The sequence below is a fragment of the Serinus canaria genome, chromosome 7 (genome assembly GCF_022539315.1).
Source record: "Serinus canaria isolate serCan28SL12 chromosome 7, serCan2020, whole genome shotgun sequence".
In the NCBI taxonomy this organism is placed as follows: Eukaryota; Metazoa; Chordata; class Aves; order Passeriformes; family Fringillidae; genus Serinus; species Serinus canaria.
Window position 1 is genome coordinate 24,206,792 of NC_066321.1, and position 72,089 is coordinate 24,278,880.

The 72,089-nt window shown below is 40.5% G+C and overlaps 2 protein-coding genes across 2 annotated transcripts; both read left to right on the forward strand.

Moving 5' to 3' along the window:
• The first annotated feature begins 219 nt into the window (after nucleotides 1-219).
• CTLA4 (cytotoxic T-lymphocyte associated protein 4) lies at nucleotides 220-4,394 on the forward strand. The gene is made up of 4 exons (XM_018911606.3): nucleotides 220-416; nucleotides 1,599-1,949; nucleotides 2,416-2,525; nucleotides 3,437-4,394. The coding sequence occupies exons 1-4, from the start codon at nucleotides 359-361 to the stop codon at nucleotides 3,605-3,607; spliced, it is 690 nt and encodes a 229-aa protein (XP_018767151.2). The 5' UTR covers nucleotides 220-358; the 3' UTR covers nucleotides 3,608-4,394.
• A 17,490-nt stretch (nucleotides 4,395-21,884) lies between these two features.
• On the forward strand, nucleotides 21,885-34,547 carry LOC103814481 (inducible T-cell costimulator-like). The gene is made up of 5 exons (XM_050977056.1): nucleotides 21,885-22,020; nucleotides 27,557-27,595; nucleotides 29,569-29,907; nucleotides 31,387-31,496; nucleotides 32,099-34,547. The coding sequence occupies exons 1-5, from the start codon at nucleotides 21,942-21,944 to the stop codon at nucleotides 32,186-32,188; spliced, it is 657 nt and encodes a 218-aa protein (XP_050833013.1). The 5' UTR covers nucleotides 21,885-21,941; the 3' UTR covers nucleotides 32,189-34,547.
• The last annotated feature ends 37,542 nt before the right edge of the window (nucleotides 34,548-72,089 follow it).

The window sequence follows — 72,089 nt, forward strand, 5'->3', positions numbered from 1 at the left end:
TCTAACGATGATTAGCTTTCCTCCCACAATTCTTAAAGCAGAATGGATGGCAGTTTCAGATTGAATATATATTTTCCATGTGCTGAATAGTTGTTTTTGTTCATGCTGTTTGAGGTTAACTGTGCACGTACTAATCAAACCCACTCCTTCCTTTCTCGTAAAACCAAAACAAAGCTTCATACTACTTTCAGGTACAGCATCTGGGATCAAAGCTATATATACACACTGGCTCTGCGTGGGTTCAAACATTTCGAAGATTCAGTATCCTGAAAGGTGTCACCTCTTTTCCAGTCCTGAGAGTTCCAATTTGTCTTAAAGTCTAAAGGCATCAGCACCTTCAGCCCGTCCCAGCACAGGAATGCTCTCAATATTGGTCACCGTGGGCTTTCTCTGCAGAGCCACTGCCATTGCTGAAGGTGGGTAGATGAAGGAAGCAAGGTATCTGGGGTTGTTGACTTGTTTTCAGTTTCATGTCCTTGCAGGAGACAGACTTGGTACAACAGGGTGACACAGGACTAATGGGAGCGAGGTCTTGGTGTATTGCAAGGTGTCTGGAAAACCAGACACAGACTTTATAGCAGTACTATCTGCAAGGACACTGGGCAACATTCAGAGTAGCTCAAGAAGGAAGAAAAGATCTTGAAAAACCAGACCCTGCAAGTGAAGTTGTGACAGCTGATAACATGGGTGTAGGAGTTTGAATGTATGGAGAAATTCTACTCTTCATCTGGAATTGTTGCATTGTAGAACTGAAAAGATAAACCCTGCCCTAAAATGGACTGATATAAAATGAGATTGAAAAAACAATGCTGAGTCTTCACAGCTTACTAAAGCAAAAGACAGTGCATCCCATCATCTGTCAAGACAGAATACAGAAGTTGCAAAAAGCTGTCAGTGAGGTTGTACATGGTACAGTAATTTCCCCTTAAGATGTTTTTTGCAGTCTGTTCATCAGGCTTTGTTATGTGTTTTATATTAGCTTGGGGTATATATTGTTGCTGTGTATACTGTGGCTTGGGAGTAGCTAGTTAAAAGTAAGGAGAAAAAAGATCAGAAACAAAAGTATGCAAACAGATTTTCTATTCAGTTTTACTGTTACCTAAATCATTCTGTTCCATGTTCCATACAGGATGTCAACTTTTTTGTTCCTAAATGTAAATATATTTCTACTAGGAAGAAATTGTGGTTTAAAAATCTGATTTTAAATTGAAAATTTCAACCTTATCATCAATAGCCTATTTTTTTTTTTTTAGTTTCCTATGTATACTAAGATATTGGTGTTGAGGAAAACTGAAGCATGCAGGCTATTCATTGCCTGACTAAGTAGGCCAAATAACCTGCTATTTAAGCAACAAGTAATTGCTGAGATTTATAATATAATTTTTAGTAATCAAAGCATTTCTTGAGCTTTTTAAAGAATGCACTGCTAATGTGAATTGTGGTCTTGGAGTCCCTTCTTTGAAAACAGCATTTCTAGGAATCGCCCATGGATAACAGGAGGTGGCAGAACTCCCTTCCTACTGTACAGGTTTGAAGTAAATGACTCCAGATCCTTTCTTGACTGTTCACTTACCATCACACTCTTTACTTCCTTACAGTAATGGAAGTGACTCAGCCAGCAATTGTGCTGGCCAACAGGCAAGGAGTTGCCAGCTTGGTGTGTAAATACAAGAACATCGGGAATGCAAAAGAAATTCGAGTGACTTTGCTTAAACAGACTGGTGACCAGACCATAGAAATCTGTGCTTCATCATACACCACGGAGTTTAAAACATTCTTTGTGGAAAAGGTCATTCAGTGCCATGTTACCCCTGGCCAAAACAATGTGACCCTCACGCTGGCTGGCCTGCAAGCAAATGACACCGGGCTTTACATTTGCAAGATGGAGCGGATGTACCCCCCACCCTATTTTATGAACAAGGGAAATGGCACACATCTCTATGTCATTGGTAAGGCAAGCAGGTTTACACTATTGTGATACTTCCAAGTTAAGGGAGCAGCTATTAAATCTCAAAAGTCTTCAGAGTTCTGTTTGTAAGAAGTCAGGGTGAATACTGGTTTCAGTGCTGAAAATCTTGATTAGCTCTTATTTCTTTCAGGTCTCCCTGCAGATGCCCAAAGCAAGCATAGTCATAGACACAGAATGATAGCATAATCAACACCATGCAGTGTACACCTGTGTCTAGGCAGTTAGATACAGAAGTGCAAAAGTAACACAGTAAGGTGTGAGCTCTTCTACAGATAAAAACTCTTTTCATTGGAGGTTGAGTAGGCAGCGACTCAGAGCTCAGTCCTGGTGGTCTCTTGGGATAGCACATGCTAGAGAAAAGCAGTGTAGAGTCTGACTCACTGACTCTAGGGCCTTCCTTATGAAGCTCATGTGTGACATGACATGTGTGATATCATATGTTTTAGATCCAGAACCTTGTCCAGACACTGCCATATATCTCTGGGTATTAGGAGCTACTGCCTCAGGATTTTTTCTTTACAGTATCATCATCTCAGCCATTCTTGTGGGCAAAGCGGTAAGTCCCATCAACTCAGCTCTCTTCTGCTAATAATATCCCTTTGTGTGATGAGGACAAGGACAACAGGGAAGAACACTGTGAACAAACCCAGTGGGATGCTCCACTTTGCAAGTGCAATGTTATTACAATAATGCAAAACAAGAGAACTTGCTGGACCTGCCACTTATATTTATTTATGGCTCATTTGTGTTACCAGCATACTAGGAAGCATCAGCTTCCCTCAGCTGGACTGAGCCTTGGCTTAGGGCTGGATGCTTAAAAATACCAGGCAAAGTCCTGGATGCTTCTGGGGTTAAAGGCAACAGTCTTCATGTGTATTCTCATTTCACAAATGATTCACACAAAATCCCAAAATTCAATTTTTTCCTTTTCTCATCATTCACCTCTGCAAAGCAAATTTAAACAACCTTCCCCTTGGATGGGGGAGGTGTAACTTAAAGCATTTTGAATTTCACAGCTAGAAATGTCTGCACAAAAATATGCAAAATATGAGCCTGGGTTGCCTTTTCCCACAGGGATCTGCAGCACTCATAGTCTGTTAGAAATGAACCTGAGCTTGAAACCAAATAATGATTTTTCAATCAGTCTTTGTCCCTAGAAGGTAAATGAAGCCATCAGGTGTGAACACTCCTAGCTTTGAACCAACACTGAACTCTGAAGCAGGAGCACCTTCAAAGAGCTAAGTGAATGGCAGGACTCCTATTTTTTTTCTTTGTATAAATAGCCCCTGCACATCCTGATCCTCCATCAAATGCTCTTAACAGATCTTCTATAAAGAGGCAGAGAAAGGTGTCTAGAATACATTTTACTCAGTAAAGGAAGAACATCCATTGGTTTCTCTAAAATGTGCTGGTAAATGATTATGCTATGATTGCCTGTTTATTTTACTTTCTTCCCATATGTTACAGATAAAGAGAAGACGATGTCTCACTACTGGAGTCTATGTGAAAATGCCTTCTGAAGAGCTAGACAAAAAAGTGATTCCATTCCACATCACTGTTAACTGTAACAAGGAAGGAGAGAAACCATTTCCTACCTGGGATGGAGTGTCTACTAGTTCATTTCAGTTAAAGAAATAAATTAATTGTCTTTTTACAAAAGGCATACAGGAAGGTGAGAGAATATTCTTTGTAGCTTCCATGGTATGGAGGAGAATAAATAGTATATGTATTCATATTTGAAGATTAACCCTATCACATAAAAATGGCTACATTAGGCCATTGACTTCTTTGAGATGTATTGTACCAATATGTAATATATATATATATATATATATAAGTGTGTAGCATTAAGAGCTATTGCTGTTGCACTTGAGAATCTTACTGTCAAATTTCATCATGCCTACTGATCAACTGAAATCCAAACACTATATGACAGACTTGTGTGGCATTGCAAGAGTAATCCACAAGTCTGGGGGGAGAGGTAGGAGAGCACACTAATGTACAAAGGAATGTTGACCTTTTTTCCCTGCATTGATATTTATTAGTTCCATTTCTGGCATTAGTGCTCTGCACTTCCACAGAGGCCTCCCCATAGGCTGGCACTGATGACACTGCTGCTCTAGAAGCCTGATCTTAACTCTGTTGAGTGGCATTGTGTGCCAAAGTGCTGTGATGGAGCTGACTGATGGTCTCTCAGCCAGTGCTGACAGTTTGTTTAGAGAAAAGGCACCAGCAGAATCCCTCTTAGGCTGTGTTGGGAGAATGCTCCAGCTCTGCTGGGGCCTTGTGTTTTACAAATGCTAAATTAGCATCTATCCAAAAGGCAGAAGTATGTTGCTGTGTTTAACGACGTCTATTTTCCATGAAAATACCAGCAGTGTATAATCTTGTTTATTAGTTTTGTACCATTCAATAAAAACCTTGAAGCTTTGCCCAAATTCGAGCTCATTTCTTGTTCACCATTCTCAGAATAGTGAGAAACAGGAAGTGGCTACATGTTAGAAAGCAGTGAAGACAACATGAACCTTTCCTCTCTGACCCTGTGTTTTGCCCTTCAGAGACAGCCTGTGTGCTCATGCCAACACTTCCGTTCTCAGCTCTCCTCCTCAGCCAGCCACCATTTCAGTCTGTCAGTTCTTCTGTTTGGCTAGTTACAGCTGCAGTGATGTGCTTCAGACACTCTACCAATCAAGTTTTCACTTCCATCAGTTACTCACCTGCAGAAGGTAGCTGTAATGCCTTTGACAGCACCTCCTGTACATATTTAAACAAAACACTTGTCCTAGTTTCCAATCCTGTTTTCTTTGCACCACTCTGACACTCTCACTCACTAAATGCCAGTCAACACACAAAGCTGCTGAAGCTTAAAACAATTTCAGAATTGTCAGCTACTATCTATTAGTTTGATTCTTTGCTATCAAAATTTCACCTTGCAACCCAAAACACTGGCATCATGTGCCTCTGTTTCACAGCTGTGAATCCATCTTCCTGGCTGCACAGCAGTGCAGCCAAACCCCAGAGCTCTTTATTCTAAGTTCTTGCACTTGAAGCAGCTCCCAGAACACCACATCTCACAGCTCTTTTAGCCTGCTTTCCCTCTCTTGCCCATTCATCTGGCACCACCTCCAACTGTGCAAAGACACATTCACATTCTCAATTTGCCAGTGTTTGCAGGTGCTAACTGCTCCCTCAGTGTTGATATACAAGTGCTGCTTCAAGTAAAAGTAGCATCTGATGACATACCTTTTTTTTGAAGGTATTTTAGTATTCTGACATTAGTCTGGTATTTTCCCCTAATTTTTCACAATCCAGTGTTTTGGGGATAAAAAATGGTAAAAGATCACATACCTACTGTCACTACAAAATGACTAAACTTCTGCCCTTTCAGTTGTAGCCTGATCAGGCAAGTGTATTCAATGACTCCATGATGAAAAATAGGCTTGACCCACACATCCACTTGTAGAAGCTGTAGAAAGGGTGAATAATTATCCAGGGCAAATTTTTCCACCATAGCAAGCAGTGAATCATGGGTCTGACCTCTAATCAGGAATCAACTGTTTCTTTTTTTTCCTTTCCTTGGCAATTCCTCAATACTTACTTTTCTTAAGCAATCTGAAAGCAGTTCAAGTACATTATTTTCCAAGCTTATCCCTACTGGGTGAAGAGATGCTTTGGATCTGTACCCACAGTCTCATGACATCTGGCCACAGCTGGCTGTGAATCTGTGTCACCACAGAACCTGTGAATATTCCAATTCTGACCATTCCATTTCTGACCACTAAGTTGACCATAACTAGGCCTTCTGCATCCACCTGGACAATTTTCTTTTGGTACACCCGTGTTTCCTTGAGACATTCTGTCTGTAACAACCAGGGAAGAATTCTGCCATAAGTAACTAACAGGTTACTAAAATAGCTGAATAGTGAAGGTTATGGAGGAGCAGAACAGAAACAACAGTCTCACATATGGTGGTAGAAACATTTTATGTTTGCCTCCTGCACTTAAATAATTATTGATGCTTATTAATTATCTTATTAATTTCTAAAATGATGGTGTTCATTAGTTATAAGAAATTACTTTGCCCAGATTCTCTGTTCTGATCTTCTCTTCATCCTTAGTCATTACTTTTTCCAACCTTCTCTTGTTTCTGCAGTGCTTAATTTTCTTTGGCTTTCCCTACCACTGAGCTGCATGTGATATAATGCTTTATCACTTTTTGTTCTAAGCCAGGTTCCCCTTTTGAATTTTCTGGCAGGGTAGTAGGTGCACTCAAACCAGCAGGTGTGGCAGTGAAGACCAAAGTGAGATTTCAGTTCAGATTTTATTGACAATGATATTCTCATCATTCATATCTGGCACTACAGAGATGAGTGGAGCCTAAGTACCTGCAGAGATGATATTTATACTTACCTTCCTATGGTTCATGTAGCAGGTAGCTCTGATGAGGGCAGAGCCCAGACCTCAGGGAATTTCCATTGTCCAGTGATGCCCCCCAGAGCCTTGAGGTCTGTGCTTTTCCATGATAGCAGGGAGAAGCATCTTTCATTATCAGCACTCCAAAAAATTTTATATATAAGAGTCAAATATAGTGTTCTGTGAGATCACAGCAGTACCAAAATGAAAGGTGAAAAAGCTAGATCAGTGTACATCCCAGAAAATGCAATACAGAGGAAACCATGCCTCTTTCTGGGAAGAATGTGCAAAGCAAAGATGAAAGGATTTGGTCTCAGAACTCCGCTCATTAGAATGGGGAGTTTTAAAACACAGCTGAGTATCTTACCTGGACAGCCAAATTATGACACCATACTGCTTGGTGAGGTTCAGGAAGAGCTTCTTTTGATGTGCTCTTCACTTCTTTAGGAGATCTGTCAGCCTGTTTGTGAAACAGAGAGTGTGAGTTTCTGGCTGGATGGGTGGGAATTCACAGGTATACAGGTCTGCATCAAAGACAATGGCATATGCATACACCACTCCCAGACCCCACTGAGATTTCTAAAGAGGATATGCCATTATTCTACTTTCATTTTCATCCACTTCTTTATTTGAACTATTTCTTTCCTTGTCATTTTCAATTGACAAGGAAAGAGTCCTATCTGATAGAGAAAAACCTATGACAAAGGTTTCCCACACAGCTACTCTGAGTAGACAATGAGTAGTCTATCATTTTAGGTTTAGAAATCCCCCAGTCTTTGAAGGAATATATGAAGCTGAACTCACTACTCTGTCAGACCTTGATGTCTGTAGGGAAAGTTCATTAATGCCATTTTCCACAGATACTTAATAAATTTTAAAAAAATCATCAAGGACTCCTAGGCTATGCAAGAGCAGACACTTTCACCTCTTGCTATCCTTCCTAATGTCCTGACTTTTGCTCAAGACTTCCCTGGGTCTAATTTCCTGCTTTCCAATAACCAGTGCTGGCATTGGCCTGGTAACTCCTAACAGATCAGATACAATTCCTGGCTTCAGTACTGACTTTGAGCTTTGCAGGTCCAAAGAGTTTGAGTATGTGTGTGAGGAGCTGAGGTGAGTTTTGGAGGCAAAGTACCTTGGAAGGTAAGATACAATAGGCTTTCCTTTCACTAGATAAAAGCTATTGCTGGGGAGTGAGTTCTGAAAAATCAACCAGAAAATACATGATTTTTCCTGTGACAGGAACAGTCTGAGCAAGAGCTCTACCTCTAGGAGAGACATAAACAGGAATCAGATGATGTATCCAAGAGCGGTAACATGAAATCCAAACCAAAGAAGGCTGGTGCATAGCAGATGGATTTATGCATTACTAAAACGAATTTATTGTTGACATTTGCAAACTGCATTCTTGCTTGAATATGTAAAAGTTATTTTGAGGTAGCTTCTATCACAGCTAAGCAGTAGGGCCCTTGCACATAACAGTTATTGATAAAAGATGTTAAAAATTGTGGGAAAGGTTATTTAAAAATTGTGCCTGAAGACAGATTAAAAATTTTTGTTGTTTACTAGAGGGATGAAGCAAGGAAGAGTTTAGATAAGGGACAAAACTTCACTGGGAATCATTAGTAATTGCAGCCGAGGTAACATGGCAGATGTTTCCATGAACTAAAAGATTGTTACCTACTCAAAATTTCACTATTCTTTCCTTTTTTGACTTTTCAAACATAATTCTATTTCTCTTTCTATTTTTATAGCAAGCTGCCCTAATCATAGTCATGTTTTTATATTTTACTGAACTTCTTTAGTGATTATGAAGTTTCAATTGAAGGAAAAGTTCTCAGTTTTTTCATTGATGGCTTTTCCTCTTCATTCTTTTCTGACTGCTGTTTTTAAAGAGTAGTATATAAAAATGTTCAGTTTGGTCTGCTTCATTCAGCAAAAAGCAAGACCTTGTTTTCAGAGAAAATGGAATTTCTCTCATGATTCCAATGGGCGGTACTTTTAGACCACATCCTCTAACAGCACAGGTGATACAACAGGGAAAACTTGAAGCTGGGTAACATGTGGTTGGACTATGCTGTGTTGTGGGAGGGATTTACTGACATTCATGCTCTAGCCTGCAATGCAGCAGCTTGGGTGGAGAGCTGGAACAAGCAGCAGAGTGCTTTATTCTTCCCAGAGAGATCAGTGCCTGGGATGTAGGTTTTCTATAGGAAATGAATATTAAAGTTTGGGCTAAGATTGCCACTGACATGAAAAATATAGGATTGCTGGTTTTATAGAAATAAAAAGATATACACTGAGCAAATACTCCTTGTATTTTTCAAACTAGAAATTCAGTAGCCAGAGCCCAAAGAATCATACAGTTCAGTATACACAGACAATAAATGAATCCTGCTCTATGTTAGATGGGTTATTGTTAACTTACTACACCTTAGTCTTGTTTGTAGAGTTTCTCCTTGGGAATTTGTAACTTCCTTGAGCTAGTGATGAAAGGTGCCAGCAGAAGTACTGCTTACTTTTGTGCAAACTAGAAAGTTTTCCCTCTGCCAACTGGAAAGCGTGAAGGGATTGGTACATACTAACTTCCACAGTACTTAGTGCTGGGCACTTGCAGCATCATCAGCTGTAAGAAATATTTCAATATCCTTCCTCCCTGTGAAAATTCACATTAAAAGTTGGGTCTCTGTTGGCCTTCAGCTGAACTCCAGATGCCTCTTTCCATGTGCTGTTGTGTGGGGAAAGCTGAGGTGTTGGAAGTTCCGTAGAAGCTTTGATAAGACTTCTTTTCATCTTGCATGCTTTCAGAGCTGGCCTTGGTACCTGCTAGACAGAGCTGCTAGTTCTTGCTGTTGTCATCTTTCTACTTTGTTTGAAGCCAAACAAATAGGTGATTAAAAATAGGCCTTCTCCTGTGCTACAAAGGGCCTTGGTGGTACTGTGGTCCAATTTATTTGCATCATACAGATAAAAAAATGTAGATGCAATGAGCTGAATAAAAATTGTAAAAATACTTGGTGGTGGGGAAACAAGTACCAAAAATAATCCACAATTGAAACTGGCACAAAACGTGGTATGTTAGCAGTACGTAATCAAGATCAGGAAGAAAAACAGTTCATTTCTCTGTAAGTTATCAAATCTTTCTGGTAAGTGACACTTCAGAAACATTCGACAGCTTCATAACTGGCTGACTTAATGTTTTACATGCAGGAAAGATGGCTAGAACAGCACTAATCAGCAGAATAAGTTGGTTTCATAGTTGAGCTTTGGTGAGGTGTTAGATTGTGTGGGTAGCATTTATAAAAGCTTTCTCACTTTTAATTCTGTAGCAAAGATGACTGTCTGCTTCACAAATTAATAATATTTTCCTTTCTCTCATAATGCCAAACTAATTAATTATATCATATTGTATTATATGACTATTTTTCTGGTCTTCTTTTTATAGTACTCTCTCACTAAGATAAAACCTCTCTTGAGCTCTTTTCCCTCTTCATCTCTCTGCAATAACATAGAATCATTATTATAATTTTACCAAAATGTTACAAACTCATGGTATTCCTCTTATGTAAGCCACAGGGACATATTTGCTGTAAAAAATTCCTCATGTTAATGTCATCATTTATACTGCAGTTTTCAGAAAAACATGTATTATATGTTTTTACTTCATATTTTATGACTAAAAAAGGCCAGGCTTCCACACACTTTCATTAAATACAGCAATTGCTTTACTGTCACTGGTCACAAGGAAGGTGTGGTTCTTTCATGGGAGTTGACAGAGAAGCTTCACTGGTGCTTCAGATGCCTCAGTCTACCTCCTATCAGACATCTTTCATGTAGCAGAAAATTATTTCTTCAACATCACTCTGAGAGGGACGAGCAGTTCGGGAAGAGCACCAGTAAATGATGGATTTATAAAACAATTGCATCCAAGAATACAAATAACACAGGGAAAAACTTGTATTCCCTCAAGTCCCACACTTAAGGATAATTTCTCTGCTTCCCTGCATGAGAGATTCAAGTCTCAGCACTTCCAGCCTTCCTGGAGATTCACACTCTGCAGAGATAAGGATTATAGGGATAATGGAGTCAAGGAGGAAAAGGAACAAATCCCATGAACACTGCTGGGAGAATTGGTTTTGTTTAAAGACTCCTTAGTTCCATAAAATACTGAGCATGTGCAAAATTTAGCATCAATATCAAACAGTGACAGTTGAAAAATATCTGTGAGAGCATCGAGTCCAACCTGGGACCCATCCCCAACTTGGCCCCATGTGCCACACCCAGGCCTTCCTTGGACACCTCCAGGGATGTGAGTGTTAAATCTGTAAAGAAAAAAGATATTGAAGCTTTAATATAAAAAAATCCAGATTAGTCCCAATGTAGCAAAACCTCTTGTGTTGCTCTTTCCACCTTACAATTAAACCAGAAATGTTTTGTGTTAGTTGTGATAACTGAGTGGCTAATGAAGGTCCAGTTACTTTTCAATAACTAGTCAGCCTTTTTTCCTCTGATTATGCTGTGGGCAACTACCATCATATGATTCCAAGTTCAAGTCATTGTTACAAAAAATAGAACTTTAGATGCTGCCAGTTAGACCTATCTGGGTCTTTCTAACTTCCTTTTACTTAATCCTTTATTTACTTTATTTCATTGCCATGGAAGCCAGTATATGGATTAAAAGCATTGGCATGTGCAGCCAACTATCAGAATTCACACTAAAAGCTTGTTCATGTGGCTTTAAACTCATGAATAAGTCACAAAATCTCACTTGTTATATAATAGTAACAATATGATAAAGTTTAATGAAATATTTAGGGGCAGCAGAAAGCTGTTCCTGCACCAGAACTGGAAGAACAAAAGCTGGAAATAGTTTGTTGCATGTGAAACAGGTAGTGTGGGAAAGTAGATTTAGGATTGAAATCTATTAAACATATACAATAAAATATGGTAATCTAAAAAATGCTTATGAAATATGCATAACTCCATAGTGAGTATGCCTGGAGGCTTCCTTTCCTACCTAGACCCACACTTTATTACAAAAAACTCTTGACAAAACCTGTCACTTATTCAGCAATACATTGTCTTGACACTATTCTGAAGTAAAACCTAAAAATTATCAGAAAATCAGTGTTGCCATTTTCTGTCTAGAAAATATTTCCACGTTTTGCTGAAGTGCTACTTTCAGCTTTTTCAGCATGAAACTGATGCACTGATGATATGTGATAGCTAGAGATCCCTTGGCCCTTTTGTAATAAAATGTTTAAAAAGAATACCCCAGCAAAATTTCAAATAAAGACATTTTACAAGCTTTGCGGAGCCCTCTTTAGTTCCTGGTCTGATTTCTTAGGAATGTATGAGTGCAAGGCTGACACTTTCCAGTGAGGGGTGAGCTGATGCAATTAGTCACCTTCACTTAACTAGAATTGTCCAGAAAGCTCATACAGAGAATGCTCACCTATTGAAAAATCTTCTGTGCATGTGTGAATGCAGCAATTAAACCATGCAGGCCAAAACCTTCCTTGGGTCAAAGTAACACCTTGTTTTCAGCACCAGAGACAGGAGAGAGAAGAGCCACTTGCCCAAGGGCTGTGGTACTGCTGGGAAGTTAGACACACACTTTGGTGTCTGATCTGACACCAAAGGCAGGAGCATACCTGGAGAACTGACTATTCTCACTCTCTGCCCTTTCAGTGGAAAACTTTGAAGGCTGGCAGACCTTCTTGATGTCTACTTATAATTAATGAAAGATGGCAATTTTGTACTGATACAGATTGGGAAATTCTTATCTTGAAAGTTTGCAAGTTTAATAGCAAATGCACTAATATTTTTGTTTGTTGCAATAAAGTCCATTGAGATTTCTACAGAGGATATGCCATTACCAACACTGTCCTGTTACAGCATGGATCAGCAGCAGACTTAGTAATGAGTACTGTGAATCTATCTTGCAACAAAACTAGGAATCACTGCCTTCAACAATTTTCAGACACTTAAACATCCTTTACCCAGCAGATTTTTATGACAGAAGGAACATGTAGTTTTAGGATCAAAACCAACAAGCACCATTCTTTCATATGCAAGAAAGATCTCTGATCTGAAAACCTTATCAATGATTTAGGTGCTGCCACCTACCAAGGATTAGTATTTTGAATGTGTTTCTGGCTGGAGTTTTATCTGTGGTGGTAATACTGTGTTTAGCTTTTCTTTCCCCTTCCCAAGTCACACACATACTGCAGTCATGCATCTTATTTGTACTTTTTGTAAGTAGTTAATCATGAAGTATCAGAGCTCATCTTTTTGAAACTGGCGAACTACACAGCAGCCTGTGCCCTTGTCTCCTAATCCTGCTGCAGTCACTGTTAACTCACTGGGAATACCAAAAGACTCTCAGTTCTACAGATGCCTAACAGAAGAGCACAGCAGCAGTAACTCTTTATTTCATATGTGGCAAGATTATTTGCAATAATCAGGAAGAGTACAATATAAAGGAATATGAATAAAACAGGATCTGTTCTACAGTGTCTGTCGGCATCATTCACAACCAGACAGAGCAGGCAGGAAAAAAAAGGTGGGAATGATGCTAAAAGTCACAGTAGCAGCTGTCCATTTCCCAGCAGTGCCCAAGAGTAGATGGCAGGGAAGAGTATACAATCAATGATAGCATGCCATGTAACCTTCCTAAATTACTCTTCCAGCCCTCCTTCACCTTCAGCTCAGGAACTTCAAAGGGTGGTGAATTTGTCCTCAACAGCCTCAAGGGATTTCTCTTCCTTGAATTTACTCTGTCACTTTTTGAAGCCCTATGGAATTTTGAGTTCACATTAACAAGGATGATCAGCTGTTCTGTATTACAGAAGAAATAGAAGAACTCAAAGCAACACAAACGGCCTTGAAAATCAGCGGGAAAACCTAGATAGACCAAAGGGGATCTCTAGGGTAGTTTTCAAAGTCTGGAAACAATGAAATGTTTCTTTACCTTGTGGAAAGCCAGTTATGTTTCCATATCAACTAGAACAATTTGTACCTGTCTGATACAAAGCTAATAATAAAATCACCACTTTCTTCTCTGTAACCACTAATCACCTACTTATGAAAACGTAACTAGAAGGAAAGATGCAAATGGCCAAATACATTTTTTCCCCTTCAACTATTTTTCTTCTTCAAGCAAAAGAAGTACCAAAACAGTCAGTTGTTCAATAACTACAGAGCCCTCACTGATGTCACTAGAAAACACAGTGTAACCACAGAACCACAGCAACCCAATGAGAAATAGAGTGGTGTGACTGGCTTACCTTTTTTTTTTTTTTTTTTTGGTTTTTTTTTTGGTTGGGTTTTTTTTGGTTACAGCTTTTTTTCTTACCTAGCAGGGAAGGGAATCACCAATGGCTTGTGGAAGTACATGCCTAAATCAATATAACATGAATCCATGGTCTTGTAACAACAGAATCCCATATTTGCTGACTGCATGTGCAGCAAGACACCCAGCATAAAAAAATAATACATTTGTTCCTTCACCATCACATTATGAACACCAACAAAACAGTGCTTACAGATTTCTGGGTCACAACGAGCTCCATTCCTGGCCTGGCAGCAAAGCAAGGCAGCTTCCAGCCAGAAGGTGATTCCTGAGGAATTCTGAAGTTAGGTTTGTGAACAGTACTACCATTAGCTCCAGATTCTAATGTAACAATAATGTTTAGCAGCAGTATCAACACAGTGAGAAGAGAGAATCCCCAACTTCCATATTTTCTGACAGTCATCTAAATTCATCCATGTAAAGGATAAATGTAAAGGCTGTACCAGTTAAAAATTACAAAAAAATCAGAGGTCAAGTATCTTATCTCAGATAAGTATCCAATCCTCACTACATTCCATAGTGAGGAACGTAACATGAGGAAAGACATATGGTAATGCTATCCTGAAAGACTCTCATAACCTACAAACATTTTCCGGTTGACCAATTGCCTGATTCTGACAAAGAGGCAGAGAATCCAGGATTCTATCATATCTATAGAAACAGTATGGGCAACTCTATTTCCCCAGCCTTGCTATGCTGCAGCAGGCTCCAGCAGGCTGCTTGACTTCTACCCTGGACAGGGGTGTGTTTTGCTTTGGTTCACTCAGGATCACATGGAGCTACAGCCCCAAATGAAGCATTACTGGGATGATGACAACGAAAGCCCCCTAAGCAAATATTCATTTTTAATGACCAGCAAACAAAGGGTGGAGATCAAAGAGACCTAGTGTGAAAAGTGTGTCCTTTTCAGTCAGCAGTGGGCAAGAAGGGAACTGCACATTCCTATACAATGTGTATACATCTGCCCAGACCAACTAAATAGTAGCTGGGAACAGCTTAGGCTGAGCAGAGCTTGCTGAGGTTTTATTCTGAGCACAAAGGTGTATTAGCTACTGGGGAGCTTGCCTGAGTGTAACTAGATACTTCCTGCATTCAGACTGATACTGTGATCCCGTTAAAGCTGGTTTGGATATTCCATCCTAAACTGTACTGAGAGTGCACTAGAGACACAGGGCACCTAATCAAGACATGAGCCAGGCAGCAGCAGAGCTCATTCTTTTTGCTCCAGTGCTGTGTCTCCCAGGAGCAGAGAGGTGCATGGCACCTGCAGTGAGGAAATCTGGAGTCTTCACATGACAAGGGTTAAATCACCAGAATATCTTATGGTGATCTGCAGCGTGATCACTGTGGTTTAAGTCATGTTTTACAGTAGTCATTTCAATCACATGTTTTCTAGAGAATATAGATATCTGATTTCTATTTTTTGCTCATTGTGACTCTAGTTATTACTGCAAATTCCTTTTTGTGTGGCGACAGCATCCAAGCTAGCTGAAAGAAGTGGGCCTAGACCCTACCTTACAGTGAGATCCTGAAGCCCACCAAAGGCTTTATTTAATGCTCTCCTTCACTGGGTTAAAAGCACTCTGGGACAAATAGAAAACATGTCAGAAGGGTTTATAGTAAACTCCCATCCTCTCTCTTGCAAAAGAGAATTTACTCCTGAGTTTAAAGTTGGTTATCTCAGTTACTCTGAGTGGCAGCAAACTCTGCTGAGTTCTGTAGGGCCTTGTGGGAGTTTCTCCTTCACTCCAGCACCTCTGAGACTGCATCTGCCACACTCTTGTAGTGATGACCTGAGAAGTGACTTCTATTCAAACTCCTCTTGGTCTTTCCTGGCCTGCTGGAAGGATTGTTTTTACAGCTTGCTCCTTCTCATCAAATTAGCAAGAACAGATGAAGTGTTCAAATACCTACAAAAAAGACCAAACCCCCTTCTGGGCTATGATGCTTTCAGAACCTCCTGAGCCCTGAGAAACCTGTTCTGTCCCTCCAAGTGCAGGCATTGCTGACCCTGACATTGCACTGCTCTCTGCTGTGAGGTTTCACAATTTTTTTCTGATTTAAAAAAACCCTGAACCCCTTTAAACATAAAGCCACCTGTACGTGCACGGGCTGGTGTGGGATTCTAGGAAACCACAGAGAGCAGTCGTACCTTCGTGAGGGCCGACGCGGGGCCGTGCAGGGTGACACCAAAGGGCCGCTCTGCAAGCCAGGAGTTCGGGTGTGCCGACACCGGGCTGAGGGCGAGCTCCCCGTGGGGCACAGGCTGCTCGGCACGGCCCCATCCTTACGGCCTGGCCCCATCCTTATGGCATGGCCCCATCCGCACGGCGGCGCCGCTCCGCTCTCCGCCTCAGCCGGCCGGCCCGCAGCGCCCCCGCGCGGCCGCAGAGCCGCAGAGCCCGGGGACACGGGCATGGCCGCGATCCGGCGGCCTCGCTGCAGGGCCGGGCTGGGCCGGGCTGGGCGGTCACCCGGGGCTACCGCGCTTTCGGCAGTGCTGCTTCCCCCATGTCACAGCGCCCAGGTGAGCTCGGCCTGAAAGGCAGCTCTTGGAAGCCTCTCCTGCGGAAGGGGATAAAAATCCTGCAGCGGCCCCATGCGGCAGGAGCCCGAGGCTGACACCGCAGGGTACCCGGCTTTGGTTGTCTTTGCTTTGGCGCCCATCAGAGGAGCGCGGCTGGACGGAGGGAGGGATCTCACCTTTGCAGGTGGGAGTACTGCCTCCTGTAGCCTTGGCCTGCATGTACAAAGAACTTTGTTCCGAAGGCTGTAACCTGTGCAATTCTCAATGACAGACACAAAAGAGAGGAGACTTAGTTACATATTTGTGATTTCATTTTTTGCTCCCCAAATCCATCAAGGCCTGAGCTAAGTCCAGCTCCAGTTAACCACTAACAACAATAGTGAAATCTGGCTTGGATACACTTGAGAGATAAGGTTTACAAAAGCTGTTTAAGTCAGGTGGGAAAAGCATGTTTGTGTCTCCAGCCACTTTAGTGTTTCTGGAAGTCCAAGACAGCATTGTGCTGCTTCACCTTTCCTTGCAATTTTCAGCATAACTTTTCATTTATCTGCTATCTGCAAAAAGGCATCACAACTTTGGTGACTGCTTCTGTTGCAAAAAGTTTCTCTTTGTTACACTCTCAAGGCACTGGTAGCAAGAGTTTACCTTTAAGAAGGAATCACAACAATGCTGAGATAAAAACCACACCACAAACCCCAAGCATCACCACAGAATGTGGTTCTTTCCATCCTAACTCCTTAAAGACAGCTGACCAGATAATCACAAAATAGGGGTGCCCACCCTACTGCAAGCTTTGAAAGACTTCGGGTGTGAAAATTTTACAAAATGTGTGTAATTTGTCACTATTACACCTAGAATAACTTCCATGGTCACCCAGCACATCCACATATGTCTGTCATGTACTGCTCCCCCTAGTGCCAGGCACTAACAGTCTTGGTCTTTGGGTTTGCACTTCACTTGGGTTTTACACATTTGCCACCTGTTCTGAAAGACCTCCCTTCCAAACCTAGATATAAGGGGCCCTGTAAAAAAGTCCCACTCAGCTGCATGTTTGCCATAGGGAACTGCAATGGCTTCAGAAGATTCACTCCAGAAGGATCTGGAACACTGCCTTTGAACATAGGCCATCTACAACCCTTGTATTTTCCTGAAGATCTCCTGCACACTCCGGCATATACCAGTGAAAAGAACCTGCTGCTCACAGTCCTCTTCCTAGTACACCTTGAAGGGCAGGAGCATGGTCATTGCCTTTGTTGTTGCTGAAGACAGTAAACCTTCCCCAGGTCTGTGGGTCTGCAGTCCACACCACCAGCACACCACCCAGCCTCACTGGGTCCTTTCTATATATACCCCACATCCTGAAGAAGTGTTCAGCATCTCTTTTAGGTAACTGTGTTGCCAGAGGGACAGGGATGGATACACAGAGCCATAGCAGTTCCTAAGATAAAATGGAGACATTCTTTTCCTAGGTGGCTCTCAGTTCTCTTGAGTCAACCAGTCCAAAATATTAGTCCCAGTATCTGAAGAGGCATTTAGAAACATAGAACAGTTTGGCTTGGAAGGGACCTTTAAACACCATCTAGTCCAGCAATAAGCAGTGACATCTTCAACTAGGTCAGGTTTTTTCCAGGGAGGGGGCATCTACTGCTTTTCTAGGCAACCTGTTTAGACTTGACTGAATTTGCCACTTAGCGCCTGTCTTCTGAATTTATAGGTCAATGCTCTTGCAAATCTCAGAGCTGGGCTAAACTCCTTAACATACTTTTGTTTCCCTTCTTTTAGAAAACTTGATGACAAATATTCTCAAGCATCATCTGAAAGAAAAAATAAACAAACCCCCAAAAGATGTGATGATTATTGGGGTAACTGAGCTTGTATCAAGAAGCAAAGACACACACAGTCTCACCCCAAAGGGGACTGTCTCATTAGATCTGTTCTGCAGGGAGGTGTTCGCATGGCTGTTAAGCTGGCTGAGCTGAGCCCCACTTGCCTCTACTGGCACCTTGATGGAGAAAATATTAGAGCATGCCCACAGGCCTGGGGGAGCGAGCAGACCAATATATCAGCAAAGGAGGCATCAGAACAAATGAGGGAGCACATGAGCTGCGTTTCAGCTGAAATCTCTACATCCTGAATGACTGCAGCTTGTTTACACACCTAATGGGGAGTGGTGCAGATGGGAAGCGGGATTTAAAGCCATCACAGTACTTTAAAAATAGCACAGTAAAAGTCATTGTTCCCCTTCTCAATTAGGAGGACAGGAAATGAAAAACCATGAGTGTAGAGGCTTTCTGCTCCAGCCCTGAGGGAATGACCCAGAGTCATGAGAATATAGGCCAGATATTGAAGCAAAGAATGAGAAGCAGCAGGAGACAACAGAATATAATTTGTGTGGATAGACTGTAGCAGTCTCTACAGAAAGAATTGCAAATCATTCTATGGAGAGAATATTGCTGTGGGCAACTGCTCATGCGTGAGCAGAAGTGGAAAACTGCTTATGAGATGGAATAAAATTCTTCACTGCACCTTGGTTTCACAGTGGACCATGCAGTATCATTTCACGAACATGGACATATGTTTTGAATGATAACAGTAATTATGTGATTAAACAGAGCAAAGACAAATATACATCATACATGCAGGGAAATTCTTTGCTGTGTCTTTGGGGAAACTGCAGAAGTGTTGTTTTCCAAGTTACTTGGAGTTAGAAGGGAGAAGCACTGAAGACTGTGTAGTAGAGAACACTGGTGTATAGACCAAGGGATGGGCAAGCCCATTTCTCTTTGGAACTCAGTGTATTGCTGAATGCATTTTTAAAGGCACAAAAATCACATAAGGGTTTTCCAGTTTTCAGACAGTCAGAAGCAAGATGATGGGAAGGAAAGGAGATTATCACTATAGGGTAGCATTAGGAGTAGGACGTAAAGAAAGAATAGGGCATGGGGTGAAGGAAAAGCTACATTCCAGACAGCACATGGTGAAGGGAAACTACTGCTTGAGGTACTCAGGGGCTGGGGGGAGAGTCATGTTGGAGGAGGAAAGAAGTCAGCTCTGAGAGGCATAGGTGGATGGGAGAGTGAAAATCAAGAAGAGAAATGAGTGAGGATGGAAAAAGGAAACACGTGTTTGTGAGCAAAAATAGTTACAGTTGTAGGAAGCCTGTGGAAACAGACTACTTGTTCCAGGTGTTTAACCGTAACCAACCGTGGTATTTAGAAGAAACACTTCAAAATTGCAGTAGCAATGTGTTTGTGAAGTAGATAAGCGCTGACAGGGGAGCGAGGCAAAGATGGAAGGATTGAAAGGCAGAGGAGGAGTCTCTGCTGGTGTGGGACTAGAAGAGGAGCATCCCTCACACTGAGGGCAGAGCTTGACTTTGTGTCTCCATTTGTGAATATATGCTAGGAGTGCCTCTGGCTCTGCCAGCTCATCAACAAATACCTTGGAATCACTGTTTAGATCAAACTTCAGAGTGCTGCCAAATGTACTGCAAAGTATTCTCTGGGCTCGACCCTTTTGAAACAAAGGGGTCAGTGTGTTCTAGCCATCCCAAGTGCCAAGAAGCAGAAAAGGAGAAGCTGTAATTGCAGAGTTGAAGCTATAGTTATAGTAAAGAGAGAGGACTTGACATATACAAAATGGACAGTGAGACTTTCTTCAGTTGTTGTAGAAAGATGTATACCAGCCAAGCTGTGCTCCTATCTATTCTTCCCCTAAAAGTGAGATAGATGTGTTTTAAGCAGCCTTGGTGTAACTGATATGTCATAGGGAGGGATGGAAGGAGTAAGTTGCTCCATATAAAATATGTTGGTTTAAAAAAAAATCCTCTCTAATAAAATTTCTTTCCTAACAAAATATTTAAATTTTTAAAGAAAGACAACAAACTTTGGAACCCTAACAATACTGATTTGTTTTAAAGCATGTTTTCATTAAAAAGTAGCCAAAACTTTGCACATGGAGTACATTCCCCTACACCTTTATTGGCCTTCCCAGTCAGTGGTAGGCTTTGTAGGACTCATTCTCTGGTGTGTGCTGTCACCATGCTCTCCCAAGGATGTGCATAGGGGTACTTGACATATGATTCTCTTCCACCTTCAATTCTCTGCTGCAGCAGCTCTTCTTATACAGGCCTTTCCAGGGACCACTCTTTAGTTTGTTTGGGGGATAGTAAAGGTCAGGAGAGGTCCCAGGAGAGGGTTGGTCTGTTCTTTCAGCACTTCCTGTTAGCTTTTATAAGGGATGGAAAAGATGATCCTACCTGGAACCTCAGTACATCCTAGCATAGTTTATAACTTCATAGACAAATCTCAGGAGTCAGATGTATGTTTTGTAGGTGCATCATTGTCTGAACTCCTAAATGCTTTTGGGCTTTAGAATTAAAAGCATACTGCAGAAACTTTCTCTACTTGGAGTTACTTAATTTTGGTGCAAGAGACTTGAGCTGAAAATTTAGATCAACACCTGATTTGGCTCAGTTTTACTTGTGAGTGTAATTCTAAAAAAAGGCATAGATTTTCAGGGATTTGGAAAGATTTGAAGAAAGTAAAACTCTGCCAATGTCCATGTGATCAGATCCTTAGCAGTAATAGTGAAAGATATTAAATCACTTTTTGAAGAAGAGTAAACCAACATGTGAGGATTTACTTACACAGTATAAAGTAGCAGTGAATCTGGTACACAGTTCTGTTATTTTCCAATTATTTGACCATTACAAAGACTCAACCCCAAAAGTGTCTGTCAGGCACCACTAGCAGTCCTTTGTGTTTTTTCTTCCTGCACTCTGAAAGGCAAACTTCATCTAATATATTAAATGTGATTTAGAAGCTGGTTTTTGTGCATATTTTCTGCACTAAATTTGGTATTATAGACATAAAAAGCAGCCAGAATTAAGTGATTGTAGAACATGTTACAAAGGGTCCTAAAACATTCCCAGGATAAAGATGGATAACAGGTCAGGACAGAGTCTGCTGCACAAAGGCAAGGAAGAGGGAAGGAGAGAACCTTTTGACCTAAGGCTCTAGGGCACAGAGTCAGATCTCCTGTCCCAGAGCCACATGAAGCTTCTCATGAAACTTCAGGCAAAACAAGCCTGGTCTCCAGAATGGAAGTCATGCTGCAGTGAACTCTTCAGAGGTCACAGGGCTGAAGGGACCTTTCTGCATTTTGTTCATGTTCTTCATGTAAATTTCAGGACCAGGACACATGTGAGACTCCTACCCCACTAACTAGTGGTTTCCACATAGAGCAAGAGCATTAGTTATGTAAAACCAGTTTAAACTGAGGGGAGAAACCAGGTTGCCAGTTACAAATATGTATGTATTGTAAGTTAATACTAGTTGCTGACCATGGGCCATCTGCAGAAGTCTACTCAGATGACTGCAGCCTCTATTGTGATAGACTTTACCAGAAACCAGTCTTTGCAAAGTGAACATCAAAAGTAATGTCAGAAAGTCTTTCATCCTCCTGTCTGTGACAGCAAACCATTAGGTAGGAAAAAAAATAAAGTGCTAAACCAGGTATGTGCAACAGTTAATGCTGACATAGCTATAACATAGTCAGGGGACAAATGTTAAATTAAAAAGTCATTCTGATTATCTTACAGTTTTTGCCAGAGCCCACAAACCACTTCCTTTTCTACCCATGTGTTCTTCCCCATCTTCACAGTAGACAGAAGGCTGATGTCTCTGTGTCAGGCAGGCATGAAGGCAGTTGCTGTAACTTTCTGTGTCCTCTGCTTTCAGTTTGAAGCCCTATATGGTGAGTAACATTTTGGATTATTCTCCTTGCAGTAGGTGTCTCTATAGAATATAACTTAGCCAATGATGGGAGATAGTAGATGAGGCATGATAGCAAGGGGTTGGAGGATTAAAGGTAACAGAGGGTATTGGCTGCAAAAAGACTGCTCTCTTCTTCAATATCACTAGAGTTGGTGGGAAGAGAATTTCTGACAGCATAGGAATGTTTGCTCTGAAACTAAAAAGTGCAAGTTTTCATTGTTTATGTTCTTTAGCTCATCTGCTCAGTGTTACACTTTAGCTGTTGAGATTTTAGTGCCAGCTTCCCTTGATGGATATAAGATCTCGTAGCAGCATGATGGTGAAAAATAAAGAGAAACCAAGTAATCAATATTAAACCTGCTCTCATTTGGGCAGGGAATTTTTATACAATGAAAAATGTACATGGCATGGAAAAGTAGATGAGATCGTTTTGGTGCAGGCTAGAAACACAGACTTAAAAGGAAGCATGGAATTCCTTTGCTGTGTTTGAGAAGGTGCACAGTGACAGCACCAACCTCAGTCCAGTCTTAAACATGGATGCAGCATTTAACAAGATTCAGTGTTTTATCCCAGATGTGCAAAGTAAAATATCACAGCTTTACTTGTAACCTCTCTGAAATACACATATTAATGGGTCAGCATGGAAATATAGCTAATGACAGATTAAGAAGAGTCTTTTTAACCATACGTATTCTGTCCAAGGATTTGGTATGATGCATCATATAAGATCTGAGATTTAGTGTGCAAAGTTACTAAACACCATCTAAATGGTGTTAGATGGTGTTTATACAATCCTTTGATGGTCATGCCAAGGGGTATTAAATACTTGATTTTGAAATTCTAGTGAAAAGGGATAGAATTTAGGTACTTCTGAGTTGTCAGGAAGAACTTCAGCTTTCCTATAAATAAAAACTAATTTTCAGCTCCTTAGGTTATGCAGATACACTTTTGAAGGCTAACTAATATATTGATAGTATGCTGAGTTTTCAGATAGAATGAAAAGATGGGGGAAATCACAAGAAAGAGTAATTGCAATCAATATCTCTCAAGAGAGTTCTCCTTGGAAAATTGTTCCTAAATCTACTAACAAAAAATGCTTTCAGTTTGGTTACTTCTCATCTAGGCAATTTAGCACGAATACCTGACCAGCATGCTTTTACACATGACTGAAGCTATCTAGAAAGTTCTTCCCTGTGGGAAGAAATAAACTATAATTTTAAGGGTGCAAATAATTGTTCTGTCTGATACCAGCATTACTCCTTTCCTTCAAATGTGGAGGATAGGATTTGGGCAGGAGACTGAGCAAAAGAGATGACAAGAGAAAGAGACTGCAAGTAAGAAGAAATGGTATTTCTCATGTTTTTTGTCTTACAGTGTTGTCAGCATAACTTGTGACCTCTGGTTGTAAATAGGTCACAGGAGGTGATATATATGTGTGCATATGTGCATTATGATTTGATAAGGCAATTGTGATAAAGAAATTGTTCATAAGAGCAGAGAGCCTCTCTGTTGCCCACAGAGAAACACAGGCAATGGGATTTTGGAGTGCAGAGCTGGAGGTAGGATTCCATAGCACCTGAGGCCCTTGCTATGAAAACTGCACATGAGCTTTGGCACACCAACATTTGCAAAGCATTATCACTCTTCACCCATCTCTTGTTATCAATACAGCAGGAAATCATGGCAATTTTTAGAAGGGATTCTGCAATATTATCAGCACTGGCTGTTCTTTCCATGTTATGTTTTATATGAATTTCAGCATTTCTTATCATAAGTTATACCATAGAAATAATTCAGATTAAAGATGGCTTGCTAGAATAAATTGGGCCATTACTGCTTTGCCCACAAGCACTCCTTCCTCACTTAATCCTGGATCTTGAAAGATAGAAACGTGTTAATTTTAAGGATATGACTAATGACACTAAATTGACAGTACCATCTTTCAGAGTGCCTTGGAAGTTTGAAACTATAGCAGCTTAAAAGCTATGTGCAGTTTCATTCTGCATTTAGTATGAACAAAACAAATGTGTTTGTTTTAAAGGCAGGGTCTGTGATTTCCTTGCTCATCTTCAGAGACAAACACAAACAAGTGAAATTATGCCTGTTCTTTACATCAACTAGCTAGTTTTCTGAGAGCTGGGGCAGATCATACAAGCAGCAAGAAAACAAAGAAGCATTTTTCTATTCTCCTGGCCTAAACCCCAAGCTTGAAAAGTGATTGAAAGTGGTTTTTAAACTTCTGTTAGGACCAAAATGTGTAACGGATTGGTGGTGTTTTCAAATAGTGCTGGGTCTGCCAAAGAATAACTAGAAAGCTCAAAACTGGAATCCCATTAAAATGAAAATAACACACTTTCCATTGGCATTAGTATCCATGCACTCTACCATAGAAATTTCCAAACTTTTGCCAAAAGGTTTTGCTGCTGCACTAAAGATGAAATTGAGGTGGAAATGTACATGACTAAACAGAAATATACAGAAATAAACAGAAATACACACACATGCAAGATCTCCTTCAGAGGTACATAACAAGATGTAGCTTTCATACACGTTAATATCTTTAATTTATATCTAAACCACAATATTTGTCTTGGCAAAACTAAAGATTTGTTTCCTCTTTTCAAATCTTTATATGCAAAAGAATAATTGTTTCTTATGAAAAATAACAAACTAAGCATTTTTACTGCTGAACCAGTAAAATTCTTCTGTTCGATTTTAACAATACCATAATGTAGACTTTTATGCACATATTTTTGAGGTAGAATTAGGGAGATTTAGTCAGGGAATCTCTCAATATTACTGGATGTTTAAACCCCAGGTTCCTGTCTCACATCCTATTAAATGTGCATTCATTCTGACTGGAGCTTGGCAAGAAACATCCCAAATGCGTCTGGCCATTAACAAGAGTGCTGCAGGTCCGTATGATTACCTAGGAATGAAGTGGGCACAGTAGATCAGCAGTCAGGCACAGGGAGGGGGAATAAGCAACTTCTTAGTATTCAGCAAGGGCATTCAAATTAGGAGCTGATGCAGAATAGCTAGTGAGGTGGAAATTTATATCAGCTCTTACCCATTGTGGTCATCCATGTAGAGAGTTTTGTGTTTTAATCTCAGGCACTGTTAATCTCATTCTAAAATGTGCTGCTTTTATTCTATGCTAACAACACTCTTCTCTAAGGCTACTTGTTTCAGAGGAATACTAATTGCATCACATTTACCAAAATGCTCATTCAGAGAAATACTTTACTGAGTGTTCCTTGAAAACAGTCACTTTAGGCTTCTGGGTTGGAGAGAATACAAAACAATCTTTCAGCTTGACACAAGGTCACATGAACTAAATGCTCAATGACCTCTCTCTGCCCCTTTTCATTAAAATCAAGGAATTAAAACCATGATCTCTGGCAAACATATTAACCCACATGGTATGGAAGGCAATTTCATTAGCTAACAGTGAAATTGAACTATTCTCAAACAGAGAAAACAGATCTGAAGTTGTTACTTTAGTGCTCAGAATAGAGTTGTCCCAGGCTCCTCTGGGACATTGAAGGAATATGGCCCCGCTTGGCTCTGCAGCTGCACTGACAGAGTCAGCGTCTGCCTTTCCTCTCAGATGACCAGTGACAAATATAAAGGTTTCAGCTCCAGGTAGGTGCTTCTCAAAAGCATCAGATAAGTTTATGCATTCATCATGCTCCCTAACTTCTGCTGTATATTTTTTTATTTCTTCCCTTCCCTAAATAATTTTTTGGGTGTTTGGCCAAATTTTAAAGGTATGTGTTACTGAACTACAGGATGTCAAACTACAGAGCAATTAAAATGACCTTTATCTCAAATGCTGTTCTCATAGCAACTGTTTTCTTTCATCATGCAACAGATAAGTCATCAAGAATTATTTCTTTATTTGACCTTTGCTTTCATCTTTTCAGACTATATAAAATTTTCAGAGATTGCACTTTCTGTCAGTGCCTTCAGTGGTTCTAGAGCTCTATTTCACTGGGGCTTGGCAAGCTGTGTGTTTTCTCTGTGTCTTCACATCAGTGATACAGGATGCTAAACACCTTGTCTGTTATCATAGACTTAAGTAATAGTCCTGAGTGAAGTACAGGTATTAGAACTGTCACAGAATTAGATAAGGGTGCTGACTGTGCACAGTGAGCCAGGAAGAATTTGATGACTAGCGAAATGGTAAATCAGTCAAGAAGGGATAACAGTTTTACTGCTCTCTAACTGAGCATCACAAAGTGTCTTCCAGAAGTCCATTAGCTTCTGTGTCACACTAAAGGTATCTTAAATGAGTATCATTCATTTCAGTGCCCTTGCCAATGGCAGAAACTGAGGAGCAAGAATTCAAAAAAGGAAAAAAGCATGAACACTGAAAGACTGAAAGAGTTGAGATCATACAAAGGTACCCAAAAGAGAATGGTCCTATGTTCCTGGGCATTTACAGGTTAATGTAAAAGATAACACATGCCTTGGAAAAAAAAGATTATTTATACCATGCAATCAGTGCAATACCTGGCACACCTGGGGGTCTACTCTGTGTGGATCAATCTAGACTACCATGCAGCTGTAACAAGAATAGGACAGTGTACCAAAGTCCTTAAGTATTTTCCCTGTATTTCCTTAGCATCATAAAATCCTGACGTAGATATATATCATTCTGCCCAGCATCTGAAGAACTTATTCAGGCTACCAGAAAACAGGAATAGCAGATAGAATTTTTTCTGTTTATTGTATGAACATTTAATTTTAGGGCATTGCAAAAAGGAAAATTCCAAATGAAACACTACCAAAATCTGCTATGTTGCCAATACTGACATACAAATAATTTCAAAGTATTGCCATAGTGTGTGGTGATGCAGGCAGTGGTTTAAAAAACAAAACCAGAACAATTATTAAAAATGTGTCTGTGTTCTGTAATGAAGATCACCTATGAACAATAAGACAAAAAGTTGCTATTAGAAAAGGAACAAAACCATATGCATTGCTTGAATGTTTTCTTGATGTATGTTTTGGAACATGATCCAGATAATTATAAGACGTTTTGGTGCTGTGTCAAGCAGTGGGGGAAGCAGAACAAACATTGATGGAAATGAGTACTTTAGTCTGGGAAAAGTATAATGTTGGCTTATTGCAAAATCAGGACTCATGAGAAATCAAATATATGCTTTTTTATTTCAGGTAGATTTTCTCAGTATCTTGGTCAGACTTTTACTTTCACGTCAGTTCTATTTCTGAAGTACATGTATTACTTTGCAAGGGTGATATAAGAATTTGTGAATGTTATATGCATGATCAATATAAATTCTTGTCTTGAGCATTTTCTTTCTATTTTGATTTTTACATTTCATTCTTTTATCATATCATATGACTTTAGAGTATAGCACAGAAAATATCAGATAGGAAATGATACAAATGATAAAATAGCTTCAGCATCTTAACACTGCAAGGTTAACCCTCTGTTCCTGCATCGCTCTTCTTAAATTTTAAACAGAAAACAACTTTGTATTTTTCAGGAGTTGACAGCTGCTCATCATGTGCATGCAACAATATAGGTAAGATGCATTTGCCTAATTTGGTTTACAGTTTTAAAGGCCTTTCTACACCAGAAAATACTACCCTTAAAGAAAAAAACTGTCATTTTTTTTACTGCACATTTTAACATATTTCTGTCTGACGGAGTTTTCTGTGCTATTGGTTGCTGACTTTACAATGTCAAGCTGTGAGGGAGCAGGATGTCTTTGGTCAGTTCAGTTTCTTTCCTTTTCCAAGAAATTTGTAAAATGAGAGTCATACAACATCTGAGAGCTTTTTGTAGAAATTTTGGGAGGGTCAAATGTGATTTCTGGATTGCATGTGGGTACACACACAGAGTAACATTTTTCCTCTACGCCTTTTATTATCTGAGCAATAATGGTACCATAGCCATCTAGGCAATGAGGTTGAAACTTTATGTCGTGTCTCAAATCACTATCTATTCCACAAAGACAAGTCAGGTCCTGTGGTTAAGGCAGTCATGTAGGAGCTTGGGATTCACATTTAAAATTTCCAGCTACATCATCAACCTAGCTGGGTCACGGGGCCCAGAGAGTGGCAGTGATTAGAGTTACATCCAGCTGGTGGCTGCTTGCAAGTGGGGTTCCCCAGGGCTCAGTTTTGGGGCCAGTTCTGTTTAATATCTTTATCAATGACCTCTATGAGGGGTGCACCTTCAGTAACTTTGCAGACAACACCAAGTTAGGTGGAAGTGTTAGGTGGGAGTACAGAAAGGCTCTGGACAGGCTGGATCAATGGGTTGAGATCAAGTGTATGAGGTTCAACAAGGCCAAGTTATCACAACAACCCAGGCAGCCCTACAAGGTGAGGGAAGAGTGTCTGGAAAGTTGCCTGGTAAAGGTCCTGAGGGTGCTAGTCAGCAGCAGCTGAACATGAGCCAGTGTGTGCCCAGGTGGCCAAGAAAGCCAGTGGCATCCTGGCCTCTATCAATTACTTTGTGGCCAGGAAGATCAGGCCAATGACTGTCACCCTGTACTTGGCACAGGTGAGGCTACACCTTGAATCCTGTGTCCAGTTTTGGGTCCCTCACTGCAGGAAAGACATTGAGGTGTTGGACTGGGTCCAGAGGAGGCAACAGGGCTGATGAAAGGAGTGTCTGAGGGAATTGGGGTTGTTTAGCCTGAAAAAAACGAGGCTCAGGGGAGAACTTGCCATTTTCTACACCGACCTGAAAGGAGGCTGCAGCAAGGTAGGGTAAGTAGCAAGTGCCAAGACAAGAGGAAATGGCCTCAAGTTGCATGAGGAGAGATTTATACTGGATATTAGGAAAAATTTCTTCACTGAAAGAGCAGTCAAGAATTGAAACAGGCTGCCCGGAGAAGTGGTAGAGTCATCACCCCTGGGGGAATTTAAAAGACATGTTGGTGTGGAACTTAGGGACATGGTTTGGTGGTTGATTTGGCAATGCTGGGCTAATGCTTGGACTTCATGATCTTAAGGATCTTTTCTAATCTAAATGATTTTATAATTGTATGTTCAGCAGGGTACAGATTACAAACCATATACCAGAGATAATTATTATCATATAATCTTTGTCCCATTTGTTTTATCTGTGTAGAGGACAATGTGACACTGAGACAGGCATTATATGTCTATACAGTGTTTGATCCAGGGGGGCCATTAAACAATATCTAGTAACTGATATTGCAAGTAATATTAGTAACTTCACCATTTAGTAGCTTTAGTAGTAAGTAATATTATCAAGCTCACTGATCTAATGCTAACAGTAATCTCTCCACCCTTAGAGCCGATTACAGGCCAGGTCTCATATATTTTATCAGTAACCAGAATAATGCAGTGGTATCTCATTGTGAGGGCTGCTTTTCGCAGCCAGGCCATTCTGAGTACATACATGCTTAAATTACAATCACATGGTTCATTTTTTTAAAATTTTTTTATGAGTTTCTTAGCACTTTAAGGATTCTTTTCACTGCTTTGTGTGTGACTATACTTATTGTTTTCATGTCTTCAGATCAGGCTCACATCTCTGATGACCAGGTGATGGTGGAATTTGAAAATGGAAACTTCCATTTCACGTTCCCCAATCCCAAAAATGTGAGTGAATTCAGCATGACCCTCTTCAAAGGGCATGAAAAGAAGGAAATCTGTGCACTCCATTTGAGCAAAGAGAGAGTTATCTTCCAGAGTAATGTCACCTACTGTCAGACACAGAATTCAAGCAGCAGCACCACTTTCATTCTTAAAGATCTGGAGAGAAAACATATTGATGTTTATACATACTGCCTGGAGATATTCTTACCCCCTCCTTACATAGAGTGCTGTCTGAAAGAAACCTATTTGTACATCCAAGGTAAGTTAAGTTCTCCCCTCACTTCAGTTTACTGATAAGCAGACACTGGGTAGAGCTATGCTGCAGTGAAGAATGTGACCTGAGTTCACACAGCTAATGACCAGGCAGCTGAAACTACTCAGCAGGGGGGGCTGGTAACAGTGGAGCTGTGCTGGCACACTGCTCTGCTGGCACTGACGTTCTCTCCATAGTGATTCATATTCTTGTGCAGGTTTTGCAGGCCATGCTGAGCTTTGGGTGGTGGTGGTGGCCCCCCAGTTAGCTTGATTACAGATTCTAGAGTACTGCAGTCTCTCTTTTGCCTGGAACAGCAATTTCTCTTGTCCATTTTAAAGTTGCTGAGTATAAATATTAAGATTAGGTCTAGCCAGTGGGAAAAAAAATCCATCCTGAGAGCCATCTTCAAAAGCCCAGGATTAAAGAAAATTGATTGTAAAATATCCTTACTAGTAGTGATATATGGAACTCTTGAATGCCATTGAGGTGTGAAGAAGATGGTGTTTACCTCTGTTAAGACCTTCAGCTTAAGGGCCCTCTTAGAGCAGAAGTGATCCACAGCTGTTGAGAACTTTTGGCTGTTTACTGAGAAGGGCTTGGACTAACTCCAGAAGACTAACTGCCCAGGTTTTAATTTTGCCCTGGCTTTCATTCAGTGGCTCTTAGTATACTAAACTGAAAGAGTTAATGGTGGTTTTGCTCACACCAATTCTTGGTTCTGCATACAGTTCTGTTGCAGCATGGTACTGCCTGTTGTTCTTCCCTTGCTTTCTTTTCCTCTCTCCCAACACCAGCAATAAACAAAGGGGCTGAAATGCTACAGCAATTATGTACTTTAGTCAAGTTGTATCTCAATCCTCTCTGTATTTAAAAAGTTTCTCAGAATCAAGCTGTCACATTTTGTTTTGTCTGGACAAAACCATGTCCATTTGTTTGGACATTTGGCAGTGTCCATTTCCACTTGTATGGATAGCCAGGTGCTCAAAGGTTTTTCTAAATGTTTCATACCCTGTCATATTTTCTCCCAGATCTGGACAAGGGCAATCTTGGGTACCTCAGCTTGCCTCCCTATCCAAACATGACTGCCAAAGTCTACCCTTCTTTTGACCAGGCTGCCCTTAAAATCACCTGTGGTACTTCCTGCATATAAGCTTAAACCTTGTTCAGATCTGAAACAACATGTTGGAGGTTGGGATTTTTCTTTTCTTTCTCAGTATGCTCTCAAGCCTGGCTTGGTTTCTTTTCAGTCTACACTTTCAGTGCTGTGTACCAACAGTTTCCCCTTTCTTTCTGAAAAAATGCCATCTTCTGCTTCCTACTGAATACACTTTTCCTAGGTGACAATTCACCTCAGCAAAATCCTTCTTCAGAGTTCACTTTTGCTAATCTCTTAATATGAAGTGGGAAAAGAATTGTAGTTATCTGTAGAAGGCAAAAATGAAAATTATCAGTAATGACTTTTTTTTTGCCTCCCTATTTCAGATAAGGAGGATTGCTTTTCATTTGGACTCGTGCCATGGGTTATTATTGGTGTGATCATTTTTGCTGTTTCCTGTGTCTGCTGTGTTGTGGCCTGTTGCTTAAGGAACAAGGTAAGCAAACATATGAGATAATGCAGAACCCTTCTTCCAAAGGTCATGGATTGGGAACTTGATTTAATGAGATTTAGAGAGTGGGACATGCACATACTCACTCAGCAGTGCTGTGTTTTTTGACAAAAAGACTGAGTTGTTAATTTACCCCTGGAATTCAAGTAATTAATGACAGTAGCTCAGATTTATTTTTTCTAAGACTGAATTGTTTCTTGATTTAAAATCTTTGAACCAAAGGAAAGAGGAGAAATGCTGCCCAGGTCAGCAAACTTATTTTCGTAAGCAGTTCACCTGATTGTTTTCTTTAAGAAGGGGAAACAATCATCAGTGGAGCAATTCCAGCACTGTTCTGCTGCAAAACCACTTTGATTTTACTTAGGAAAGAAGAAAGACCAAGGACATTAGCTATTCTTTTGGGCAATGTATGTTTTTAATTTTCAGTTTGTTTTATTCCAAGTTTTCTGTGTGAGTTTGACATGCCCATTCTGACCTTAATGTTCCCACTGAAAACAGAGTAACTGCTCTACTTAATGAACAAAGGCAGGAGTGGCAAAGGTAAGTGACCACAAATTAAATTCATGGCATTTTCTCTCTGTTGGCAGAATCAGAATTGTGAATCCAACTCCCTTGAGTACAACAGCGAATACATGCCCATGGCAGCAGTGAACGCAGCTAAAAAGCCAAGAATCTGAGGTTGTGTTAAGCCCAGCTGTACCTCTGCCTGTGTCTGCTGCAAGGCTTGCTCTGGGAAGGGAAGAACTGCTTGCTGTGTCTGCCTCTGATTCTGGGTGGGTGGCTGGATGCCTGGGTCGGACTGTTAAAATAGCTTGTTAATGGAGATCATGCTGCCCCCTTGCAGGAAGACAAAACTAAAAGCAAAATCTCTGGAAACCTTTTGAATCTTAGCGCTGGGCTGGTTCCTAGAAATGCCACTGCTTCATGTCTGTGCAAAGCAATGATCTTATGCATGAGGAAGAGATGCAAGACTGTTCTGTTCAGATTCTTGAGATGATGCATGGTACCAAAAATCTCTGTGGGGAAGTGATTTACTAGATTTATGAATGTTACTGGCTAAGGGCAAATATTCTGCAGAGAATGAGGAGCTTCCATAACTACTTAAACCCTACAGAAGCTACTAGACAAGCACTTCTGGATACAGAAGAAAAGCAGAATTTGGACTTATTCAGACATGAATGCTGCACATAACTGATTCTCCATTTCTATTCTAGGATTAAGTTGTTTGCGGCATGGAAATTTTGGAAGCAGTTTTCCAGCTACTTGAACTTGGACGATGGGAAACTAGCAATTCCCCATCTTTCCCAGCCTCCCTGAGCTCTCATGATGGCCCTGTGCTCAGTCATGTGACACCCACTGTAGAACTCTTCTGAGCTGTGTTTTGCTCTAGCCTTGTTTGTGAACTGGAACCCTGCCTGATCCACTGACTCACGGACACGAAATGATAGAAAGTTAAAGATGTCAGCTTTTAGTTGAAGAAAATGTAAGATTCCTGTAGTGCTGCTACAGAAAGAACTTTTATTTTCTAGTCTCCTTTATGGTAAACTTTCCACTGGAGAAAAAAAAAAAAAGACTACCTCCAAAGCCAACCCTTGTGGTACAGCCATACTGCCATGTATTGCACATGCCCTTTTTTTAGGGTTAGTTTAGCAGGGGAACAAAACCTGAGACAGAACAGCAGAGACTTCTCTGTGACAGTTATGTGCATCTGCATTTTTTCTATTTGTGCTGTCAATACATCTTTGCCATTCACACCTTGAGGCTCCTCTTATTTAACAAAATCCTGAATGCTTTTACTAACAGAGGAATATATTACAAAATGGATATATTGTAAGGCTGCAATTTCTCCTTAGGTCAGTTCAAACCTACAAGATCTGTCTCTAATCTTGGAGGTACAATCTCCCCTTTTCATGTCTTGCAGCACAAACACAGCACGGTCCCTATGGTCAGTATATTCATGGACTCTGCATTGCAATTATCTTCCTCTTATCATTTGACATGAAACCTTTACAACTTCCCCAGAGGGTTCAGGGGTTACTTGGCCTGCCTCAAATTGCTCAGAGCCTTCAATATGAATGAAATTATCAATCCTTCATGCTCTATGTGAAATTCATCAAACCTCAGATCATAAATGACCAGCTGTGAATCCAGCCTGCATATCTTGCCAGACACCTTTGGGCTGCTGGAACCAGAGTGGTACATTGATTCTAAACCTCTCTGTAATACATTAGAAAAGCCCAAATACTGGTCAGAGGATACTATTGAGAGAGATAAACAGCCTGCTTCTCTGGCACACAGAAGCTGGTTTCAAATTTGATAGGGCAAATGGGGACAAGGAGGAAATAAGTTGGTACATCAAGAACAGGGTTTTCCTCAACAAACACCTGGATAGACAGAAGTATTGCAGAGAGAAGGTGCAAACTGCAAACTGTGACACTGAAAATGAGTAAAGCATCAAATCAGGCAGGGACTGCCAGTTACACAGCCCTGCTCAGCTAACCAGCTCCTGGGCAGACATGGAGAGGGGAACCCTGGTGTATTGGGTCATATTACATTTTCTCCCACCACTCTTTGACAAATTACTTGACCTCTCCAGCAAACTAAGCTTGCCTCTGTACATCCATAAATACATTGATTTCATGATTTAAAAAAAAATATTGATGACATTACTGCGTTTGAAAATTATTGGTGAAAATAACTAACATCTACTACCTGTGACAAGAACTGGATGCAAGATCCTATGTAAGTGTGGAGGGTTATCCTCTGGAACCTTTCACCAGACTGAGAAGAAAATTCAAGAAATAAAGTGTTTTTGAAAGAAGGAAAAATTTGAGGTTTGCTTTGGGATGCAGCTGGATAAACAATAAGTGATGGAAGTCTGAAAAAGCAGTTCAAAATACATACATCCTACACGGGAGAGATAGATAACTTACATTCATTGTAACAAAGCTTGTGGAAGTCTCAGGTTCCATTATTCCTTTCTTTTTGGAAAAAGAAATTTTTATTCTTAATAAAACATTTTTTTTTATTATGTCATATGTGTCCATAAGAACCTTCATGCATGCATGCATATCATGTGAAAGAATTAATCTGAGTAAAATCCACAGCACAATGGGAAGAGAGTGCAGGGCAATTTATCCCTGTAGAGCATTTTAGTGGATAACAGGGAAAGGACTTAGGACAAAAAAATTAAAAAACTGAAAACAAATTTGGACCTGGTTCTAAGCAGTGGGGTAATGACACTGTTTGCATGTGTTTATTTCCTATTATTTTAATAAGAAAGTGGGTTTTTTTATATTGTCCCATATTTTCTTCCTTTCCTTTAATCCCTGATGCAGTATGCTTATAATGTCCCAGATTATTTTGGGACATTTTTCAATTTGTTTCTGCCTTTTCCAATACCTCCAAATCAAAAGGAGCTGGAAGAAGTTAAAGGATGACAAATTGAGAAAAATAAGAAAAAACTATGTAAAAATAACATGAACCACGTCTATAGATTGTGTGACAAGAACGGATTAAAATAAAAGAAAATAAAAAATAACAGACAGTAAGACTAAACAAAAAGCCTGATATTCTAACAGGTCATCATTTCAAAAAGTAAAATCTCTCTTTGGAAACTCCCAGTTTTGGGAAAAGACTATTTCTGGAGGACGGATAAATATAAATATATCATAATTTGAATTCCTGCATATCTTGAGATGGTTTGAAATGCAAACCTTGATATGTATTTTTCAAGTTTATCTTCCCAAGCTGAATTATTAACCTAAGTATGAATGCTCTAGGAATTTAATGATTAGCTTTAAGACTGCAGTTTCATATCTAATATATAGGATAGGGAATGAAATGACACTGAGAGGACCATTTTCCCTTAGTACAGGTATTTAATTGACTTCAAAGTCAAATAGTTCTAAATTTTATCACATTTCTTACAGGGTATAAGAATTTTATTTAAGACTGGGGAAAAGAGGCTCCCAAAGTTGAGTAAAGCAAACAAATGAATCAAAATGAGGATTGCTACTGAAGATATCACACAACATTATTCATAAAGTGTTTTATAATGTGGGAAGTTCCATGAATCTCTAAGTTGCCATGCAGAAAAATACAGAAAAAACCCCAAAACCAAGCAGGTTTTTGAAAATATTTAGTTAAAAATAAATCCATGTGGTCAGTAGGGACTTCTGCCCATACAAGATTTACTGGGGAGCTGGATCTAAGTCTCTGCCTTCATTTGACTTTAACTGCAATGAGGTATTCCATATACCCAAGTCCCTCAAGTTGTCCAGTCCATCATGCTTATGGCAGTCTACCCACTGAGATAAAAATCTCCTATTTCCTTGAGAGATGAAAGTTTGTATTTATGTTCTGTGATTAGGAGTTCAGTTCAGTGAGTGGGGTGGCTTGGAGAGGAGGGAGGAATAGGAAGGATTAAACAGCTTTTCTGGCAAAATGAAGTGGACAGGTATGAACTGGAGATATGAATAAGAGGTCAGGGGGTGAACTTCATCTAAGTGAGTATGCCTGAGCTATTTAATTCCTCTTGGGAGTAATAAGATCTTGTATGGCCTGAGATCAATTTTTAAAAAGAAATAAATCAGCTCTGATTATCAACAAGAAAGATTTAGCTGCTGCACACATCAAGCATAATCATTTTTAAAAAGTGCAAACATTAACAACTTTGAAATATCTAATGTCCTCCACATATTAAATCCTGCAACACTCCTCCCAGTTTTTAGCACACTGTTGGCAAATCCATCACCAAAGATATTTCATCCCTGTCTCAATGCACTGCAGCACCAAGTTTCACTGCAGCTTTTATACTGTATTGTATCTCTCAAAACTGAGGCCAGGATTTAACATCTGAATTGTGCAAAGACTTGCAAGGGGGAATTCCCTTTCCACCTGATGAGAAGTAAGACTCATTTGCTGCCCTAGGTTTCTTCTGGAAAAATCTCTGAATCACTGAGAAAAGTGGAAATTATGTTAGCTCCAGCTGATGAGAGCAGGAGGGAGCACACAGCCTTCCAAGGGTGGCAGTTTGAACATTATCTATGGAGTAGGAGAGCACTGCATAGGCTTGTCAGGCTTCTGGGGACAAACACTAAAGGAAGAAGCTCAGAACTGGGATTCTCAGTCCTTCAGCTGGCCACTTTCCTCCACGAAGTGTGAGGTACTTGTTGTTATCTATTCAGTCAAATAACTCTCCCTCTGAAAAACAACAGCCCCCCCCCCCACCAACCCAAAACAACCCCAGCCAAAGAAAAAAAAAAAAAAAAAAAAAAAAAAAAAATTTGTTCATGAAGGCTCTTTTGGGCCCGAGTGAAACAATGGATGTTGCATGAAGCACTTGGCTGGGTGCCAGCAGAACTGCCTGTGTTGATGCTCTTTTCAATGGGGCTACCACACAGCTGGGCAGGAGCAGGACCATGAGACAAAGAACAGGATCTCTCTAATCAGTCAGTGCTGCTGCTTTCATGAAATGGAGCTAGACCTCAGTAGCTCTTGCTACCTATATCCTTGAGAGCCAGACCAGTGCTTGCATTTCTGTCCCTTCTCCTGGCTGTGTCTCTGCTGTTCAGCCACAACCACAGCTCCATGGAAATCTACCTCATTCCACACTCAGACTCTTCTTAGTGCCTTAATGCTTCAGAAGATCAAGCAGGAATTCCCCTTCTGCAGCAGGATAGTGATCCAGGACATCAGCTGGCAGGACTTTACAGTGGCTCACTTGAGCATAAAGGGGGAACTCAGGGGAAGGACCTGGCAGAAGGCCCTGCTTGGTTATATTGTGGTCATGAAAGAGAAGGTAAAGACTGTCATGGCTGTGTTAGAGGGCTGTGTGGGTTTCAGGAGCATGGGAAAGAAAATCTAAATTAAAGGATTTACTCTCTAGGGAGCTGCAATATCTCACGACCATGACAATAGAAATTGGCAAATATTGCCTGTGGAGACAGGTAGCTTCCAGAGAAATACCCGACATCCACCCTGTTGATTCACAAAACCTTAGCCATGCAGCAGCTTCTATCACCTACAGACCTTCTGTAGGCTACAATAAGTAATTTTTAAGGCATACTTACAGAGCAAAAAGTACTTTGCTTCTAAAAATAGCCATGCTTTTTACTCAAAAACCTGTGTGGTTTTTTTGATTAAAACATGCAGCTAGTGAATAAGGATGTCTTTCAAGCACAATATATTTATTCAGCAAAACAGTCCCTGGCCTGGGGCTTCACCTGTATGAGGGTCTGATGTAGACACTGTCCTCCCAAATACTGTTCCCAATTTTCCATTTGTAAAGGAGCTGTTCTGCTTCTGACAGGGCTGTGCTGTCAGCTGGACAGGCACCCTCAGTGGTCCACAGCAGGCTGGCCTGGCCGAGGAGCCACATCAAGGCAGTGCAAGAGATGCTGCTGAGCATCTTTTCTGCATTTCCTTCTTTCTTTTTCACACTGTCAAGGCAAAGCGGTATGAAGCATTTCCTACTGCACCACCACCAGCTTCAAAAGATAAAGGTAGCTTCATCTGCATCAGGAATTGAACCCAGATGAATCAGACCCTGTTTTTTCTTCCTACTAACTCTGTTGGTAATATTTCTGTTCAAGATCAAAGAAAAAAGTATGCTCTTTACTGGAAAATATAGACATACTAAAGAAAACAGCCACCTATGTTGAATAGTGGCTCATGATTCATAATTTCCACTGAAAATTTGAATAAGAGAAATATCCTTTTCAGTCAAGATGAAGAAAACATATGTTTTATTTAGTGAGAAAAGAGGTCTCTGTATATTTTAAGAAAAATCCTGCCTCTAGGCACAATTATTAAACAAAAGTCTCCAAGTGACCCAAATGCCTTCAGCACACAGATTCTAGCTCTCCTTCTGTAATTAAAACTAGCCAAAGCATCTTACAGAGACTTGAGCAGTGTTTTGGTAATGGTGACCCATTTCCCTTTTCGTGACAAGAAGTGTTTCATCAGTAGACACCAATAAAAACAAGAGCTGTGAAGAAAAACGAGAGCAGAGAAAAAACAAGCAGAGAAATATTGCTACAGTTAAGGCAGTAGAGTAAAACACATGCAGTGGATTTTTTAAATGCAGACTTTCAGTCACACTTTGATGGCTCATCAAAGCATCCAATCATGAAGTGGTGGCTATCACACCATGGCCATGGAATCCTTTCTTAGTCATTTTTAAGGTACACTTTCTCTGCTTTCTGTGGTGATGGCAGATGCAGATAAAGAATCTGAGTCTAGAGCAAGGGCAGCAATGGTCACTTTTAGACATTTAGGTATAACTGAGCAATTCACAAAGGACCTGCCTGTGTCTGTGGCACCTCATGTTGTTCAGAGATGTTGTCCTAAGAGCCTAGTAGCAGAAAAGTGCTATTCCTTTGCCTACATATGATAGGTCCCTAAAGCCATACTTCAGCAGCTCAATTCACAAGTGCTGTCAAGGATAAATGGCTTTAGTGTCAGAAAGGGATTTTTAAAAAATGGATAGGACATATACCTAGAACATGGCTCATTCTCCAGTAAGATATTGGTGTCCTGTGTGATCTGAAACACTCAGGCTTCTCCAACCTGACATCCAGCTGCTTGGCTTGGGCAGAGGATGCCACAGCTGCCTGCAGTACTGTGGTGTCTCATCCCAAGGGCCTGGGAACAGCACTTCACAGTGACTCCCCTGCAGTGGGTCACATCCCTTAGAGAAGGGATGGAGCATGTTCTGCAGTCTAATGGTTGCACCCTCACAGTGCCATCCCAAGGACTGCTAAAGAACTTTGTGTGAAGAATTCAGGGTTAAAGTAAAAAAACCAGATTTTTAATCCGAACTCTAGCTTTGCCTTTCCCAGGTGACTGCCAGTGACTAGTGAGCTACAGAGGTTTCTCTCTCCCATACTCTCCCTCACTCCACTGAACCTTCAGAACGTTTCAGGTCATTTAAATCACCCCTCATGGGTGGGGTTATTTGATAACCAGGTGTATGCTGAGCAAAATGCTCTGCACTGGGTGAGCCACATACTACTGATACAATTATAAATCACTTAATTAGGCATTTTGCATCTGGATGTTGGCTACACTCTGCCTGCAGAGAGATGGTGCCCCAAATCTGCCAAGGGCAGATGAACACCTATGAAAGTTTGGAACTTTGGGAGGGTTTTATGCAACCGTCTTGTACATCATTGACTGGCATCTTCCACATCACCAGTGTTTCCTGTTTCTCCTGTGTCTGAGACTAATACTGCTGTAAGGAAACTACCAAGCATCTTTAGAGCTACCCCAGTTACTGACCTTCATAAAGGCAAAATTCAGGCTGGCAGTAAGCTTTCAGTGAGTGAGGGAAGCAGGAAAGAGACTCCAGACTTAGTGGGGTATAGAAAGGTTTCAGGCATGGATATGAGGAAGAGTCTTGTTCTCTTCCTCTTCTCTCCCTTCTGCTGCCTCACTCCTCTGAGTTACAGCATTCCCATCTGGGACCTTGTGATACCAATGCTTAATTTCCTCTCCTGCAGGCACCTCTGCTTATGGTGCTGAAGTTCTGAAGGGAAGGAAGACAAGACAGGTCAGCACGTAACTCTGCTCATACAGGAAGCAGGGTGGAAGAGATGAGCCCTGCTCCAAAGGCCAGATGAGGACTATCCTTTGCCTGAACTTCAGGAAAGGTTTGCTCAATGCCTGCAAGCTGAACTGGGTCCCCTGAAATGTGGAAGGGAAAATTCTAGGAGGCTAAATGGATGAGAAGGAGTCAAACTTGTTCTTGTTAATAACTCATATTAAAGTAATGCTTTGCAAAGCCACTTTATTTCAGTGCAAACTGTACAGATAAGCTTTAATAAAACCCCAAACTAACCAAAAGTTAAATCATCTGGACTTATTAACAAAGGTTGAGATTTAGGTCAAGTTTGTTTAAAATAAAACTAAACTCAGAATAGTTTTTTGCCACGTCTGGCTACTTTTGATTTGACATCAAAATAATGCAATTTTCACATTACTTTCAGGATGTGCTTGTATTGTAGTAAAAAAAATTGATAAAGCTCGCTGGGTTTTATCAGATTTGCTTAAAGATTTAAGCCAAATTCAGTTCCTTTCTTTGCAGAGGTAACGTAAGTAAGATGAATTCAAATAAAATGAAGAGTCAAACTGGTTTTCTCTGGTTTCTGTGTGGTAACTGCTAACAACTCTTCAGGCCAGTTCCAGCACTGCTGCAGTGAAGGTCCCACTGAAGTCTCCTTCCCCCCTTAGAGGTCGCTGGGAATTTCCATTCCAGGCAGCTCTCTGGGGTCCTGTGTAAGCGTTGGACAATAGGACTAGCTTCCTTCAATTTTTTTCTGAGCCTTCAGGTTTTTTCAGGACCACAAATTTTCACAGATTTCTCTGACTACCAGCAAGAGACTTCAGCACAGTAAATAACCCAGTTGAAAATGGCAGAAAACAGTCTCTTGATGCCAGCCCCTTTCTCAACATAGGCCTACATAGTTGCCTCTTCTACATCAAAAAGGGTGGAGAACCAATGCAAAGAACATGAAAAGCACCTGGTCTGTGATTTTGCATATGTGGATCTGGGCTTACAGCACAATTCCACTGACACCTACACCTGTTGGTAATTCAGGAGGGTCCACTGAACATATGCAGGGCAATGTTTAGGGTATTCATGCAGCACTGCAAAGCATCACAGATAATGATGTTTGAAAAAAACCACAGAAGATAATAGCAATGTGAGTTCACAGGTGGACAATCGAGCCCTTGTTTGGAAGTTCACCTGGTGAGGCCAGCCAAAAAAGCATTTCTCAGTGTGCCTCTGCTCTGTGGGGCTACCAGCAACATGAAATAAGTGAAATATTTTCATAATGAAACTACATATTTACAACCCTAAAGGCACAGAGAAAGCAGATCTGTTAGGAGGTGGTACCTCTCCCTGATTGTATTCAAAGCAAGCATATGCTGCTACCAGCAGTCTGCCTTCTCAACAAACCCAGACAGCTTTTCATGATGGCCTGGGACCAAAACCAGGAACTTCAGCAACACTTGTCTTTGGTAAAGCAACAGTCAGAATCTTTTATCAAGATTGGGTAGGTTTTAAGAATGCTAACTTCAATATTACCAAGACGAAAATAACATTTAAGTGAATGATAAATCACATAGCTTCCTGGAACCAAAACCCCTACAAACTAAATCTCTTTTTAAAAGTTGCATGTTATCTAAGCACATCAAGATGTTGATGATCAAATAATTCAATCTATCAAATATACATATGTGTTTCTAAGGAGCATAGAATTGATGCACACTTCCTTATAAGCCTATCACACTGCCAAACAAGTATATAATCTCTTTCTTTTCCTAAAGAAAAATCAAGGGAGCTAAATGATACTTCTCTCAAATAATTATGATCTCTCTTCTGTTCTGTTTCATTCTTCCCCTCCTGTTGCTTTAGATTTGTCTCCAGCCTTTAATATGACGTTTCCTCAGTTGAGGAGTGTTATGCTGTGCAAGTATAGCAAGACCCTGATCCCTCCTTTCAGGCCTTCTGGTATACATAATGTAAACAGAATAAAATCACAAAAGTCTTCCCCATCTACACACATCTCCTGAACTCCACCTGCTCCAAGCTAGCCCAGCTGTAAATGGGTAATGCTCACTTGGCTTGGAGGCAACAGCTGTGGAAATGTCACTTCAGCCACTGCCTCTGTGTTTTCTGCGAAGTCACAGCAAGTGTGGCTTCACTACAAACAGCCCTGTGTCAACACCTCTTTACCACAAAGTACAAACTGTGGTGGGTGTATCTGGGCAACTGGAGTCCACTTACTTCAGATGCAGACAGTGCGGGAACGGTGCAGAACTTAAAAGTCACTTCCATATCACATCAGCTAAGAGTCTGTGAGTTTCTCTTGGCAACTCAGAAGATCCCAAATAAGCCACAGCAAATTCCACTTTCCAGTTTCATAGCTCAGTACTTCCCCCTCAGATACTAGCAACTCAGAGTACTGCTGCTGCTGGGAAGGAATTCCTTAGTAAGAATTCAGGTTGCATGATTAAGGACTTCAGTCACCCCTATGGATATCTGAAACTGGAGCAAACAAGGCAAAGCAGGAATCAAGCTCTGAATCTGGCTAGTGCAGCACAGCTGGGAGGGTAAAGGGGTCTGCCTAGAAATGCTGTGCTCCATGGGCTTGACACTCCTTTCCTCTTCCAACTCATGGACACCCCTAATCCCAGTTCCAAACTGAGCTGAAAACTGAACAAGATAACTTTGTTACCTGACTCCTGAGATATGACTGATCATTGTAGCAGAGGTAGCACAACTGTCATGGCAAGGTCCCCATCATAAGAAATTATGAGAGACCCTTCCCCCTGCAATGACAGGTGGGTTCAGAGCAACCTAATTTATTCTGGGACAAGATATATTATTATATAATATATTATATTATCTTATATTCAAGATATATTTGGGTGTCCCATAATTGTATTCAGGCTTGTATGTGATGGGGTTTCCTATTCTGGCTATTTCCTTACATCCTGCAGCCTGGCTTTTTCACCTGTGAGTTCCCTCCATGGACACAGACAATGAAAGCAAGGAGTCCCTCAAGGCAGAGGTGCCCTCCTGGAAGAAGGACAGGGGAGAAACCCCCATTCAGGATTCAGTACCCTTGTGGTAACAACCTGAGCAGTGCAAAGGGGGGACAAGACATTATGAACTCTATGCCGTGTAATATTCTCACATAAAAAGAGAAGGTGCCTAGTGAACTTAGAGTAACACAGTCAATAATCTATGTTTTGCAACCATGTCTATGTCTCTTATGTCAACTGGAGATCTCATGGTGCATAATTATAAAAATTAGGAATAAGGGTAATCTGTCTAAAGTCCATGCACAGTAAAATCATATAATTTCCAAGCCCTGTGCAGATCAACATTGAGATGGTTTTCTCCCAAAGAGATAGAGATCCCTTTTTGTTTGGTTTTTAATTTGTGGCACTCCCATGTGCTCCCAGAGTGTTTTCATCAGTGGATCTCTAGATCAGATGTTACTCAGATATGAAAGATTTTCTCAGTGAGAAAAGCTAGTGGATAACACCAGATATGCAGCTATAGCCATGACTGCTGCTATACCCTTGTCTTTGCCTGAGTGAGAAGGGTGCAGCTGGCCCAGAGTGGCCTCTGAGACATCCTAGATGTAGACATTATTGGTGTTCTACAAACTGCTTAGACATGTATGTGGTTTTGGCTTCTGAGAACTGGGTTGACTGATGGCTGAAAACTTCAGTATAAATGCCATTCGTGTGTGCTAGAGTTACAGATGATAGGGAAAAATTTATAATCAGTATTTTATATTATGTATTAACAAATACTCTGTATATTATGTAATATTTTGCATATATATATATATACATACACATACATATGCATACATGAATTATTATCATCAATCTGTTCTGAATGACATATAAACAATTATTTCTGATTTATGCTTCAAGTGAAAGACATGAAAAAGTAAAAAAAAATCATTATTTAAAATCCTTATCTACGAGATGACAGGGAGACTTTTTTTTTTCTCAATAATTCCAGCATGGGAAGAACATTACAGGAACAAAGTTGCTGAGCTGTATTCTCATAGTTTGCTGTTTTAACAGTTCCTGGGGTGATTTCAGTTGTAGACTTGAGCAGTCTACACTGGGGAGGGTGATCTGGTGTGCATAAAGCCTCTGGACTTTTGGCTCATTGATCAAATTCTTCGCTATGAAAAAAGGCAACACTCTCTCTCCCTCCCCTCCACAGAATGTGGGATTTGAAAGCTCTAAAGCCTATTGCCACAGGGCTTTTTGAGATTATGAAAAACTTCATTACCTTGGTCCTTTACAGAGGGAAGAATAGTATGGCATTGGCAGCATGATTTGGGAAGAAGCAGTTTCTAGAATGGTGTCAGAACAACAGAGTTAAAACTTGTGTTTGGCACAACAGGGCTCCTGACTGCTGCCTAGGAGATGTTTGTATTTTGAGGAGAGCCTGATTCCTCAACAGGAAGAGATCCCATCAGTGATGAAGGAAACCTTACAAAGGAGAAGAAAGATTTCAGGAGAAACAGTATTTAGAGCCCTACCAGTACATAGCCTTGGTATGTCCCTGCATGGCTGGGTGTAGATTTATATTTTGAAAGACCCGAAATATGGCACTATAGCTTCCCCCAGACAGCTATCAGATGGGCAAACAAATTCAACCCCAGCAATATACTGGCTGTCATGCATCTCAAAGAGAACACTGAGAATTTCCATGCACTGAAGGACAGAGTTAAAAAGGGCCCTCTGGTTTAGGAAGGTGATGCAGTTTCTTTCAGGGAATTGGTGGCCTTCAAATTTAACAGATTGTCCCTCCCACATTTTGTCACCCGCTCCTGCAACACAGAGTGACAGTTCCTAATGACATCAATATGGGATTTTCTTCCTGGCAGAACAAGGCATCTATTATTTGAGTACTGGCTCCAGTTCTGAGCCCCTCAGTTTAGGAAGGATGTTGAGATGCTTGAATGCATGCAGAGGAGGGCAACAAGGCTGGTGAAGGGTCTGGAACACAAGCCCCATGAAGAGTGGCTGAGGGATCTGGGGGTGTTTAGCCTGGTGAAGAGGAGGGGGGGACCTTATCACTCTCTGAGGTTGTAGCCAGTAGGGGGTTGGTGTCTCCTCCCAGGTGACCAGTGACAGGATGAGAGGACACAGTGTCAAGCTGTGCAAGGGGAAGTTTAGGTTAGATGCAGAAAAAATTCTTCACAGAAAGAGTGGTTTGGCACTGGAATGGGCTGCCCAGGGAGGTGGTTGAGTCACTGTCCCTGCAGGTATTTAAAAAGGGACTTGATGAGGCACCCAGTGTTTAGCTGATAAAGTAATGATAGGTCACAGGTTGGACTCCATTATCTCAAAAGTCTTTTCTAACCTAGCTTATTCTGTGATTTCTGTGTTTCTCTGCATGTCTGAAGCACACTGCCTGCACCATTTCTGAATGCTGAAAATTGACAGGGAGCCTGTGGCTTGTTTAAAGAAAGTTCAACTACTTGTGGCCTCTGGTCTCTAGGGATATTCTTTTTGGGGGAAACAATCAGTGCATGTGCTTTTACACAATTCTACCTCAACTTTGACTTCAAAACCACAGTGAATGGCAACCACATTTAACATAAGCCTCTACTACCAATGTGAAGTTTCTCTTCTTTTTTCTTACCTACTTCTTCCTCACAAATGGGGGGTCCCAGGTCTTCCAGGTCTTGATGCCACTTCTAAATGGTTTAGGAGGACATGTATGTATAATGGGAAATAAATTTTTCTTTTTCTTTTAGCTTTTTTTTTTTTAATGTATCAGACACAAACACTTCCCTGAGAGGATGAAATCCACCTTATTCAAAGTGTGCTACCATTACACAAGGCTTAGCAATTGCAGAAAGGGCACAAGGCCTAGCTCTTTCTCAGAAAGGGTACGGTTTTTTGAGACAGGATGTCAGATGCATGTCCCACACATATCACCCTCAACACAGTGAATCAGGAACCCACTGACAGACATGTTGTGCAATAGTTCTGGCATATGGGAGGGTTTTCACAACTTTTACCACATGAATAACTATTATTATTCAAAATCCAAAGAGCTTTCTGATAACCTAGGGTTTAGTTTGACCATTACTTTACCAAAAGGAATGTTACAATGGCCTTATTTGCCCTTATTAGTGTCAGCATAACTCACAGGAACTTAATGCAAATTGTCCTACATAAACAGTAAACAGTACTTATTCTTTCCATGTAGAGGCAAGCAGCACAACCCAGGTATAGAAAGTCTCTCACATGCCTGATCCCTACAATGTCCATGCACCAGAGAGATGTTTTGTGAATCTCTGTGGTGAAGAGGAATTCATGAGCAGCACCTCAGCAAAATTACTTTAAATAAGGGTTAGTTTACCATCCCTGGAAAAAAAAAAATTGAGCACTGTTATACATCTTTTTTCCAACCATCTGTTCACTGCTCAACAGTACCTCAGGCAGCTTAGCCTACTTGTCCTACCTTTGCTCATGTGGAACAATAATTCCTGAAGGGATGAATAACAGCAGAGTAGCATAAATTATGTCCATTTTTTACCTCCCTCAGGAGATCTAAAAAGCAGTTTCTTCAGAGGTGTTGTTTCAGCTGTAGGGATAGTTTATTTCCACTAAATCCTCTTTCCAGGAATGTGAAAATTTCAAGAATGTAACTGATGGGATTGTAAAACCTGAGCTCACAATTTACGGGCCAGCTCCAGCACAGGTTTTGCTGCACAGAGTATAGTAAAAGCTCACGTTGCTTATATTGTCTTCTGAAAGCCTCTCTGTCAAACATCACACACTTCTGAGACTTCCATCCAGCTGCTGAAGTTAGCATCCCACCTCAGCTAATTCTCTTGCTAATCTCTTGCAAGCTTCACTCCCTATCTACTGTTGCAACAACACAACACCAACAAGGCAAAATTAACCTGTCTCACAATGGTCTACCCCTGCTCAGGTTCTCTCTTTATTTTCTTTACTCTTTACAGTTGTATCAGTTTCATCTATGTAAACCCTGTCCATGTCTCCAGTTGGCTATTTTTAATTCTTAAAGGCAAAAAGAGACAACAGTCTCCCCTGGTAATCTTTTACTTGGCACCTTGTTCTCAAGCATTCTAATAATTCCATCTGCTTTGAAAATGTCACTGGCCTACATCTGTTAATAATCTTTTTCAGGGTTCTTTTTATTTCCAGCACATTCATATAGCCTCCTTTGGTTAAGGAAGGCCCTTCCCTTCTAATTTGCTTTGCCTTTTCCCCTTCCTTTTATTTTCATTTTCTTTGGAAAGGACTTTTTAAAGGATGTTTAAGACCTGGTAGCTCTAAGGCAGTGGCAGAAAATGGGGCCCACAAGAGTGACAAAGGACATCTAGTCCTGCTGATCAGTGTCACTGGCAATGATTACAGGCTGGTTTCAGGGCTCCTATCTGAAGGATTTAGCTGGGTGCTAAGAGCAGTCTGGATCTAGAATGTGCTCCTACTCACAGCTGTCACAGATTTAGTTCAGTTCTATCTGTGTCTCTCCATTGCTATTTTCAATGACAATTAGTTTCTTCTCCCACGTGTGCACTTGGAGTTTAGGACACATAAACTTCAGCCCCAATATGACCAAAGGAAGAGTGAGGTGAGTTCCTGGCCAGGCTCCCACACCACCCAGCACCCAAGCTCCCAGCAGCACCACAGCTGGACCTCACTGGAGTCCAGCCCACAGCAAACTACACACAGCTGCAGGTGTGCTCTTGCCTAGGGAGCAGCATGGTGCCTTCCTCTCAATATGACACATCAGGGAGGAAGATGATGTAAGACACAGCTCATCCCATTCCCCCAGGTTCTAGAAAGCTGTTTTGCTTATTGACAGCAGACAGCTCCTGCCTCAAAGTGAGTGAAAGGTTTAGGGACAGGATCTAGATCTTCCTTTCAACCCAGAAAGTTGAAACAGGGGAAAATCTGCTGTAGTGGGTGTACTGCCTTGGATTCATATGGATTTATTTATTTATTTATTTAAGTTTTTATATAAAGTGAGACCTGGGGAAGTCTTGGTCTAAGCTCTCTTCTCAGGAAGGCTCATAATTTGATTTTATCAGGTGACAGTTTCAATCTAGTTTTAGAGTGGGGGAGGGGGAATGTGCTCAGATCACTGCAAACTAAATTTGAAACAGGCTTTACTGGCACACACATTACCAGTTTCAGCCCAGGTAACTCAAGAATCACAGTAACTGAGTCACTATTTCGGTGATATCAATCAATTTACTTCGGTGAAGTAAACTGCTGAAACTTAGCAGAATAGTTGTATGATGGAGATGCTTCTGTTTTAACACATCCTGTCCCTATCATGGTCAGCTAGTGGATGTTGGCTTTTAGCTGCTGCCAATGGTCACATTTTTTAACAGTGAAAAGCGAAAAATAGTGCACCCCAGGCTGGGTGACCTTTTTGTACTGGGAACAGACAAACTGACAGCAGGCAAATGCCTCTGACTGTGGCTTTCCTGCCTTTGCCAGCTGGGCCCCAGAACGACTTCAAGTTCCTGACTCAAAGAATTTGAGCCAGTCACTTTTGTGTTGCCCACAGCCATAAAGCACAAGTGTGGCAGCCACCAGCCCTCTTCCCATGCAAGGAGAAGAACAGATTGAAAATTAACAAGGGGGCTGGGAGTCTGGATCCAAGACATCCATCTTGGAATTGCTAGAAATTTTCTCAAGTGGAAGCATAAGGATAATAAATGTACTACTCTTATTAAAACCAAAATAACCCACATCTTTGGGAGGAGACTGATGGTGTCAGAGCTACAAGAAGACATGGTCCAGTTCCTTATATCATTCCTTTACCTCACTTTGATCCCAACACTTAAGTTTAGGATGTGGCACTTGAACAAATTCTCAGTGTGGTGTAGTAGAATGTTCAAAAACCCCTCACATTCTGTTTCCTTTCTGCTGCGTTCAGACTAAGATGAAATCACCCTGAAAAAGATGTTTGTGCGACAGGAAAATGCGGTATCGAGATTATCAAAACAAGGTAGGCAGCAATTATTTCATGTGACTTGATTGCAAAAAATGACAAGAAAACCACAGGACATCATTCTGAATGTAATGAACGAGCCCATGAGGCATGTATTATGGGCCACAGACATAAGGGTTTGTACAGATTTGAATGAGATTCAATATAGATCAAAAGGACCTTCAGGGCTTTTTTTCTTCTTTAAGATAGAGGCACATCTTTTGGCATTACACAGCTTGTGGCTATTGAGGCAGATCTGAAGGTAACAGGATGTGGAGCATGCACTTCTGATTTACTAGTACAAATGGCTTACACAGGCATGGAAAGTAAACTGCTTTAAGCTCTTTAAGATCAAAGATAAGACTTATTAGCAGGACTGTCTGGGGAGTTTTTTCTCATTTCTTTCTTGCCATGTTAATTTGGTATAAAGGTACTTCCCTGACAGATCTATTTGCACGACACAATACCCACATTTTGTAACATATTCCCTGCACTAACCTCCTTGCCATGATGCCCATACCCCCCCACATTCTGGTGTTACATTTTGTTTCCTTCTATTTCTCTTGGGTCATAGAGTCAAAGAATGGTTTGAGTTGGAAGGGACCTTGTAGATTGTTTAGTTCCAATGACACTGCCATGGGCAGGGACACCTCCTACTAGACCAGGATGCTCTGAGCCCCATCCAGCTTGGCCTTGAGTACATCCAAAGATGGGCATCCATAGTTTCTCTGGGCAACTTGTGCCAGTGCCTCACTGCCCCCACTATAAAGCATTTCTTCTACATATCTAACTTAATTTCTCCTCTTACTGTTTGTACCCTTTATTCCTTGTCCTGTCACTACAGTTCCTGAAGAGTCCCTCTCTGGTTTCCCTGCAGGCCCTCTTCAGATACTGGAAAGTTCCTATGAAGTCTCCATGCAACCTTCTCTTCTCCAAGCTGAACAGCCCCAACTTTTTCAGCCTGTCAGTACCAACTGTTCTTTTGATTTCTGTTTTCTTACAGCATCTTCTTCTACCTGCAGGTAGGAAAAAAACATGACAAAACACTTCTGAAACGCTGCAGAAATAGGTAATTTTGGTGACCTCATGGCAGAATGGTACTTCGCAGATATCTGAAATCCTCCTACATAACAGCAGTCTGCAAGAAATACAATATACAGCCATGAAATACTGTGACAAGTAACTCACAAAAGATATTTCACGGTGCTTTTTCTGTATATTTTTCACTATTCCAGAATTCAGTTCAGTATAACTGAGCCCCGCAGAAATTTCTGCTGAAATTCAATGGCCTCTAGGTCATCCTAGCAGAGATAACTTATTCTGTAGAGCTGGTTTTAGAGAGGAGGCAGTACTGTCTCTCACTCAGAAAGCATTATCCTTCAATTTTTTTGTCAAGTTACCAATTTCAGACTCATCACAATTTAGAAATTGCACTTGTATCTCCTAAATATCACTACCAAAGCACCCAGAACAAGACTTGATACATAGCTTGATACATGCACAAACCAGCTCTCTTGGCCTGATGTAGTTGATGGCTCCTTCATGCACTACTTGTTAAATATTTTGTGTTCAGCTCTGTGTTCAGCCCCATAGATGGAAGCCAGGCTCATGGAGCAGACCTTCCTCATTCTATTGCTTCTGAACAAAGACCTACGAAGTTACATCCACTCCTGAAAACCACCTGCCTCCCAAGGGGACTGTGAGACAGAGCAGTTGGTCCTTGAAGAGCCCATTTCCTAAAAGCAAGTGTTATGGAAAAGAAGGGAAATCAAGCTCTCATCCTAGCACTGGCCCATTAGCTGTGTATCCCAGTCCCTAATTCCAGCTACCTAGAACCTGCTTTTATCACAACAGCTCTCAGCAATCCTTCAAGTCTCACTCCAGAAAGAGAGAAATGTCCTACATTTTCTAACTTTTCATCTCAGCTTCTCTCAAGCACCTTCTTGAGAAAGGACTGAAAAAAAGCTTCCTCAAAGCTTTATCATTTTCTGCTACTCATGAGGTCCTTGCATGAAGAATCTTTGCCTGGCTAACACCAGGCAATAAGAAATGCCACAAATGAGCACAAATCATCTGGGCACAGAGCCATTCATAAACAGAGCACAGGCATTTGAGAAGAAATTATTCACTTTGAATTTTTCAAAGTTGAATTATTTCAAAAGAGAACATTTCAGTATTTTCTGTTCACAAGTAAAGATCTTGACAAAACCAGCCAACCAATTATAGTCTTTCACAGAAACAACACAGGGAAAATTACTTTAAACAAAGAACTCTGGAATGCACTAATACATAATAACCCATTTCTCTCTACATCTCCTTCTGATTTTCACAGAAAGAAAAGCTAATTTACACATCAGATTCTGCTAGCCTTCAAAACTGAGATCCTGCTGGCCAAATTAACACACCATTCCTACTTGTACTAACTGTGGGGCAATTCAGTGTATGTGAGTTCTCTAATAAAACATCCATTTGATCTGAATTTTTGTGTTCATGCAAGCCCAGATTCTGTATGATGTTCTCTCACTGTGCAGGAAAATCTTTTACACCTCATCTTCTCACATCAAGTTTTTCAAAGTAGGGACTACATAATGTTTCCCCAAGACACAGTGTTCTGTCTTTATCACAATTGAGACCAACCAGTGCCCTGGGTTTCTGGTGAGATGATTAGTATTTGGAAGCAAGAGAGAAAGCAGATGTGCCTAGTCCTTATTAAGTTGTTCCTTTTCAGAGAATAAATGTTAATAGGGATTTTCAATGCTGGGAGAAAACTGCAAATCAGATATTAAACGATTGGAAATACTTATTTAAAGGGGTGTATATCACTGCCACATCTAAGGCTTTCCAGTGCATAACAAGATACTAATTTTTTACAAGAAGAATCTCTCTCTTTCACAGAAACATTTAATAATCCTAAAACACATCAATGCAAAAGTGGCCCAGTTTTGATATTGAAATGTAGTCACCTTTCCTCTCAGTTAGCAGGACTTTCAAGATTAAAATATCTGTTTCAGGTACATGATTCCAAAATTTACTCATATATGTTCACCCCCCTAATCAATATAGCTGAACAGTAAAGATGTTTTAGATTGTACTTTAAGGGCGTTTTCTTCAGTGAAAGATTCAACACTGGAAAAAAAAAAATTGGTTTATAATCTACTCTGGCATGTTGTTGAATTCAGGTTATTTGCTTTCAGAAAAACATACATTTTAATCACTAAATTCTTTATAGAATTAACTGTAAATGAAAGGAGTCTTTGCAAATGCACTTTGTTACATATTTAAGGAGAGTTAGGAGCACACAGATCCTGAGAAGAAGATTGCATACTTTGCCCAAATCTGGTCTCTCTTTGCTTTTATTATTAAAATTGTGTCTGTTGGAAATACTGACACTAAGTTGCTATTAGTCTGAAGCAAATTTTTCATGGTCTTTTGCAGGTTCATGTATGAATGTTCCTCATATGTTCTTCATTCTGAGTCTCCATTATGTTTTGTCTCTCCTGTTTAGACCTGTGTGATTCGAAAGGTTTACCACATTAACTGAACTAATTTGATTTCTTTAAACGGATGAAATGTAGAATTTTTCTAGTCTGTCTTTGCATGGTAGACAAAAAAGTTGTGTTTGATTAACATAGACATCCAGAAATATAACTGCAGACTTATTTCAAAATATCAAGAAATAGAGATATCCCATCACTTCTTTTAAAAAATTATTTTACTGGTTGATCACTTTCAGAGTTAAACTCCTGAACCTTTTTTTGTGTGGGTAATTCCTTCTGGTCAACCTCATTTCTGAATGACTGCACATGTGCCTGTGCTACATGGCTCTTTTGCTGTCACAGTGTTTGGAATTTGGAACCACAGCTTGAGCTTGCTCAAATCTGCTGTGAGTACTGATCACAGTATTATATTGTGTTAGCAAATGGAGTCACCAGCTAAGATTTTACTGACAGGTACATGGTATGCATCTGTTTCTGTGACAAACAGGCAAAATGCAAGGTGTGAGAAAAGTTCTTCCTTTTTACAGATGAAGAAATAGGAATTTACAAGGGAATAAAGGGAGAGCAGCATTTGGCTCTGAAACTTGCCTGAGAGAAAACAGGAAGTTTGTGAGAACTGAACCCATAAAGAAAATTCATGTCTAAAAAGCCCTGTAAAAGAGCCAAACAATTTATAACAGATTAGAGCTCCTGTCCTAATTCTGCTTTCTGATACCAAGCTGCTTGCTGCCTCATATCCTGTAAACTCAGTCTGTGCCTTGAAGTACTCCTACATACATGGCACCAGACTGACACCACTTGTGTTGTTTCAGTCTAAGCCAATTACAAATTGGGAAGCTTTTAGTCAGCAGCTAATGCAATGGTTTCACTGTCTTTAATGGATATGAATAATATAAGTTGTGCCTTGTTACATGAATTTTCTTTCTTTGCCAGTAAAAGCATTTCTGTGGCCAGAGTAGTGTGTGGCATGTTGACTCTGAGTGAGTGTTTGGTGACAAGCTGAGTCAAGTTCACTTCCTTTGGGGTGCTGTACAGAATTTTATTTTTTGGTTCAAATTTTCACTAAGTCCTTTCCTGAGTTCCTTCAATTGTTTTTTTCATGTTTCATCCTGTAACATCTCAAGTAACACAGTACAGCTGCTACTACTGTCTGCTACAGCTCTTAACTTGTCCATCTAATTATCTAAACCTGAAATTATAGAATATTCTGTTTCTTGGCCAAGATGGACCACAGACAGACCTAAGTACAGGTTTGTAAAGCAGTCTTAATAGCGTTCATTTTGGCACGGCATATTTAATTTTTAATAGGTATTGTTGTTTCTACCTTATGTTAGTTTTGCTATGGTATACAGAGGGCATTTGCACAAACCTCACTATTTAAAATGGTTTTTTTGCTTGCTATGTCGTAGAATTGCATATATCACTCTTGTCAATAATGAAAATTACACATGTAAAAACCCTGATAGCAGATAAGGCAGATTTGACACATATCACTCTGCAGATAAGGATGCTACAAGACATTGACATTTGTAGTGAAATGCTTTGAAGAAGGACTGTATATAATTGATAATGAGATGCAGATGGCTGGAACAAACTGGATGCCAAAAGGTGACCAGCTTTGGAAGAAAGTTGGTGGCAGAACCCATCTCATAGAAAAGAGCAGAGACAGAAAGGGTAGCCCTGATTTACTCTATCTTTACTGCAGGAAACATGCTACTGAAAGTAAAAAAAGAAGGACTGGGGAGAAAACAATCCCTTCAATATCAGAAGATGGGGTTGGAAGATTTGACAGCAGCACAACAGTTTGCCTGTTTCTTTCTTCCCATCTCCTTCCATTCCACAACAAGTTCCTGGTGAAGGTTCCCATCTTAAACACACTATGTCTCAAATGCAGGGTTAAGAAAAAAGTAGCCAGCAGTTATTGAAATGTCACACATCACTTTCCATGCCACCCACAAGAAGAATTCTTTCTATCTTTCTGTTGAAGAAATGGGCATCTTCTATTTACTTGAATGGCAGATATTACTTTCCCCTAGCTTCTACTTCAAACAGTGTCAGATATAACTCAAAGCTGATTTAGAACTACAATGCTGATTTCCTTGCCACTCCCCTGGTGATTGGTCATACAGTATAGCTGTTGCTTTTGAATAATCACAAGTAACCGTAAGATCTAGCCAAGCCCGTTGTAGGTTTGAGGACTCTGCTTGAAAATACAGCCCACTCAGTTATCTGAACTTGAAATGTGGAGCCTGGGACTGGCCTAAAGAAGTACACTTCTCACCTGTAAATGAACTAAGCCAGGAGTTTGAAACCTTCAAGAAACCTTGAATCCAGAAAAAAGCTTCCAGTGAAATCTTATAATCATCAAGCCTGGGAGAAGGCTTTAGATGTAAGCTTATGACTTGTTTTCTACTTAATGTTGGTTTAATAAGCTTCTCTATATACCATTAATGTCTTTTAATGCTGGATTCTGCTGGTTTCAGGCTTCTTTGCTAAAAGAAAGTGAATCTAATAGCCTGTTACCTCAGAGAGATGCAACTGTTTCTTTTCCACATATTACCACAGACAATTTCTTGTATCAAGAATTGATCAGCATTCATGGGCATTTTCTTCAAACAGCTAAAAGCAGAACTATTAAATGCAGAAGGAAACCAAAGACATCTCAGATAACTCACTAAGAGATGACTGACAGCAGGAAAAAAGAATGGGAAATACACCAAGATGAAATGGGGAGAGAACCACACTTCCTGTTTGTAACATTTTAAGGACTCTGTTCCTCATAATCAGAAGGGATCTTGAAAAGCCAGAGCACCAAGATGTAGGTATAAGATGTCATGAACTAAGATTACATAGATAAAAGAAAGAGAGGTGACCCATGTGAGCTGATGAAATGCAAGGTCTCTCAGTGACACACAGTGGGATCCAAAGAAGTTCGTGCCAAAGGACTCAGAGCCTCTTTTGTGAAACTGCAGCCAGAGATGAGCTGAGCTGGGCCCAGGCTGACAGCCAGACCAAAGGACCCCGGTGAGTGCTTGCTCAGGGAGCCACCCCTGCTGTGGTGGGGCCTGGCACTCTGCAGGGGACAAGGCTGCCTGTGATGGCACTCTGCAGGGGACAAGGCTGCCTGTGATGGCACTCTGCAGGGGACAAGGCTGCCTGTGATAGCACTCTGCAGGGGACAAGGCTGCCTGTGGTGGCACGGGTGCCAGCACCCCTTAGCTGTGCTCCGTGCCACACACCTCAGCTGGGAGGCTGGCAGACCTGACACAGGCACTCTGCTCAAATCTCCTCTGACCGACACTCCTCTGGTGCCCATCGATAAATCCTTGAAATAAGTCCTTTTACATAGCAGAGAGAACTCCCCATTTCCACCTCTGGCCAAAATAATCCCTTCAAAGCTGCTTAAAGGTTGCCCCAATGCTTTATGACAGTATTTTTCCTCACCTCGACTCCGTTTTCCCCCCACAAGAGGGCACTAACACTGCATCCTTTGAGGAGTTTTATTTCCCGACGAAACGTGCCTCAAAGGAAACCGGGGGAGAGAAGCCAGAGGGACCCAGCATAAGATTTCAGATCCAGAGCAACTCCCTTCCCCCCGGGGCTCCACAGTTTTAATTCCAAGGTTTTGATTCAGAAACCTCTCTGGTAACAGCAGCATGAAGCCTCTAATAGAAGACAGTTGCATAAAGTCACTAATAGGAGATGGTAGTTCACAGACATATATTTGATTTTATTTCTGTTTTGTCTCTTGGCCTCCGCTTCAAGCAGTGAGACTATAAAAAAATATGGGCGTCTCTGGAATTAGAAATCTTCATGGACCTTAAGAGAAACCAGTCAGAGAGCTGAGAAATACCAGACACCAAACATCTCTTGAAATAAAACATACATGAGACAGCCAAGAGACAAATCCTATTCAGGGAAATCAGAGTGAAGTAAAAACACAACTAAAATTGCCATAGGATAGGGGACTCTAGTGAATAAAGAACAAGCTAAAAAAAGCCCTTGTGCTGCACATAACCTGACACAGTGACAGCTATGGATGAGACAAGATAAATATACAGAGAAAATTAAGAAAGAAAAGCACTTACTTACTTACTGTGGTCTATGGGTTTATGCTTGCATATACAAAAATAATTCTAAAGAAAGGTAAATTTAGGCTAAGTACCAGACAAGGTTTCTGTGCTTGGCAGAGGGCCCACATGCTCTCATGCAGGCAGTGAATGACCACATTTGAGCCACTAATTTGGTTCCCTTATTCTGGAATTTTTAAAATGCTGGGCTAGCCTTAAGGGACAGGACATAGCTACCGAGATGATGTTACTTGGATTCTGCTAGAGCTTTAGTTTACTTAATCTACTAAAAAACATATTTTTACACAACTCTCTGATCAGGGAATTATAAGAAACCCCTCTATGCTCTTTCCTCATCTCTCCTCCTCCACCTCCACTGGCTGCACACAGCACTTCCTCAGGTAAAGGCAGAACAGTTTTCACCAAGTCCTGTATCTTGAGAAAAGGGTGCTTGATGAAACCAATATAAGATTGAGTTAAAACAGATAAAATAAATTGCTTCTTTACAAAACATGTAGAAGATTTCTGGTATTTGCTACCACAGGAGGATTTTGATGCTCAGGGAATACAAGGGCTATGGACTGCAGACAAAGGCCAAGCTTCCACTGTCTCCTTAAATAACTGCTTTTACTGTTAGTCCTGGAGAGAGAATATGGAATGACAGACCCCTGGTTTGGCTCAGGAGGGTACTTCTATATCCCCATGTTACCCCCTTCCACTCTTCTGATTTAGGCAGATCTGTAACAACCATAACTTTTACTGCTATGATCACTCATCAGCTATCTAGAGGCTGCATAGAAAGAGGGCACCTTGAAAAGCTGATTTGAAAAAGGATTAGAGTATGTACAAGTCTCTCAAAGCCACCACCTTGCAGGGGTCCTGAGGTTCTACACACAGAAAACCTGCTGGAAAATGCTGCCTGAACTCTTATTGGAACCTTTTTCTGCCAGAACATGTGGCTCCTGCAGCCATATACCCTTCACCAAACTGTCTCAGTTTGGCTTCAGTTTATTTTGGCACACAAAGGGGGAAGGGTGGGTACTCTTGGTATCATCCAAACATCCCATTACAATGTTTTTGGAATGAAGCATTTTAGTTTTCCTTGTTTTGATAGCATAAAATAAAAGAAAGAAAATCAAAATTTAATGTGGAGTGGTCCATGGACTCTGAATCACTTTAACGTTTATGGAACATGAATTTCACTACCCAGTGAAGGAATTAATTAATCCAATTTTAACAGTCATAGCAGCAAAAAAGAAGGCAATGTTTCATATTCTATATTATAGGAGTAGCTGTCATGTCCTCACTGTTAACATCATATGAAGGTTTCAATAGAAAAATTCACAAAGAATTTTTCTTTCACCGCTAGAAAAAATCACAAAATACAGCATGTCTAATGCTGTAAGGAATAGAAAGACAATATATGCAAGTCTTTCTAGGGGAAAGCCACAAAAGAAACCTTCCTGGACTTTCCAAGGCTCAAATTTTCCTAATGTCCATAAAGGAAACCCTTTCAGGACCATATTATTTATTGCATGGAGACCAAACCCTCCGTGTGCTCTTCATAGAACTAGGCAAAGGAATTACTTCTGTTTGAAAGAATTACATTATTTAGAAAACCAGTTCTGCAAGAGGAATTCAGTGCTGGCTCAGAAAATTCTTTTTCTGTTTCACCTGTTTGTGCGGCCTTATGCAGGTCATGTAATCAGGCCTGTAGGTACTGGCAGTGACAGGCAGGCCACACAAGTGGGCTTGCACATCCACCAAACAACTCCATTTTCTCTGTCAGGCTTAACACCTACTTACCTGTGACAGGGTTATTTCCCTGCCTTAGGAGGAGGAGGGGGAGTAACATCGGGGAGACAAAATCCACTAACAATTCTGTAGTATTCAAATACTGCCGTAGTGTAGGCGGTAGGAACAGAGCTAAATTGTTATCATACTCTACTTAACACCTACTCATGGACATCCTGACTCACACTGTGAGCGTTAGGAGAATACACTGCATTGTACTTACTCTTCCTTACAAGGATGAGACTGGTATTTGAATATAGCTCACCCTTCTGTGGTTTTTCTCTTCTCTATTGAGGTGTATTTCTTGTAATGACTCTTTTGTAGCCTTTGCTCTGAAGCAAGTTTGAATAAAAACTACTGGAAGTTATAGTAGTTGCTGTACTATTTTCCATGTGTTTTACAATTCAGTCCCAGGTTTTGTGTTAAACAGTTCCACTCCCTGTTTTCAAGGCTAAGCAGACAACTTTGTTCAAATGACTACCAACAATCCAAGCTGCCCAAAAAGATGTAAACAGAAAATCTTTTTGTCCCAGGCTCACACTATGAGATGCCAATGAACAGATAGCCAACTACACTCAATATTTTGCAATTTACATACATTATAGGAGTTTGTTTCTTTATATGTTGTATTTTTTCTATTTTTTCACAGTAAATTTTTCCTCTACAGTGGTTCATAATGGGAGACTAAAATATGTAAAGTGGGGAAACATAAGTCTGGAACAGTAATATTAAAACACTTACCGTGTTCCATGCATTAGCACAGTAAATGCTATAGAATTTAAATTGTCTGTGGACTCAGCACAGACAAGGTGCCAGAAATCTGCAAGTTCTAATCTCATCTTTGCAGCTCTAGAAATAGGCATAAGAGAATTAACTCATCATGCTTTATTGCTTGAAAGCATCTATAAACTAAAATTGTATTTCAGATATTCTTCCATAATTGATTCACAGTTTTACTGCAGTTATTTTCTTAATGGCCTTTCCAGGCAATAACTCTTAATAAATAAGCCTGTCCAAAACATGGAATCTTGTTTCCTAATTCATTGCTGGAAGTATGAGGATAGAGGACATGTTCCCAGTGAACAGAACTCCTTATCATTTTAGCATAAATTTAACTTGCCCTGGGATTTGCTAACAGTACCCACAAAAGTGTTTCTTAAGGTCTTTTTTGCTGTCAGAATTCATTACAAGATCTCCCGCCTAGGAGACAGTTTCTATCCTTTCCCTTTTTTTCATTTCTCTTTTTTAGAAAAGTGAGATAATACTTGAGAAAGATGCCAGATCAAAAAGCCCTCAAGTCCTCCTTGCTACACTCCAAATCCCATGTCAAGAAACACTCATCTCTCCTCCCAGGCATGACTCTTAACCCTTTGTCTAATAAAATAATTGAAACCTGCTCCCAGGCTCTCCTGTGCTCCTCCATCTCCCTTGAAATTCTCAAATAGGATGCCCAGTTGTTGCCCTTTGAACCCACAATAAGTCTATGAAAGTCAAAGCAATTAGTTTAATACATCTTGAGAGCACAGAAGTTCCTCTCATGTCTGGGTCTGAGCTTGCAAGGAACTGCACATCCTCAGCTGCCTTTGACTGAGAATGTCTAAGCACTTTGAGAAGACCAAGACTAGCTGAAATTAAAGCTCTGGATGGAAGAAGAATGTTAATATTAAGTGAATGATAAAGCAATTTTGCATTAGTAAAAATAGGAGAGGAAATGCAAAAAATGTAGACGATGGTGCAGAATGATAACAAAAATATGAAATTAATAGCAAGGAATGTTATAGATGGGGACTGAAATAATGGGGCTGATAATAAAGACAGAGATGGAGTAATGCTAATTCCCAAGATATCAAACTTGGTAATAAACCTGTTAGAAAAATTCAGCCTCATCGAAGCAGAAGTGAAATTGTAATGGCTAACTTTAGGTAGAATTGCATATTGCTATCTCAGGGGAGGGACAATACAGGTATGTGTCACCACTGGCAGCACTTTGCTGAGAGAGAGGAAGAGAGGAGAAAGAGGAGTCTAAACCAAAAAACCCAAAGTCCTTCTCTTTCCCTCCAAGATACTAACTGTTGCATGGGGACAGAATTTGCACGTGTGGGTCCCAGTTTCAGGGAAGGGGAATGCCTGCCAGGACCCCCTGTGTCCTATAAGCCTGAAAGGTCTCTCTCCTCTCCCAGGGGAATGCCTGCCAGGACCCCCTGTGTCCTATAAACCTGAAAGATCTCTCTCCTCTCCCAGGGGAATGCCTGCCAGGACCCCTTGTGTCCTATAAGCCTGAAAGGGTCTCTCTCCTCTCCCAGGGAACCTGTTAGCTACACCAGATCTCTGCCTCTATAAAACTGAACTCCTTATGTCTCTTGGACTGGGAGAGAGCTGCTGAGATCTCTGAGGATTCCTCTATCTGTTACTCCTACCATCAGAAGAAGAATGCCCTGCTGGAAGAGAGTATTCATTTTCACAAATTAGGAAATAAACATCACAAGTTCAGGGTTTTCCCAAAAAAAAAAAAAAAAAAAAAAAAAGAGAAAGGGACACAGACATTCAGAGAACAGGGCTCTGAAGGCAATTTTGGAAAAATGTGAACACATTACAGTATTATCTTTCAACCTTATATTTTTTTTAAACTTCTTTTGTACTTTCTCTTTTGCTTCCTTGCAGAAGCAAAAGAGGATGATACTAAAATTTTAAACAGAAATACTAAATTTTTTACATGCTCTGCCATCTGCCTAAGAAAACAGGCTGCTAGAGTAGCCTGTTTTATCAAAGAGGTGACTATTTGATTTTCAGAACCTATTTTTCCAACCTCTTCACTTCCTGTTTAAATCATTGTTCAGAGAAATAGATTTTCCTCCACAGATAGACGTGCTTTTCATATCTACTGCTGACTTTTTAATTGCAGTGGCTGTAGCATTAGGTCAGTCTTCAGGTATTTGAGTTATAGGAGTTGACTGTAGCCTCTTAACTAACCTGTTGCATAAATTCTGATTCAGCAATATATTATATGCTAGATTCATTCTTCATATTAATGGAAATACAGTTTTTAATGCATTTGGAATACAGTGCTGGAAGTTTTGATTCAGCAGCAGATTATGTGCTGAATTAATTTATAATATTAATGGAAGTTTTAAGTGCTGTTGGAAGATGTCACGGGAAGATTTTTTATATTTTGTTCCACACTTATTTTTTTTGTTTTCAAAAATACATTTGAAGGCTTTTTAGATGTTGCAGCACATCCAGATGACACAGCAAAGTTTGATAAACCAATGTACCTGGCCTTATATTCAGGTACCTTGAGATGTAAGACTTCCACAGATCTAGCTTCACTCTTCTGAGCCCTGAGCAACAGCAAGGCCACATTTAGCAGAAATGATATCATGGGCCTGATGGCACATCTGTAAATGGAAGCTTCGTTTTTTTCCAAATTGGGCCTTCTTGGAGGGAGGAAAGATGCACGGACAAGTACAGAATCCACATAGCACTGAGAGGAATGACAGAAAACACTGAAAGTGTGGTCTTGAAACTCCTATCAATAACCTATGAAAATGCCCTTTATTCTCCCCAAGCTATTTTGCATCAGGTTTAAGACTGTAGTAGTCTTTAGGAAGAGGCCTCCAATGTGGAATATTTTAGCCCTGTAAGCAGGGTCCACCTAGCTAACAACATGGTAATAAAGCCTATAACCCCACTACAGGACAAGTAAGTCTTCCCCCAAATGTTCCATATTCCCAGACTCTCATTTCTTCCTGCAAAAACACCTGAAGACTTGCAGCTGCTCAGCTTCTTCCTCCGTAGCACTGCACATTCATGGCTGCTCAGAAACCCATCAGGCGCTCATTGAATCAGAGGGGAGTGGGATTTTCTCTCTCATACACATCATGATAGCCATTGTATAGAGGATATTAAAATTAGGAGCCACCTGCATGTGGTTTCAGAACAATCCAGCTGAGCTGAGCTGAGCTTGTAAGATGGAAGAAGGCAATATGGATGTCTGCTGGGGTTCAGATATCCCCAGAGTATGAGTGCATAGAAGGTAGTTATGGAGTGTATTGATCCTCTTGCTACATGTTGGAATAAAGCCCAGACCTATGCAGACTGAGAAAAGGATCTCAATTTTGTGCCAGCAGAGCCACCAGGAAGGCTGACTTGGAAATTTGGAACAACTGATGGAAATGTGGACATCTTGTTAAGACAAATACACCGTTTGGATAGAATTTTTCAAAGTAAAGCACACAATAGCTTCTCAGTATTGTAAAATCCTGCATACCACTATCTCAGCCTGAAGGTGAAGTTCAAATTGCATTAGAGTGTAAATCAACACACCAGAGATGACTTGGGTCTCAGTGGACACCATCACTCTTGAGGAGCAGCATCCTGGATGAACTTAGCCTATTGCAACTGTCCCAGATTGTTCAGATATATGGTCATTTACAACAACACATTTGTAAGAGGCTTTAAGTCATTGCTAAGAGTACTGATTGTGCATTCTTGTAAACTTGATTGTGTCACACTATGCATTTTTGCTGACATCTCATTTCCTCTCTCGTTTTGTGGTGAAGGTATAGACAGGGTTTATTATCAAGTCATCCTTCCTGTGGTAACAGATGGAAGTAACAAAACCAAAAAAGCACACAAAAGGATTATTAACAAGCTTCTCGATACTCTGGCCATTAATTTTGAGTACTGTAAGCTGTAATGTATTATCACATCCAAGAGCACCCAATCTCCAAAGAAGGAAAAATAAAAAATATGAAGAACAGACATATGTTCATAGAATATTGATCCACAAAGAGACAAAGTATTTGACAATGGATAAAACACTAAAATATTATTAGGATTAATAAAGTTTTTTCAAAAGAATTGCATAAAATTCACTAGTTTTATGGTTAAGCACTTGATTTTACCCCTGTTAGTTTGTTTTCAGCTGCAGAACCAGAAGATTGCTGCTGAACAATGGGCTATTACCTGAGCAGTTGCCTCCTGCAGCTGTAAGCTCAAAGCCTGCTTTTGGATAAAGAAAGAATTTGGTGATCTTAGCTCTGTGTCTTTTTTTATGTAACTCATAAAACACACTGACAAACTGGCTGTCCTGTTGCAAAAAACCCACAAGATTGGATTAACAGAACTCAGGGTTGAGGTGCAGTGGCTGAACTACAAGATGAAGCCTGTACAGAACATGCATTGTGTCTAGTTTAAACCATAGCAATTAGCTGTTCACTTTCATGGCTATTAAATGCACTCATAATTAAAATTTAAAAGTCTGAAGTCTATACTATTTTTCCCAAGCTCCTATTATGAGTAATAAGATTTAAGTTCAAGTTTAACTTGTCTTTTAATAGAGGGTAAAAAGCCCTTATAAATCAGTCAAATAGAAATTGCCATTGAAGAGCTATTACTGAAGAATTGCTGTCGAAGTAAAACTAATTAATATCTGTCACTGCAAAGAGTTAACTACAGAAAACTTTCCTGCTTAACCACCAGCAGTATTGAACAACCAGGATTTACATCATCAAAAGAAAAAGTTGGAGAGGACACACTGTTTCTTTTGACATCAGCTTTTATCTTCTGCTCTGGCAAGATTCTGAAGTCTTTTTCACAAAATCTGACCAGAGAGTACCAAAGGCAGGTCTGGCTCCCCAGTTAGCTCTGGCAGTGTGGTGTCACATCACATTCTCAAAGGGTTTCCCCTTCACTGAACTTTTGGATCACAAAATTACAAGAAAGAGACAAGCTTTAAAGAAACTGAGAGGTTAACAAGTTTCACTGAAGTGACCCAGGGATGGCTTTGCCACCTTGGGCCCAAAAGTGGTATCCAGCTCCTGAGATCACACAAAGTGGTCTCAGGTCTCCTCCACACTCTCTGGTGTTACACATCCAATCCAACAGACACCTGTGACCTCACACCTATCTATTACTACAGCAAAAGAGATCTTGGAAGACTAAAAAGTACAAAATTAGATGGCTCTCTGGTGCAATACTGGTATTTTCTTCTTGGTTTTGGACATTTTCTTAACAGTAATTGCAGATTCTTATTAGTGGAGCACTTACTAGATGAGTTTTATGGGTTAATCCTTCAGAAAGCATTAGATTAATCTTCCCAGGGTCTGTCCCAGTGTTGAAAACATGCAACAGCTGTTTTGAAAAAAGCTTTGATTGCTTATTCAGAAGTCCTCATCAGAGATTATCAGAAATGTTTGTAATGTGAAAATGAAGGCCCTGAGCAAGCTAGTATAATTTTAAAGCTGGTCCTGCTTTGGGAGGGAGTTGAACCAGTTATCTCCAAAGGTCCCTTCCACTGAAGATTGCTCTCTGTTTCTATGATCATGACTTGCATTCCACTGCACATGCAGAAATAAGTGACAGTAAGTGTATATAACTGGATCAGGCCATAATCAACCTTAAAAAAAAAAAAAAAAGTAGCACTCCTACTTTGATTGTATCATTTTTATAGTAACTTCCCTGTGACAAGTTTCCTGAAAGGATATTGTTATCAGCTGTAACAGCAAACCATGTATCCCAAATATTCTCCTGACTTGAACAAATGATAAAGTTCAGATTTCAGTTGAGCTCAACGCAGCACATCTCCACTGGATATTGTTTGTCTCTCCTGCAGTCCTTTTGGATGGTAAGTATTCCTATTTTCCATGCCCAATAGCAGGAAAGTGCAGGATTTCAGTGTGGTAGTGGTCCCTCCTCCTTTGGCACCAAGGTGAGGAGTCAGTACACACTGCCATTTATCCAGGGCACCTCAGATCCAGGCAGGTGTTGGCAAATGGGAGGGGATTAAAAGAGAAGGAACAAATGTGATTAGGGAATCATGAAGTGACAGATTTATGATGTGAGATTAAAAGACCTCAGGTTAAAAATCTGGTCAAAAGTTGACCATGGAAATGGCTATTTAACTATATTTGCTATGGCTTTCCTTTCACTTTAAGAAGGCATAAAGCTTGAAAGAGAAGGAATCAATCTACAAATAACTAGAGAAATAGTCCTAAATGGTCCAACAGCTTCTGATGGGAACTGACTGAAAAACAAAGACTGAGGTTTTTCAGATGTGCAAACCAAGATGTTGCCATTTCTTTCAAATTCTTTATGACAGGGGGGGATCCTGGCATGCCTGACTTTCATATCTCCACTGCTAACCTGACTAAGAGTAGTCAGGTAAAGGAATGGCAGAGTAATTCAGTCTTTGTACTAGCCACTCTTTTGACATCCTTGCTGAGTATCTATACTTCTGGTAACAACTGCACTGGTGACCATATTTTTCATGGCAATGGCTAGCTGTCCCCTAGAAACTGGAATAAGATGGTCTGGGTGATTTTCAGGAGAAAAGCCTGAAAAACTGCAAGTAGCCTCAACATAGCAGTGGTGGAAGTCCCATCATTTGTACCAGACAAACTGAACTGGAAAAAGCATTGGTTGATTATTCACTGAAAAAAATATGGCAAGAGCTCCTGGAGGGGGCAAATAAGCTGGACTGTGTTTGGCTGGGGAGTTGTTTGGGTTTTTTTGGGGGGCGGGGAGGATAATATAAACCTTCTCTTAACCCATCCTCAATGTCTTATATCCACACCACAGGCTGCAGTGCCAGTGCTCACCAACACAACTTGTGGCCTGAGGATTTGCTGCAGTTTGGACTTGCTGCTTCCTTGCCTTCAGTCTGGTTTCCTGAATCTTTTTCCAGTTCCAAATCAATTTGAGGAAATGGCTTCAGATGGAGAGATCTAAGAAATGTGACATGCTCAGCCTTCCTATGCATATTCCCTACATTTCATATCTCACTAGCAGAAATCTCTTTAGGAGGTGACTAACCAGGCCAAACTCCAGGTCTTCTATGTCATTCTCTGCTCAAGGAGTCCAGCTAACTGGGACAACAGATCATACTTTGGCTTTGCAGGTCTTAGCTGACCACTGGAGAGGAGCTGAGCCACCTGCTGAAATTCCATGCCTTGCAGATGAATTGATATAGAAGCAACAATTAAATAATCCATTGTATTGGATGAACATGCCTTAGTTCTCCCAAGAAAAAGGAATATTTTACATTACAGTTCATAATAAAGACACTCAAAATGCTCTACTGTTAGCAGTTACTATGGTAACTACTGACAATTTATTTTAAAAAAGGGAAAGAGTCTTTTTTTCACTGCTTACCAGATTTAGTTTGGTTTTCATCACTTGAAATCTGATATTACATGTAAACCAGCTACCAAATACCATTGTCATAGCCAGCTCAAAGACCCAGTGATCTATTAGGCCAGATCTTGACTGCTGATCTTGAACTTAAGCATTAGTGACTTCAACAGAACTACTTGGAAAGGTAACCCAGCAGAATGAAATTTTAAAACCTTTGCCTTTTGTACCCCTACTTCCATTAGTTGTATTGAGAAAACAACACAGCTAGCTCTTTGTCAGATAAAGGTCTGCATTCAGTTTTAAATACAAGCTCACCAACTTAAATTTGAAACTGGGAGTGAGGGTTGGTTATTATCCAGATTAGTTATCAGATTTTCAGTAGTAAAACAACTTCATTGATTGTTGGGGTGATAGTTGCCATTATGCTTAAGGTTGCAACTACCTGTACAAAACACACAAAAGCTGGAAATCCCAGCTCTTTCCATCTCTCCTCATCTGTATTTTTCTTTATGTAAAAGCAAAGCTGTTTAATGCTGGAATCATGAGTGCCATTTCTTATTCTGGAAAAAAGGCCCCAACAGCTTGTGCCTTTTTAACCTGCCAAAAGAAAACACCAAACTTTACTTCTAGCACAAATTCTGCAGCTGGATCCAACTTCAAGTAAAAGAGAAAAACGTAGAGGCAGAACTAACTATAATGACAAAGCAGCCTGTATGCATGAGAAACTATTTTACTGGTTTCACATGTTGGGAAGAAATATAATGATTATTCTGTGCTACACAAATATTTTATGCTATGAGCTTCACCAAGACTATAAAATACATTTCTACTGAAAAATACAGCCTTTTGTAACATGATAACATTTGGGAACCATCAGCAGCATGAATGAAGTATCAGAAACAGCCTGTGACATCAAGAACTAGGAAAGCCAAACAGTTCAAATCAAGACAAAGAAAATGCCAAGAGACAATGTAAATGAATATTTAAAAAGAACAAACTGGCAAGCATCTTAAAGTGATATTATTAGGGAAAGGAAAACTGGCCCAACTTCATGGAAGTTAAGTGGTTATTCTTGGAAATCAACTAGGATACATGGCATGGAAACATAAAATGATAAGAATTATTTGGCATTTGGATCCTATTTATAAATAACCTCCCATTTCTACTTTAATAAATCAGGCTGTTTTAAGAAGTGCTGATTTTGTACCTTTTGGCTTTATCAGCAGTACTTCAATAATGTTTAGGAAATAAACTTCACAGGAAAACCTCGGGTGTTCAATTAGTTTTAAATGTTTCAGGGTAGGAACTGAGATAATTAAATTAAAAGGATAATGGTGGCTTAATGCTTTGTGGCTCACATGAGATTTATACATTCCAATATAACCTCAAGCTGTACATATGGCATTAGAGAGGGGAAAAAAATGAAGGAAAAATTAAAAAGAAAAGGTTCCTTATTAGAGGAACAAGAGTGTAGCATGGAATCTCCCTACAGTGGGCATTTTCTGGCTTCTCGGGTTTTGTTGGTTTTTCTTCTGTACCAGTGTTCATTTTGGATGAAGTGACCAGGAAATAAAGCACATTTGAATCCATCTTTCCTGCTATCCAACCCTCTGAAAACATGAGTAATGCTAACTGAACTGAACAGCATTGGAACACACTAAGACTTACTTTGCAAGATTCATTTCCTCCTTATGTTAATTATGCTCAGAGGGAATCCAGTGCAAACCACAAGCCTGGAAAAGCTTGCAAAAATATGTGTCCCTCTCTCAAACTGCAACTGCTAAAACCAAGGGGTTCAACTTTCACTGTGCAAGCTCTGGGATCTGGGGACAAGTGAGGGTTGGGGGATATGGAGCAAGGGAGAGAGTGGGCTCATGCTGGGTAATTTGGAGATTTGCAGCTTCAATTTAGCTGTTTTCCCATCTCAATCTCTGCCTACAATTTAGTCATGCATTCTATTTTGTGAAGAAGGGCCCTTACCCTGAGTGCTCCCACTATACCCCAAAAGGGTGCCTTTCATATTTCTGGGGAAATCTGGAAGGAGTTGGCTAAACTGCAATCAGTGAAATATTTTTATTTTCATATAAACATGCTTATTAAAAGAAGACAGTTTTCAGAAAAGAAAACCAAAGGGAAGCTTATATCCATGAAGATCTCATGGCAGGAGAGCAAACTTTGCAAATCCCTGGTGTGCTTTGTGGTGAGCTGGCTTCCTTTTCCCACTGAGGAGTGAGCATGGTACTAGACCAGTTGGGTGTCTCCTGGAGACCTTTGACTGCCTGTGCCACAAGTTACAAGCTTTGAGAACATACAAAGAAGCTGGCCTGATTATCTGTTGCTGCTCAGCTTTTCTTCTTTCTGAGGGCAAGACTGCCTCCAAACAGATTGCTGCAAGTAACTCTGAGATGCTAGAGGTAGAACATCCTTAGTATCAGCAACACTTAAACTGTTGACCCTTGGATGGAAAAGAAGAAAGGGGAAAAGGGACAAAAAGAGAACCCTGGAATTAAGAAACTCCTCATAAAGCCAGCTGACAGTCCTAGAAAGAGCCAATCAAATCCCTGCTAGGAGAAAATTCATAATCAAAAACCTCTGACTTGCATTCCCTCTCTCCTAGAGCTTTATGACAGCCAGGGGGAACCCTGCTGTTCCATTTGAGTCAGGAGAAATTGGGTCTCATTCCAAATTGCTGGCACAGGTGTAGACTAAGAGTGCAGAAAAGAAGATGATCTCATCTTTGCATGTAATGTCACAGCCTTTCCCTTCAGTATCTCTGAAGCCAGAGACAATTAATAGAAGATTGTACACATAGGTATTGTGCAATATTTTTTTCCTTTCCTTCATGGAAAATCTGACTCCTGTGTGCTCATTAGATTCTGAGGGAGAAACCCTGCCTTGGGTTCCTCCAAGGTTGAGAAGATAGCACCATGCAAACTCCAAGGATGTGGCAGGGACTCATTCATGCCAAGGGAAAATGATCCATGAATGTGGCAAGAAGGCAACTCAGGAAATTTCTTTGCTACAACAGTCCTGGACAACTCAGCTCCTTTCCAAAGTTTCAGTTCCTTTGTTTGTGAAACTCTCCTACCACTGATTGCTCTTTCCCTTGAGGCTGTTTGGTCTTCAAAGCAGTGTTTGCCATGTACTGTGCATTTGCACAATGACTGGCAAAGCAATACTATTCAGAGCTGCTCTACCAGCAGTGAATGCATTAACTCCCTGATTCACTTTGCCTCTTCTATTTGACTATTCAGTGGCACAGATGCAATGGACTCATTTAATTTCATGTGGATGTGTATTCATGTTGACTCACTCAGAAATGTCTTTATCTGGTCATAATGGCAGCTTATTTTGCAGGTGAATGAATACACTTCAGAGCTGCATAATTTCCTTCTTTCACTGGACCAGTGCTATTCAAAAAGGGTTATGCTTTAAATCTGAGAACAGCTATGTGAACCCTTTTAGCAGCCTTTTCACTTATCCATGGAGAGTACTTAAAGGAAAATATTTTTTTCTGACTGCTTCAAGTGAAGGTGTCATCAAGTCTTCCAGGAATGGCAGGAAAAGGCTTTTAGAAAGACATGGACCAGCTGAAAAGAGCCCAAAGGAAAGAACCAAGAATAATCAGATGTCTAGAAACATGTGATTTACAGGGAGAGGTGACATAAATTTGGATTGCTTATTCTAAAAGGGACTTGGAGAGGATATGATAACAGTCTTCCAATACATAAAAGTCTGGTTCACAATGGAAGGGATAACTGTTTTCTCACGGTGGATATAATGAGAAGTAATAAACTTAGGAAAATTGCTGCATGGCAGACCTAGGTAAGGTACTGGGAAGAGCCCTCTCTGTGAGCATAAAGCACTGGAATAGATAGAGTAGGGAGATTTTACAGTCCCCATTACAGGAGGTCAAGATGGTACAAGTATAAGACTTCCTTCCTTTCTTTGGGCTAAGGGATACAATAGATGACCTCCCTTCCATTCCTATCATTCTTTGTGCTCCCAAATCCATCTTCATGTATAATGCAGAAACTCTGAATTAGAAATAATACAAAAAACAGTATAAAGGAAATCTTGCACTGAATGAAATCATCACTACTTGAAGTACAGGAAGTACTTTTGAAAGGCTTCCTTCTATTGCTTATTATTAATTTCATTTCAGGTATTCATTTTACTGGTTGTTACACACCAGTGGTGAATACTGGATCCACAAAGAGGAAATGTAATGGAGATCCTTGGATATTGTTATTTTATATTAGATGAGCTGAGCTCTAAACCTGCAGCAATCTTGGCAAAACCAGGTGATTTTACACAAACAGAGCCCAAATGGACCCTGTGGACTTCTGCCATTTGAGCAGCTGCCCACACCTGCCTGGAAGTCCAGGAGCACCAGCTAATCTTTCCCCCTAGCAACGGCCTTGAAAACCAATCTTGGGCTTTCAGAAATTGGCATTGATTTTTCCTTAAGATCACAGGTTATTCACAGTGACTTCTGCAGCCCCATGCTGGATGCAAAATGCTTTTTTGCTGTGTTATTTTACCTTTTTTTCCTCTTAAATAAATTGTTGAGAACTTGTCAATACTTAATACTTACAAGAGCAGGAATAATAGTGTAGTCAAGTTCAGTTCCCGCAGGATAACACTGAACTGATAAAATGCAAAACTATGTATTATCTGATGCATAAATAATGCTGGGAAAGCTATTATTTTTTTCATGTTCAGCAGAGTAAAAAATCAATAAAATTTTGTAAAGGTTTGATAATTTCAAAACTTTATAATTTCAGGACATTTATTTTATAAAAATGCCTGCTGGATATTTGACAGAGTACAAATAGCAGTGGCCCAAAGGAATCACATGCCACACTGACTTCATAATCTTTCCACGTGCCTCTGTGCCCAGTGGTGTGGCTGCCTTGCTGAGACTATCCCTACCTGCTCCATACAACTGCTGAGGTCACCAGGCTATAAGTAGTAGAACAAAAGTACATCCTCTATAATGAGACAAAATTAAAGAGCTGGGAGCTTGAGCAACAGGCACAGGGCAATGTAAAGTTCTGCAGACTCACCCAGTGGCTCCATCCAGCAGCCTGGGCTCTTCTGAGGAACTCCCAGGAAACCCACCTGCAGAGACTCAGCCAGCAGTGGGTCACAGCTCCTCTGCTGTGAGGGAGCAAAGAGCCACATCCAAGGAGCTCCACAGCCACCAGCTGGGGGCTGCTCAACTCTCACATGACTCCCAGCTGTAAATCACAAACAGGAATAGAAACTCAGTGTAGCTGAATGTACTGGTTTTTCCCTAGTTGTCTGACCAAAATATAAATTCAATAAATGAGGAGGAGGAATTTTGAAGATAAGGGCCAAATTGAGCCCTAGCATAAGCAGCTGTAATTCTCCTCCCTGTAGGGGCAGGGGTGTCACCTTCTATGCTAAGATTTGGCCCATAGGTAGATGACCAAAGGAAAATAATTACATTCTCATGCAAGGAAATAAAATACATTTAGCATTTACCTGTCTTCAACCCCAATTTTTAAAATTTGTCTTTATCACC

Bases quoted from the DNA above. Each gene is read 5' to 3' on its own strand.
- CTLA4 (XM_018911606.3), top strand. From the start codon at position 359: ATGCTCTCAATATTGGTCACCGTGGGCTTTCTCTGCAGAGCCACTGCC. The intron at 1,950-2,415 runs GTAAGGCAAGCA...CATATGTTTTAG, and splicing joins CACACATCTCTATGTCATTG to ATCCAGAACCTTGTCCAGAC. The intron at 2,526-3,436 runs GTAAGTCCCATC...CATATGTTACAG, and splicing joins CCATTCTTGTGGGCAAAGCG to ATAAAGAGAAGACGATGTCT.
- LOC103814481 (XM_050977056.1), top strand. From the start codon at position 21,942: ATGTCTCTGTGTCAGGCAGGCATGAAGGCAGTTGCTGTAACTTTCTGT. The intron at 27,596-29,568 runs GTAAGATGCATT...TCATGTCTTCAG, and splicing joins ATGTGCATGCAACAATATAG to ATCAGGCTCACATCTCTGAT. The intron at 31,497-32,098 runs GTAAGCAAACAT...CTCTGTTGGCAG, and splicing joins CCTGTTGCTTAAGGAACAAG to AATCAGAATTGTGAATCCAA.